At 37.7% G+C, this 72,089-nt stretch overlaps 6 protein-coding genes across 6 annotated transcripts; 5 read left to right on the top strand and 1 right to left on the bottom strand.

The window, feature by feature from the left end:
- The first annotated feature begins 4,519 nt into the window (after window positions 1-4,519).
- On the top strand, window positions 4,520-5,485 carry LOC109255706 (olfactory receptor 11G2-like). The gene has a single exon (XM_019430493.1). It carries the CDS (start codon window positions 4,520-4,522, stop codon window positions 5,483-5,485), a length of 966 nt encoding a protein of 321 aa, XP_019286038.1.
- A 12,951-nt stretch (window positions 5,486-18,436) lies between these two features.
- On the top strand, window positions 18,437-20,471 carry LOC109255641 (olfactory receptor 11H4-like). Its single transcript, XM_019430465.1, has 2 exons — window positions 18,437-19,385; window positions 20,383-20,471. Exons 1-2 carry the CDS (start codon window positions 18,437-18,439, stop codon window positions 20,469-20,471), a joined length of 1,038 nt encoding a protein of 345 aa, XP_019286010.1.
- Window positions 20,472-26,236: 5,765 nt separating this feature from the next.
- LOC109255642 (olfactory receptor 11H6) lies at window positions 26,237-27,244 on the top strand. The gene has a single exon (XM_019430466.2). It carries the CDS (start codon window positions 26,237-26,239, stop codon window positions 27,242-27,244), a length of 1,008 nt encoding a protein of 335 aa, XP_019286011.1.
- A 3,606-nt stretch (window positions 27,245-30,850) lies between these two features.
- On the top strand, window positions 30,851-31,807 carry LOC109255643 (olfactory receptor 11H7). The gene has a single exon (XM_019430468.2). It carries the CDS (start codon window positions 30,863-30,865, stop codon window positions 31,805-31,807), a length of 945 nt encoding a protein of 314 aa, XP_019286013.2. The 5' UTR covers window positions 30,851-30,862.
- An 18,962-nt stretch (window positions 31,808-50,769) lies between these two features.
- On the bottom strand, window positions 50,770-51,726 carry LOC109255720 (olfactory receptor 11H6-like). Its single transcript, XM_019430506.2, has one exon. It carries the CDS (start codon window positions 51,712-51,714, stop codon window positions 50,770-50,772), a length of 945 nt encoding a protein of 314 aa, XP_019286051.2. The 5' UTR covers window positions 51,715-51,726.
- Window positions 51,727-61,994: 10,268 nt separating this feature from the next.
- LOC109255644 (olfactory receptor 11H4-like) lies at window positions 61,995-67,853 on the top strand. The gene is made up of 2 exons (XM_019430469.2): window positions 61,995-62,978; window positions 67,632-67,853. The coding sequence occupies exons 1-2, from the start codon at window positions 61,995-61,997 to the stop codon at window positions 67,851-67,853; spliced, it is 1,206 nt and encodes a 401-aa protein (XP_019286014.1).
- Window positions 67,854-72,089: the final 4,236 nt, after the last annotated feature.

Below are 72,089 nucleotides of genomic sequence, written 5' to 3' on the forward strand. Positions count from 1 at the left end.
TCATAATTAAGTTACCTTGCTCTGCATTGGTACTAGACTTTTGGACTTAATATTTTTCAGAATCCACCAAGGACCTTTACACATAGCAGAATGCTTCCTGTGTGTCTTTGTTTTTATTTTTGATCAATCAGCGGGCTCATGTGACTCCATATAACTTTGAAAACACACTTCCAGGTATACTGCAAAAAAGGCTAAATGCTTAATGTCCTTAACCACGAGTGGAGCTGGTACAGAACGACTTTTTTAAAATGTTAATTTGGCTATTGTCAAATTATGGAAAGAGCCTAAATGTCCATCAACTGATGAATGGATAAAGAAATTGTGGTTTATATACACAATGGAATACTACGTGGCAATGAGAAAGAATGAAATATGGCTTTTTGTAGCAACGTGGATGGAACTGGAGAGTGTGATGCTAAGTGAAATAAGCCATACAGAGAAAGACAGATACCATATGGTTTCACTCTTATGTGGATCCTGAGAAACTTAACAGAAACCCATAGGGGAGGGGAAGAAAAACAAAAAAAGAGGTCAGAGTGGGAGAGAGCCAAAGCATAGGAGACTGTTAAAAACTGAGAACAAACTGAGGGTTGATGGGGGGTGGGAGGGAGAGGAGGGTGGGTGATGGGTATTGAGGAGGGCACCTTTTGGGATGAGCACTGGGTGTTGTATGGAAACCAATTTGACAATAAATTTCATATATTAAAAAAAATAAAATAAAATAAATAAAAGTAAAAAAAATTAAAAAAATAAAAATGTTAAGCACTTCTTTTTAAAAAAATTTTTTTACATTTATTTATTTATTTATCCTTGAGAGACAGAGACAGAGCACAAGCGGGGGACGGGCAGAGAGGGAAGGAGACACAGATTCCGAAGCAGGCTCCAGGCTCCAAGCTGTTGGCACAGAGCCTGATGCGGGGCTCGAACTCACAAACTGCAAGATCATGACCTGAGCCAAGTCGGCCGCTCAACCAACTGAGCCACCCAGGCACCCCATTAAACACTTCAGTTGTCTGTTTCCAACTCCCTTTTATAAAAGATAAATATGTGGTCTCAGAAATTTATTGGGCCCCTAAACAACTAAGTTTAAAAGCAGATGCTGAAACATCTGCTTTTTAATAACTAAGTTTAAAAGGCAATGCTGAAAACTATAGAAAGCTTATGAAGGAAATTGAAGAAGATATAAAGAAATGGAAAAACATTCCATGCTCATGGACTGGAAGAATAAAGATTGTTAAAATGTCAATACTACCCAAAGCTATCTACACATTCAATGCAATCCCAATCAAAATTGCACCAGCATTCTTCTCAAAGCTAGAACAAGCAATCCTAAAATTTGTATGGAACCACAAAAGGCCCGGAATAGCCCAAGTAATTGTGAAGAAGACCAAAGCAGGAGGCATCACAATCCCAGACTTTAACCTCTACTACAAACCTGTAATCATCAAGACAGCATGGTATTGGCACGAAAACAGACACATAGACCAATGGAATAGAATAGAAACACCAGAACTAGACCCACAAACGTATGGCCAACTCATCTTTGACAAAGCAGGAAAGAACATCCAATGGAAAAAAGACAGTCTCTTTAACAAATGGTGCTGGAAGAACTGGACAGCAACATGCAGAAAGATGAAACTAAACCACTTTCTTATACCATTCACAAAAATAAACTCAAAATGGATAAAGGACCTGAATGTGAGACAGGAAACCATCAAAACCCTAGAGGAGAAAGCAGGAAAAAAACCTCTCTGACCTCAGCTGTAGCAAGTTCTTACTTGACACATCCCCAAAGGCAAGGGAATTAGAAGCAAAAATGAACTATTGGGACCTCGTGAAGATAAAAAGCTGCTGCACAGCAAAGGAAACAATCAATAAAACTAAAAGGCAACCGATGGAATGGGAAAAGATATTTGCAAATGGCACATCAGACAAAGGGCTAGTATCCAAAATGTATAAAGAACTCACCAAACTCCACACCTGAAAAACAATCAAGTGAAGAAATGGGCAGAAAACATGAATGATACTTCTCTAAAAAAGACATCCAGATGGCCAACAGGCACATGAAAAGATGCTCAACATCACTCCTCATCAGGGAAATACAAATCAAAACCACACTCAGATATCACCTCATGCCAGTCAGAATGGCTAAAATGAACAAATCAGGAGACTATAGATGCTGGAGAGGATGTGGAGAAACGGGAACCCTCTTGCACTGTTGGTGGGAATGCAAACTGGTGCAGTCACTCTAGAAAACAGTGTGGAGGTTCCGCCAAAAATTAAAAATAGATATACCCTATGACCCAGCAGTAGCACTGCTAGGAATTTACCCAAGGGATACAGGAGTACTGAGGCATAGGGGCACTTGTACCCCAGTGTTTATAGCAGCACTCTCAACAATTGCCAAATTATGGAAAGAGCCTAAATGTCCATCAACTGATGAATGGATAAAGCAATTGTGGTTTCTATACACAATGGAATACTACGTTGCAATGAGAAAGAATGAAATATGGCCATTTGTAGCAACGTGGATGGAACTGGAGAGTGTGATGCTAAGTGAAATAAGTCATACAGAGAAGAACAGATTCCATATGTTTTCACTCCTATGTGGATCCTGAGAAACTTAACAGAAGACCATGGGGGAGGGGAAGGAAAAAAAAATGGTTAGGGAGGGAGGGAGCCAAAACATAAGAGACTCCTAAAAAGTGAGAACAAACTGAGGGTTTATGGGGGGTGGGAGGGAAGGGTGGGTGGGTGATGGGTATTGAGGAGGGCACCTGTTGGGATGAGCACTGGGTGTTGTATGGAAACCAATTTGACAATAAATTTCATATTAAAAAAAAAAAAAGCAGAGGGGCACCTTGGTGGCTCAGTTGATTGAGCGTCTGACTTCAGCTCAAGTCATGATCTCACAGCTCCTGAGTTTGAGCCCTGAGACAGGCTCTGTGCTGACAGCTCGGAGCCTGGAGCCTGCTTCGGATTCTGTGTCTCCCTCTCTCTCTGCCCCTAACCCACTCATGTTATGTCTCTGTCTATCTCAAAAATAAATAAACATTAAAAAAATTAAAAGAAGAAAACATGTTAGTGGGTTTTTAAAAAAAAAAAAGCAGAAAAGGAAAAGACTTCCAGAAAGTTAAAGTTCATAGTGTGGATACCAGAATCTAGCCTACTTTCACCCCACCAAAAGCAGGGTCCATTAAGCCCTATACTAGTTTATATACATTAAATAGAAGCAGATCTGTAGAGATCTTATCGGCTCCAAGAATCCGCCATGGCATTGGAATCAAGGGGTCCTGAGTTTAAAATGATGCAGAAGTGTTTTAAAAGACTATTTGTTGTGTTATAACTCCCCAGTCTCATCACCACCCAACACAATTGCATTCTTCTTCCAACACAACACTCTAAGTGTCCACACCTAATTCTTGAGATGGGGTGTCAGCTGGCTGTGCCACCTTTTGCTCTTGACCCTACAGATTTCCAGAACTTGACTACTCCTAGTAAGAAATTATTAGGCTCCCTGGGTCTCTTGGCAAATTTCAAAAAGCAAACTATGGATTTAACACTAAAAAAGAAGCAGTGAGGGACACAACTTTCTTTATGTTGCTCATTTATATACTTATTTACAGAGGATTCGAAGTGATTCCAAGTCCTGAGGCATGATTGTTCAACAAAAGTACTCTTACTCATTTAGAATAAAAGAAAGGCATTATGTGTATATTCATCCCTTAAAAGCCACTCTGTCTTGAGATGCTCCCCAGTAGTTTCTAGGAGATGGAGTAAAATTTTAGCTCTGCATCCCCTACAAATCCACTGCTATTTAGAATTCCATGTTATCAATAACATCCATAACTTGCACTGCTGGAATAGAATTCTATCTATAACTGTAGAGTAGGCAAATTCGTATCTCTTTTTCAGGTAAGCACAGACTTGTTTCAACATGGGCCATTAACAATTCTTTCACCTTGGTCAACTGGATGACTACAATTGTTGTTTTAACACAACAGAAACTAAGATTAATTCCCTCCAGTTGGCTTGTTGTTGAAATTGGCGTATATTATTAAATTAATAAGTTAATCATTTAGTTTTAAATAAGGCCAGTTTCAAGTCATGTAAAAGAAGTCATTCAAAAAGTTCTGAGTTTGTGTAACATAACTAACGAGTTTGACTCAGTTTCTGCCACAACTGCAATGATGTCACCTCTTTTAAAAATGAAAAAATTCCATTTTTGAAAGGATATGTAGGTAGGTAAGTAGGTAGACAGAAACTCTATTAAGCATAAGGTCTAATATAACCTTAAAACACCTCTATAACACTCTCCTTCAAGACCTTATCAATTCTAACCAAAGTTTTCTTGATTCCACAGTGAAAATGTGAATGAGAATAAAAAGCAACCCAGGTCAATTATTTCAATTTCAAAGAGAAAAGGTAACTATTAACATACGTGTCTTTATTTTCTTTCCCAAAATTGTTTAAATATAATCTGGGGCCTCATGTTTCTTTACAGTCATTCAATAATTTGATGGGTTTTTTTTTTACAGCTCCCAGATACATGAATATCTCCAACACCCCCAACACCTCCAGCACCATCACTGGCTTCATCCTCCTGGGCTTCCCTTGCTCCAGGGAGGAGCAGATCCTCCTCTTTGTGCTCTTCTCTGTTGCCTACCTCCTGACCCTCATGGGCAACGTGTCCATCATCTGTGCTGTGCGCTGGGATCAGAGACTCCACACCCCCATGTACATCTTGCTCGCCAACTTCTCCTTCCTAGAGATCTGGTATGTCACCTCCACTGTCCCCAACATGTTAGCCAACTTCCTCTCTGACACCAAGGTCATCTCCTTCTCTGGGTGCTTTCTCCAGTTCTACTTTTTCTTCTCCTTGGGTTCTACAGAATGCTTTTTCTTGGCTATTATGGCATTTGATCGGTACCTTGCCATCTGCCAACCTCTACACTATCCAACCATTATGACTGGACGTCTCTGCACCAATCTTGTGGTAAGCTGCTGGGTATTTGGTTTCCTCTGGTTCTTGATTCCCATCATCATCATCTCACAAATGTCCTTCTGTGGATCCAGGATTATTGACCACTTCCTCTGTGATCCAGGTCCTCTTCTAACACTCACCTGCAAAAAAGTTCCTGTGGTAGAGACTATCTTCTCCACTTTAAGTCCTCTGCCCCTCGTTATTCCCTTTCTCTTCATCATGGGATCCTATGCTCTGGTCCTAAGAGCAGTGTTGAAAGTCCCTTCAGCCGCTGGGAAAAGAAAGGCTTTCTCCACCTGTGGGTCTCATCTGGCCGTGGTTTCACTGTTCTATGGCTCAGTACTGGTCATGTATGGGAGCCCAACATCTGAGCATGAAGCTGGAACACAGAAGATTGTGACTCTGTTTTATTCTGTTGTGACCCCACTCCTTAATCCGGTGATATACAGTCTTAGGAACAAAGATATGAAAAATGCCCTGCAGAAATTTCTGGAAATATAAAAAGTGTTCATCAAAAAGGCTCTTGGGAAATTACAGCCCAATATTATATTTAACTTACTTACAAACATTTACAAAAATTGTATTTAACTTATTTTCAGGTAAAAAAAAAACTAGTTTTAAAAAAAATTTGAGTATATTTGACACAATATTACATTAATTTCAGGCATATAACTTAGCAGATTGACAAGCTTATACACTATGCTATGTTCACAAGTATAGCTACCATCTGTCTCATTAAATGACTGTTACTATATCATTGATTGTATTCCTTATGCTCTGCTTTTTATTCCTGTGATTTACTCATTCTGTTACTGGAAGTCTGTATCTTTCTCTCTTCTTCACCCATCTTTCCCAACCCCCATCCCCCTCCACCCCTGCAACCATCAGTTTGTTCTCTGTATTTATAAGTCTAATTCTGCTTTATGTTTGCTTGTTAATTTTTAAAATACCATTTTTGAGTGGAATTATATGGTATTTGTCTTTCTCTGACTTATTTCAGTTAGCAAAAAAACCTCCAGGTCCATCCATGTTGAATCAAATGACAAGATCTCATCCTTTTTTGTGGTTGTGTAATATTCCATTGTGAATATTTTCCTTATCCATTCATCTATTGATTTACACTTAGGTTACTCCCATGTCTTAGTTGTTGTAAATAATGGTGCAATAAACAGGGATGTGTATATCAAGTTAGTGTTTTTGTTTTCCCTGGTTAAATATCCAGTAGTGGAATTACTGGATCATATGGTACTTCTATTTTTAATTTTTTGAGGAACCTCCATATTGTTTTCCACAGTCGCTGCACAAATTTACATTCCCACCAACAGTGCACAAGGGTTCTTTTTTCTCCATTTCCTCAGCCAATACTTGTTTCTTGTGTTTTTTATTTTAGCCATTCTGAAGGTGTGAGGTGATATATATCATTATGGTTTTGATTTACATTTCCCCGATGATTAGTGATGTTTAACATCAAAAAAAAAACTAGTTTATTCCAGTAATTGTTCATCCTAGTATTAACCAAAATCCTCAAGCACTTGTAAGCATGTGTCTGTTGCTTACTGCTTCACTTGGTTCTTAATTTATCCTGTTTCTTAGCATGCAGGTTTTTTTAATTGAATGCTGAACATTATACTTCAAAAACTGTGAAGACAATGGGTACAGTAAATCCACAAAAGTTAAGTTTTCTTGTAGCAGTAGAGAAAGTAGAGGCAGATCACTTTGATCTCATTTAAAGACTATATTTAAGTGCAAAAATAGCCTAGGCCAGTTTTGCCTTTATTCCCGGAATTGACTCTTACTCCATGAACAGAGCCTGAGTCTCATCTGCAAGCCTGGACCCCTCCACTTTAGTGGGCCCTGGTTTCCTATTTCTGTATTCCTTGAACCCCATGCTCCTGAAACTTCTGCTCAGCTCTTTAGACTCCCAGTTTTGCTTTCTGCTAGATTTCTTGAAAACCGATTTGCATGTTAATGGCTTAGAAATTAAAGGAAAAAATGTCTTGAAGGGATACTGCATCATATGTTGAGTCTCACTTCTCTGTGGTCCTCCTCTCTCCAGGATTTGTTTCTCAAACTCCAGTTTCTTTAGCAGCCACAAACATCAAATCCTTTATCTTCTCAGTTCAGTGAAACTACTGCTTTCTGCTGAGACTTTATTCTTCCTTCCCCTCATTCTTTCCCACATCTCTCCATTTCCCCATAGTACCCCCATCCAGTGAATTGTCGAACATACTCAAGAGAAAGCACCCAAGGTGAATGTGGAACTCATTTCCTTGTCTTTCCCTTCTTGGAACTGTAGCCCCTGAATTCTTGCCTGTGTTGACTGCTCTTCAGTACCTTCAAATGATTGTGTTAGGTATTCTGCCCAGATTGTATGGTTACTTTTGGTGGCAAGGTTAGTTTAATACAAGATGCTAGTCATGACCATAACCGGAAATGCTTTTCTATTGCTTCTATTACACCTAAATTCTACACTGTCTCACTTCCTTCACTTTCCAAAAATGATCTTGTAACAAAATCATGCAAAAACTCAGAGGCAAATCAGAGATGAGTGGATATAGGGACTGGATAAACACAAGTCTGGGATACAGACCTGCTTTTCTTTTCATTGCAAGCAGCTGCAGATTCCCAAAGAGAAGCAGGTGAAGGAGGGAGATCTCTGCTTACAGTAAAATAAGAGGTAAAAGCAGAACAACAGAGAACAGATTTAAGCTTTTTTTTTTCTGTATAGGAGGTGCTCAGGGATTGTACATCAGTAAAAGTGTTTATTCAGGAATTGTATTAGTCACTTGCACTAGTTCCCCTTGAACTCCCTCCTAGGTCCTAAATGAAAGGTAATCTTAATATTGAAATGTCTTCACCAATTCAACAACCTGATCCGCATAAGAAGAAAATGATGGTTAGGAATCAGGAGTGATGTGCTAAGGATAATAACTTTAATGGTAAAAAACAAAAATTTCCTATCGACCACCCTTTTCATTAACCCAAGTTGCTTTTTTGTTACCAACTCATCCTATATTTCTATCTTGAAGACTTTTCAATTATTTGCCCATCAATAATTTAGGATGTCTCAATTATTTGTCAAACACTGTTTCCTTGATGTACATAAAGGTCTATTAACAGTAAGTGAACAGAACAATATCCCAGTAGGAAAATAAGCAAAAGGATATAAACAACATACAGAAAATATCCTTAAACATATGGTAAGAGCACAAATTCATTCATAAAAAAGATAAAGGCAGAATAAGCCTATTTCATTTTTAACCCATCAGAGTGACAAAGACCAAGCAGTTTGATAACCATTGTATGGTTGAGGATGGAAACTTCTCTGACACTTGCTGGTAAAGTATAAATTTTACAAACTCTATACAGGACAATTAGACAACTTTGATCAAAATTTAGAATATAGACACCCTGTAACCCATAAACCCAACTTCTAAGTTACTCAGTCTACACATATTCTCACATATGTGGGAAATGATGAAAGTATAAGAATATTCATTGCATTATTGCTATAACAGTATATTATATTGCAAAATGTTGAGAAAAATGTCAATTCCAATTAATAGAAGACTAGTTAAATAAACTATAGTTCAGTCATACTACCTTAAATCTTATATGTAATGTTATATAGTATCTCCAAGATATGTTGTGTTTTGGCGCTTATTTATTATTATTATTGAAGTATAGTTGACATCCAAGATATATTGTTGAGTGAAGAAAGCGAGGTGAGTAGCTGAGAGTAACTACCTTTCATGTAAATGTATAGACTATCTCCTGAAGGAGATCTAGAGACTGATAACAGTGGTTGCTTTAAATGACAAGACTTTGGTGTCTGAGGAACAAGAGACAAAGGAGCGGTTTTCTTCATACCCCCTTTTGAACTCTTTACATTCTTTGTTTTATGGCTGCATTATTTATTTAAAAATAAATGATACAATTGTTTTTAGACAAAGAATAACTTCCTGGATTAATTTCCTTTTTAAGTTTATTATATTTATTTACTTGAGGCGGGGTGGGGGGTAGAGACAGGGAGAGAGAGAAAGAGAATATCAATCAGACTCCACATGGTCAAACTCACAAACCTTGACCCGAGCTGAAATCAAGAGTCGGAGGCTTAACCCACTGAGCTGCCCAGGTACCCCTAGAGCAGCTTTCTGATAATTAGATCTAAAAAATCATTCCCACCCACCCCCTCCCCCAACAATTCTAGGATTCCTTAGGAGCCTATTCACTTATAGAAAATTTGAAGTAGTGTCCAAAGAACATCTTAACATTTTTTTACTCAGAATTTTTGGTACTTCAGAGAAAATAAGAGACATGTCTTTTTCCTGTTAGGGTTTCTACAAATATACTGTGACAAACTGTAACTACCTTATAACATTTATATTTAGACATCGTCTTTTTCATTGTTCAACTATATATTCTTGTTTTTGTTGTTGAGCACCTACAATCCAAGACACTGAGCCTGGAAATAAATTTGATCCAGAAGTATATAAGAGACATTTTCTTCCCTCAAAGGGCTCACAGTCTCGTGATACAGAGGCATAAAAATATTGCAAGTGTTTTCTTTTTTATTAAATGGTACACATGCAATGAGAGGGGAAGAACCAAATGCTATGAAAGGTCGTGATAAGTAGCAGGTGTGTAAGCATGGATCTGTGTCATGTGAAAGAAGTTTAAGCATAGCTAATCATAGGGCATTGTCTTTTTGTAAGTACACCTCAGCCTACAAAATAAAAGAGCTTTAATAAAAAGCATCTTTGCTGGTAAAGAAGAAGATAAACTGTCACTATTTGCAGATGACATGATACTATTTTTAGAAAGCCCTAAAGAATCTACAAAAAAACTATTAGAATAAATTAAATCAGTAAATTTTCAGGACACAAAATTAATTCTGAGAAATCAATTGTGTTTCTATACATTAATAAGTGTCGACAGAAAAATTAAGGAAACAATCCCAATTATTACAGCTGCACCAAAAAGAATAAGATACCTAGGAATAAACATCACTAAGGAGGTGAAAGACCTGTACTCTGAACATTATAAAACATTCATGAAAGATATTGAAGATGACAAACAAATTGAAAGATATTCCATGCTCATGTTTTTGAAGAAGTAATACTGCTAAAATTTCCATACAACCCAAAGCAATCTATGGATTCAATCCCTATTGAAATACCAACAGCATTTTTCATAGAACTAGAACAAATGATTTTAAAGTTTGTATGGAACCACAAAAGACTCCAAATAGCCAAAGCAATCCTAATAAAGAATAACAAAGCTGGAGGTATCACAATTCTAGATTTTGAAATATACCACAAAGCTATAGTAATTGAAACGGTATGGTACTGGCACAAAAACAGACTGTGGAAAACAGTATGGAGTTTCCTCAAAAAATTAATAACAGAAATACTATATAATCTAATAATTCCAGTACTGGGTATTTACTCCAAAAAACAAAAATACTAATTCAAAAGAAACATTCATGCTTAATGTTAATTGAAGCATTATTTACAATAGCCAAGATATGGAAGCAACCTAAGCATCCATCAGTAAATGAATAGATCAAGAAGACATGGTATATACATACAATGGAATATTACTCACCCATAAAAAAACGAGATATTGCCATTTGTGACAATGGATGGACCTAAAGGTCCATTATTATACTATGTGAAATAAGTCAGACAAAGAAAGGCAAGTATGATATGATTTCACTTCTGTGTGGGATCTAAAAAACAAAACAAATGAATAAACGAAGAAAAAGCAGAATCAGACCTATAAATACAGAGAACAAACTGATGGTTGACAGAAGGGAGAGGGGTAGAGGGGTGGGCAAAATCTGTGAAGGGGAATGGGAGATATAGGCTTCCAGTTACGGAATGAATAAGTCATGAGAATAAAAGGCACAGAAAAGGGAATATAGTCAAGGTATTGTAATAGCATTGAATGGTGACAAGTGGTAGCTACACTTTTGGTGAGCATAGCATAACATATTATTGACAAGCACCGAGTAATGTATAGAATTGTTAAATCACCACATTATACACCTAACATCAATATAACACTGTATGTTGACTATACTAGAATTAAATTTTTTTAAATAAAGTTGTTGAACCACTATGTTGTACCTGAAACCAATATAACATTGAGTGTCAACTATACTCAAATTTTAAAATAAATAAATAATTTTTAATTTTTTTAGAGCAAGAATATAAGTACTTAGAAAATCTTCTATAAGCCACTATATAACTAACTACTCTGAGAGATTAATGAGCTCCCCAAAACAAAATGGCTATAAAATGCAATGTAAATTAAAGCCCAAATTGAAATATTATTTTAAAAATTTTAGTAAACACAAATTTTCATTATAGAAAGATGGTTACTTCAATCTACCATCCTGATAAGAATAAAGAAAAACACTGATTTTTTTTTTAAGTAATCTCTATGCCCAACGTGGGCTTGAACTCATGACCATGAGATCAAGAATCACATGCTCTACTGACTGAGCCAGCCAGGTGCCCCTCAAAAATACTGCATTAAAAAAAAATAAAACTTGAAAATACTGACAATATGAAGAGTCAATAGGAAACTCCTAAGTCAAAAAATTTTTTGGAAGTCTGAATGGTAAGCACTGGTCACGTTCAGAATGCACTTGCCCATAGATAAAATCATGATGCTTCATGGCAGTGCCTGGCTGCAGAGATGGAGATAGGAACCTAGGGCTCACATGAAGCTGGAACCCGTAGTGGTCTTCATCCTCAAGTAATTACGGACCAGAACTAAACCTGACACCATTCAAAAGGAAAATCAAAAATCAGCCATCCCTGGAAGTTTATGGCCATGGTTCAGCTGTTGCTTGGATTTGGACTTCACATACGATTTTCTCCAATTTCCCCAACATATTGCCAGCAGCTGTGGGAGAGTGGAATGGGAAGTTATTGTTTAGTGGGCATAGAGCTTCAGTTTGGGATAATGAAAAAGTTCTGGAGATGGATGTTGGTGGTGGTTGCATTACAATGGGAATGTGTGTAATGCCTCAAGACCATACACTTTAAAATGGTTAAAATGGTTATTTTTATGTTATATATATTTTACCACAATAAAAAATATTATAAAACCATCAAAAAGAGGTAATAGAGGAAAATGACATAAAAATACACGAATAATATGAAAGAAGGCAAGAAAGAAGAAACAAAGAACAGATAAGACAGAAAACAGTCTTGGGACACCTGGATGGCTTGGTCGGTTGAGTGTTTGACTTGATTTGGGCTCAGGTCATGATCCCAGAGTCATGGGATTGAGCCCCAGAATCAAGCTCCATATTGAGCATGGAGACTGCTTAGGATTCTCTCCCTCTCTCCTTCTCTCTCTCTCTCCCTCCCTCTGCCCCTCTCCCCTGCTCACATTTTCTCTAAAATGAAAATTAAAATAAAATAAATAAAATAAAATAGTCTATCAGTAACTAAGGACTGGAAGCAAAAATTTGCAGATGTCAAGTATGTAAAGAAAATACTCTCCCAAAATATAAATAATGTATGTTGTGAACATTTTCTATATTTCACAGTGAAAAAGACTTCTGAAAACAAAAAGAAATTCTCTAGAAATCCACATATAGACACCTCACCATTGCCTTTTAGACATTATTCCTACCTTCACTCTAGGGGCCAATTTAACCCAAACTGTATGAAAACTATGGATAAAGAAAGGATGCTACACCAAGGGGTCTTGTGGGAGTCATAAACCATCCCAAGGGGAGACTGAAAACTTCATAATAATCTCTATGATGAAACTTTAATTGTACCCTTGAGAGTCTCAATAATACATCCTATGCATTTATTTATCTGTACCCCTTCTCAAAATCTCCTCATGAAGTTTATATCTTACTTTGTTCAGCTATTCTAAAACAAAAGTAACCAATATATAAAATTCACCTATTGAATTTCCTCTGCTGAGTGAGACAAATGAAAGATCCAGGTGCTTGGGAGTGATTGAGGTCTCTCATACAGCTCTTGATGAAAATATTGATATGTCAATGGAGGTCCACACCTCAAGGATAGATTGTAGGGCTGTACTTCTTTCCACTGGCTATCCTATTGCCCAACAGAAGTACCCTAATGCTATAACTGTTTCTTTGGAGCACTTCAGGAAGGGAAGAAAGGGAGTGTCAGAAGTTAATTTTCAGGATTCTCAAGGTCAGGCTCCCCCATTTTGATTCCACATAAAGGAAAGAGAGGAATCAATAAGAAGATATCAACTCAGAGTTCACTCCCAGCTTTCTCCACACTTAGACCTATCATGAAGGGTAAGTAACTTTTCTGTCTAGGCATCATTGCACTTTTTCTAAGACATCCATAAGTGGAATTCTAGCTCCAGTAAAATCCCATTTTAAAATTAATACATTTTGGCAAACTTGGGTGGGTTTCATGCCTCTGGATATGTGATTTCATCCACAATATCTCCCATAACATAATAATAAGTTATGTTACATGAACTATTGACTCCAGTGCCAAGCTACTCAGATCTCCCTCAGCTTAACAATCCCTGAAATTTTCTTGCCTAATGATTCATAAAAGAATGCCTCATTATTCAGAAATTTGATAAATTACATAATTTTGTTTTAGAAACTGTTCAACGTTGTACTCAATAACTCATTTTCTACAATGCCCTCAATTAAATATAACTTATTCCCAGTTAGTCTTATGCACATCACAGGTAATATAATGCCCTTCCTTTAACCATTTTTCTACATCTTGAATTGTTAACACTACTATCTTTTAATGTCTTCTTCTTTTATATCAGAAGCTCTATGTCTTTAAGTACCAGAATATATAAGAAAGTTAATAAAATAAAAAACCTGAGCAACCAAAGAGAGCTACCCATAGCTCTGCTATGTGATGCACTGGAACCTACTGACTTTTTAACCAGTTTTTTAGGTTTATTTAATATTGGTTTTCATTTGGGTTTTTAAATGGTTATGTTAAAAAAATTATCCTAGTTACTTGGTAATCATAGTTGTTGGTAATATTATTATACTAGTATATTCCAGGAACTGTACTAGGCATACATGGTCAACAGTATTTTCACAAAAGTTCTGAAAAATAGGTGCTGCCTCACTTAAGAGCATACAGTACGTCATATGGTTTTTGATCCCAAATCAATCTAGATGTTATCATTTATTTTCCTCTAACTACAGTTATATAAGAGGACCACTGAGTTATGTATTACTGGACTGAGCCAATCAGTTGTGAGCCTGATCCAGCTATGGTATGTCACCACATAGCTATTGTCAGAGTGGGTGACCTCGTCCTCACCAAAGCAGCCACTTTCCTCCTAAAAATACATTCCTAGTCCATCAGAGAGGCCCATTTTTTCTTTCTAGGTTATATGTACAGCAGCTCCACTCCACTACTGGATCATCCAAAGAAAGCACTTACATTGATCTATGCGCCCAAGACAGATTTGAAAAACATTTGGTAGGGAAAATCAACAGGATCTGGTGATTGACAGCCTATGAGAAGTGACAGAATTAGAAAGTGCCTGGAATGATTCTCAAGTTTTTCGCTTTAGCAAATGCCAAGAGTGGAGCCATTCACCAAGAAATGTACAAAAGGGACAGGAAACTCTTAGAAAGAAACAGATGAAATAAGAGGTATTAAGCAGAATGGTGATTATAGATTTGAAGATATAAAAAAGGGTAAATAACTAAGGAGGCTTATATTTAGAATGAACACTCAAACATGACAGAGATATGAGGCCAGAAAGGATTAATGGGCCACTGGTTTAAACATGACCTTGCTACAAGTCACATAAGACTCTGTCCAATGATGTTCAGATTGCACACTCAGTGATAGCCCATAAATTCAGTAGATGAGCTTTTTTGTGATAGGATTGGCAAGACCAAAATTTACCCAACCACTAATTCACTCAATAAATGCCTACTATGCACCAGAAACTCAATCAACTGAGAATATAAAGATAAATTAACATCATTACTTAATTATAAAAGTTGTCAAGCTAGAGGGAAACATAAATACATGATTTAGCCATTATGCACATGCTCTAGTAGAGACATCCATAACATGCTATAGAAATATTAAGCAGGAATTTATCTTATAGGTAAAGACAGAGAAACTCAAATATCATATGATCTCACTTCTATGCAGAATCTAAAAAACAGAATGAATAAACAAACAAAAAGCAGAATCAGACCTATAAATGCAGAGAACAAATTCATGGCTATTAGAGGGGAGGGAGGTGGAGAGATAGGGCAAATAAGCGAAGGGGAATGGAAGATACAGTATTCCAGTTAAGGAATAAGTCATGGGAATAAAAGTTACAGCACAGGCAATATAGTCAATGGTATTGCAACAGCATTGTACAGTGACACATGATAGCTACACTTGTGGTGAGCATAGCTTAACATATAAAGTTGGTGAATCACTATACTATACACCTGAAATTAATGTAACATTGTTGCACTCAAAGAAAAAATTATTTTTGTTTTTAAATAGTTTTGGGGTGCCTGTGTGGCTCAGTAGGTTGAGCGTGTGATTCTTGATCTTGGCTCAGGTCATGATCTCATGGTTCATGAGTTTGAACCCTGCGTTGGGCTGTGCACTAACAGTGCGGAGCCTGCTTGGATTTTCTCCTTCTCCCTCTCTGCTCCTCCCCTGCTCATGCTTTCCCTCAAAATAAATAAACTTAAATAATAAATAAATAAATAAATAAGTTCTGACTTGATGACTTTAGTAAATATCAAAAAGATATCTAGAAATCTTCATCATCAAAAACTAGGATGTAATAAATTGATTAGTCTATTAATTTTTTAATCATTATAAGTTCACTTTATGGGTCAAGTATCTTAAGATATGTGTTTAAGAATATTAATAAAGTGCTTATTATAATATAAAACATTGATCATCTAAATCTATCACAAAGGAGTTAATTAAATCTATGGAAGACAATGTAGCCATTGAACTGATGATATAGAGCTATAATATATATTTTTAAATTTCAATTGTAGTTGGAGTATATATTAGTTTCAGGTGTACAACATAGTGATTTGACAATTACCTACATTACAAAATGCTTACCACCATATGGGGCCCCTGGGTGTCTCAGTTGGTTAAGTGTCTGACTTTGGCTCAGGTCATGATCTCACAGTTCATGGGTTCAAGCCCTCCATCAGGCTCTGTGCTGACAGCTCAGAGCCTAGAGCCTGCCTCAGATTCTGTGTCTCCCTCTCGCTCTCTGCCCCTCCCCCACTCACACTCTGTCTCTCTCTCTCTCTCTCTCTCAAAAATAAACATTAAAAAAAATTTTTTTAATGCTCATCACCATAAAAATAGTTACTGTCTGGCACCATACAATGTTATTACAATATTATTGACTACATTCCCTATGCTGTACTTTTCACCCTGTGAAAAGTCATTTTATAACTGGAAATTTGTGCCTCTTAATTCTCTTATTTCCCCTACTCCCCCAAGCCCCTCCACACTGGCAACCATCAGTTTGTTGTCTATATTTATGAGTCTGTTTCTATATTTTTGTTGTTCATTTTGGTTTTAGATTCCACATACAAGTGAAATCATATGGTGTTTGTCTTACTCTGTATGACTTACTTCACTTAGCATAATACCCTCTAGGTTCATCCATGTTGTCTCAAATGGCAAGGTTTTAATTTTTTTATGGCTGAGTAATATTCCACTGTGTATATAAACCACATCTTTTTTATCCATTCATCTACTGATGGACACTTAGGTTGCCTTCATATATTGGCTGTTATAAATAATGATGCAATAAATATAGGCATGCATATACCTTTTCAAATTAATGTTTCCATTGTCTTAAGGTAAATACCCAGAAGTGGAATTACTGGATCATATGGAGTAGAGCTTTATTTTTAAAATGGAAAAAATACTAAAGTATATTAAGTCTTAAAAACATGCTATAAACATCCTATTTTGAAAAATCCCATTTTAATTTTTAAAGAAAAGAAGTATGCAATTCTTCAAAGAGTTAAAATTTGCTTATTCTAAGAAGTGGGATTGTTTTGGGGGTTTTTTGGTTTGTTTCTATATTTTTCATGCTCTTAGTTATTAAAAAATAAGAGTTTTTCATTTTGAAAGTAAATTTTATTTGGGTAAGGTAAATGTATATAAATGTATTTATAGCATCTGTAGCATTAGTAAACTGAAATGACAATACATAAGCATTTTACATTGTTTGAAATGTATTGAATAACTTAATGTTTGAAAATATTCTTGCATTTGGAGAAATCTTATTTAATATTTTCACATAAGGTTTGTGTATAACCAAAATGGCAAAAAATATCATTTGTGTTCAGCAAGAAGAATTAATCTTTTGCAACATTTAGAGCTACGTTATGTTTGTTTGTCTATTTGACTTTTGATAATTAACCTTTCCCAGTTTGTGAAGATTCTGAGTTTCCTGCATGTGAGCAGGGGAGACTGCAATCAGTAATGTTGAAACTCATCATCTGTGATATGTAGACAGCATAAGAATGAATCCTTCCAAGTAGCTGAACCATATATTTTGAAATAAATACTTACTTTACTTTAACAAATACGTTACTTTAATGAGAGATTTATGGTAAATTATTCAAAACACTGCACTTGTTTAAAATAGTGAAGATTCAATTGACTAATTAGGGGAGGGGTTTTTTTTATGCTTTCTTAAAATTATTTTTCAAGAGAGAGAGAGACAGAGTGTGGGGTGGAGGGAGGGGCAGGGCAGAGAGAGCGAGAGAGAATCTGAAGCAGGCTCCAGGCTCTGAGATGGCAACATATAGCTCGTCGCAGGGCTCGAACCCATGGACAGGGAGACCATGACCCGAGCTGAAGTCTTCAAAAAAATATTACTATGACCCCTCCTCTTGGTTTTTATGCTAAAATTTATAATTCATTAATATGTTATAAGAGAAAATTATTCTGATGTGAAAAGCTCAGAAAGCATAATGGACATTCACAGCCCTCGGATATCTGAGATACCAAGTACTTTCTACTTAGTGAGAGATGTCAAAAAAGAAAAAAAAAAGTTATCACAGTCCTAATTCTTGGCTAAAAAATTAGCACAGACTAAAAGCTGTTCTATCAGCTTTTTTAACTATGGGTGGGGAAAAAATACAAACATTTTACTGCATTTAACAGTGGGTAATACTCCAAGTTTCCAAAATCTCAAAGGTAAGATAGTATTTTCCTTTCAAACCTAACCCCACTGATAATGAAAATTTAAATAATGTAAATCATTCCATTGTTATGAACCTAAGTTTATTGAAATTTGGGATAGTCAGAATTATTGATTGGTTACTTTTAAATAAGAGCTGACGAGTTAGTGGATGAGTTATTCCAAACTAATTGCCAAATAGCCAACACACACACCTTGCATAGGTTTCCTACCAGTTTTCCAGGAAACAAAATATCTTGTATAATGGTATTTTCTGTCTCCTCTGCAGCCCTGGAATTTATGAACAGTTCAGAGACAAGCACTGTGACTGAGTTTGTCCTCCTAGGCTTCCCTGGTTGTCAGGAGTTGCAAAGTTTCCTTTTCTCACTGTTCCTGGGGATCTATATATTTACCATAATGGGAAATGGGATTATTGTCTGTGCTGTGAGGTTGGACCAACGGCTCCATACCCCAATGTATATTCTCCTAGGCAATTTTGCTTTCCTTGAAATCTTGTACATTACCTCCACTGTGCCCAGTATGCTAGTCAATTTCCTCTCAGAAACAAAAACCATCTCTTTCGTTGGCTGTTTCCTCCAGTTATATTTTTTTACTTCCCTTGGTACAACTGAGGCATATTTCCTCTGCATCATGGCATATGATCGGTACCTCGCTATCTGCCACCCACTGCACTACTCAACCACCATGACCCAACAACTCTGCTATATCTTGATGTCTCTTTGCTGGGTATTGGGGTTCCTTAGTTACTCTGTCTCCACTATACAGCTCTCTCAATTGCCTTTCTGTGGACCCAACACCATTGACCACTTTATGTGTGACATGGACCCACTGATGGCTCTGTCCTGTGCTACAGCTCCAGTCATGGAGATCATCTTCTGTGTCCTGAACTCTCTCATCATCATCCTCACACTTCTGTATATTCTTGGCTCCTATACTCTTTTACTGATAGCTGTGTTAAAAGTGCCTTCAGCTGCTGGCCTACGGAAGGCCTTTTCCACCTGCGGATCACATCTGACAGTGGTATGCTTATTCTTTGGAGCCCTTTTGGCAACGTATGTGAGTCCCACAGCTGATAACCCAGCTGAAATTCAGAAGATTTTGACTTTGTTCTACTCCGTGGTGACTCCCTTCTTAAACCCTCTGATTTACAGTTTACGAAACAAGGACATGAAGGCTGCACTGAAGAAAATCCTGAGGATAGAATGAATGTAAACTAGTCTACATGAGACCAAGCAAACCAATGTCCAGACATAAAAAATTAATTAAGAACTTGATTTACTGTTGCCAGTTCTCCAATGCACACTTCAAAAAACATGTTTCTCAGTGAGAATGCTTTATTCTTCAACCAACCTGGTAGAGTTAAACAATAACTGATTCATTTACATTGCAAATGTAACAATATTTCCAACATGGATAACTCCAGTAGATAGTGGTATGAGGGCATCATACTGTGCTATTGTATACTGTGTAGCTTTGGTTATTTGGAGATGGTGGTGGAAGGTAGAACAAGGGCAATTATCCCAGGTGCACATCATTGCTGTATTCAAAACATTAAGACAGACCAATATTTTTTAAAGTGAATAAAGAATCTAATTTAAATGACTAATGGATACATACTTAAGGGATTTAATAACAATGCCTTCCTTATCCCTTGGGTCTGCATGGTTGAGAATCTTCCAGGTTAGGGATAGACTGAAAGTTTCATGCTTATATAAGAAATACGTGTCCTAACATCAGATAAAATTGTAATAATTCTTTCAAGAAAGAGTTTGTTAGTACTTATTGTGTTCTTGGCACTCTTTTAAGTACCAGAGATACACCATGACCAAAATGTTCAAAACCCGTATCCACATAGTTTACTTTCTAGTGGGGACAGACAATTTAAAAAATAAGTAAAATATATAGGATGTCAAAGCATGATAAGCACTTTGGAGAAAGTGGAATGAGGACAGGAAGTGTGGAAGAAGGAGCTGAAATTTTAACTAGGATGATCACCAGAGAAGGCCACATGAAGAAGGCAGTTTTTAAGCAAAATCTTGAGTAGATGAAGAAATGAGCCACACAGACAGCTGAGGCCAGAGCATTCCAGGCAGAGGGAAACAAGTTCTCTATAAGATCCCAAGGCAGAATTATGTTCAAGTAACAGCAAGGAGGTTGGTTTGGCTGAAGTAGAGAAATTAAGGGGGAAATTTTTGGAGATAAAGTCAAAGAGAATGATCAGAGGGCCAAATTGGGCAGGACCTTGTACACCATAGTAAGAACTTTTAATTCCATGTGAGATGGGAAGCCTTTGGAGATTTTTGAACAGAGGAGCAACATTACCCCATTTATATTATGAAAATGTTGTTGACAATAGACTAGAGAGAGGCATGGCCATTTTAAAGCTCTTATTTCCAGTTACATTAAAAAAAAAAAGTTTGTTTCTTTTCAAAGGAATTTGTATCTGTAATCTGTCCTTAAGGATACATAGTTGGGGATGGGGAAAAGCCAGGGAGCTCATTTGCTCAAAATGAATGGAAAGTTCTCCTAGATTCTAAAAAAGGACATTCTAACTCTGGAATGATGTTTTTGTGACAATCTTAAGAGATAATGTAGGGGAGAGCTTGGGGAGATGGCAGAATAAGAAGGCCCTGACCTCATCTCATCCCACACTTACAAGTAAATATCATAAATATCCAAGTCAATAAACCAGAGAGCAATCCAAAGACCGGCAGAACAAACTCCACAACTAAATATAGAGGAGCTGCACCTGAAAGATTATGAATGTTAGAAAGGCAGAGGAAGGATCCCTGTAGGAGGGAGGTAGCTGCACAAATGGAGAGGGCAGAGAAATGGGCCCTCATCTCAGGGAGCTCACACAGAGAAGATTAATCCCAGTAATGTTTAGCTTTGAAAACCAGAAGGGCTGAATTCTGTGAGTTTGTAAAACCAGTGGAACTTGAAGCCTGGAGCTTTAAAACTCAGCTGACTCAGCACTAGGTGATGTGCCACGCTTAATGAGACAGCAGCCTGCACAGAAAGACAACATAGAAAATGGCAGTTTACACAATGAGGGTCAGGGAGAGGGGGAAAATGGGAGACAAATATGTCCATACTGATTTAGGAGCATGTTGGGGGACTCCTTGGAAAATAAGGGAGCTGGCAGGTGGGCGGTGTGAAGAGGTGAACTGGGGGAGAGAGAAGCCCCACAGGGTAGGCAGCTGTTTTTGCAGAGACAGGATAGAGGAAGGGGGGGGGTGTGTGACACATCAAGTGAGTAGAGGAAAAGCACTCCCCCTGAAAGTAGCTGGAGAGAAAGAGAAAGAGTGGAAACACAAGGGACTGAACAAAAAAATCTGTTCCCCAAACCACTGACAGGTAGAAAAGAGAGGGTTTCAATACCATTAGGACTCTATAAACAGGGGATCACAGAGTCAGAAATTCTAGAGCTCAATACCTGGCATTGCTCTGGTGGGGATGAAGGGAGAATTCCCAGAAGCAGGCAGATAGGTCCAAGGGGTCCGTGGGCCACATGGGGAGAAGTGGTTCCCTGTTTGGAGAACAAACAGTGGCTCCACCCCCCAGGGGACTCCAGAGAACAGCCACATTTGCTAGTATTGGAACAAAGATGCCAGAGTGCGGTGAAACCTGGCGCCAGCTGTGTGTTGTGATTCGCCATAATCTCTGAACCTCTTCTGGCGCAAGCCAGCACCTGGTCACAATCTCTGAACCTCTGCCACAGTGCAATCCAATGGACGTTCTCTGGGGCAAGTCAGTACCCAGCCCTTGCTCAGCAAGACCCTCCCCCAGAGGGTTGGACCGGGTCCAAGCCACAGGGTTCTTAGAAGTGAGGGGTTTGGAAACACAGCCCCATCTGAGTTAAAATTTAGGAGGGAGGTGCTGCCTGTCAGGCTGATGTCTTGGACAGGGACAGTGTAGAAGCAGGAAGGGGGCAGAAGCCTAAGACAAAGGAGGGGTGCTTGATTGCAGGTCGGTGAGAGCGCAGAGTTCCTGTGCCAGAAATTAGGAAGCTGGGTGATTCCATATTCACCTCTCCCATGCATGGCATACTTGCACTTGCTGCCTACACTGATCCACCCCCAAATTGAGTCTAGACAAATACTTATATCTGTATTTGTTATATCTATATCTATACAAATATAGATCTACAAATATCTTATATCTATACAAATATCAGTATAAATAAATAATTTCTTTTTAATTTAAGTGCTTAGAAGTTTGGCACCAAGAATAAAGCAAGTATATTTGGGAAAAATCTCTCTCCCCACCAACACACACACTCTTTTCTCCCCTATTAACCTGTGCCACTCGCTGGTCTCCTCCACTTCATCCCCCAGGTAGATCAGTTCCTTAGAGGAAGGAATCTCCACCAAGAGGACAATTTTCCCTCCCTCTCTTGGATATTTATTCTGACCTCTGTGTCTATTTCAAACCACTGGGGGAAATATAAACAAATATAGAACCAGAGATACATAAACAGAGAACTAGATGCCTCCCAATGAACGTTCTGGGGAACTATGACTTCTGTTCAGGAGGGACATGTAAATTCTTAGTAATTACTGGCATGAAAAATACAGTTCATTTGGTTCAGAATACTAAAGGAAGGAAGTCTCTGGGGCCACAAATGCTGCTCTCCACCCATGAATGTTTTAGATTGTTAAATGAGGACACTCTTGTGGCTGGAGTTTCCCCTTGCGTCTTCCTCTTGGAGCCAGAAACACCATCAGGTATGTAAGGAAAATCTGCCTACATCAATGCTTCACTGCTCCTAGATACCACGGCTGTCAGATACTAAGAATGTGCTGATTCGTCTACAAGTCCATTCATTCTTTGCTCCTTTGTTCTTTGTAAGAACGTGTTAGGCCCTGCAGTTCTCTTCTCCCAACACATGGGGTAATAGATTCACGTGAAGGATTCACTGGTATCACAGAGTTCCACTATGCAACTCACTTAGGAAAAATGGGGCTCAGATGTCTTGGATATTTGGGGGGGGGGGAGGAATTAAATCTTCTTCAGTTACAATGTAGCCTGAGTCTTCTACCACTTTGTTTCTAATATTGGTCAGTAAATTTTGGTTGACAAATATCCTTTGGCAAGGGCAACTAAAATAGGATGTTATTTTTCAGAGTTGTTGGCAAGGGACAAGTGGAAAGTGGAAACTGAGAAAGTAATAGGCAGACTCTCTTGCCCTTTAGATTTACCAAATTTATCAAATTACCAAATTTATGGATTAATCTTAAAAATATAAATATTTAAAGGAAAAAGAACCCCTGCACTTATAATTTTTAAAATGCTCTTCTCTGGGCAAGCTACTTAAATTTCAAGCAAGTAGCTGGTGTTATGGAGGAGGAGCTGGTTTCCTTATCAGTTCATATAGAATGGATTGTCCATGTTCTTTGTTGTTCCTCTTCTCTCTGTTCATTTGTTGCATCACTTGAGGTGAACAGAAAGCTGAAGGAAGTGGATTTAAATTCACCCTTAGAGCTACTAACAGATGTGTTGTGAAGGTAAAGGAAGCAGAAATGGATGGATGCAGTGAGTTTCAAATTATTTGTGAAATTCATTTATCCCTCTTTTTCTGATCCTGTATTCCACAGATAACTAAAGTTTCAATGTAGCACAAATTTTAAAAGGTCCTGGACATCCTGAAGTCAGATGACCAGGAAGGAGTTAAGACTTATGAGTTTGGGTTCCAACTCAAAATCATGAACTGGAATTATATTTCTTTTCTTGGTGCCAAGAACTACCTGGCCTATGAATATAGTAAGTCAATTCATGTCTCATATCTCTATTTTCTCGTGAAGTAAAAAGTATCTCATTTATGTCAAAGAGTCAGCAATCATGCTACTACCCTCACTAGATAGATTTATCTAAGTTATTATGAACTGGAATAAATATTTTTTTCAGGCCCACGGCATATAATTAGATATGTGCTATGAAACACACAGTTCAAGACACTACAGAGGTAGGTGTAGGGACACTACAGAGGTAGGTGGCAGTCTTGATTGCTTTTATAAGTCATAAGTTCCGAAAGGGGAGGAATTTTATTCATCATGTTTACTATTGTACCCCAGAACTTAGTACGCTGCTAGGAATATAATCAATAGTGAATAAATGTTTGTTAAATGCCCAAATGAATAAGTAAATGGGTAATATGCTACAATTTAAATTTGACATTCAACTTTTTTTTTATAAGCCCAGTAACTATTTTCTGACCAAAAATGACAGCATGCGGTCTGGAAAACATAGGCATAGTTATGGAAAATATATGTGAAATTACAAATCTCCTGGAAATGTTTATACATATGGTCACAATTATAGTCCATTGAACTAACTTGCTTGGAAAAATTTAAATTTCCATAAAAATAATATTTATTACGCAGTCTTTTTCATCATTCTAAAACATTGTTAATCAATACAAATATCCAAAGTTACCTTGACAGTAAAACATTTACCCTCTGAGTTTGCTCCAGGTTTGATCAAATACTGAGAAGCAAGCTTCATGCTCTCTGAAGATTATATAAATGGCATAAGGATGCAATTTTGTGAGTATCTTAATAGTGGCATTAATAAATAATGTGGTTGGGGTGCCTGGGTGGCTCTGTCAGGTAAGCGTCCAAATCTTGATTTCAGCTCAGGTCATGATCTCATGGTTTTTGAGTCTGAGCCCTGCATCAGGCTCTGCACTGATAGTGCTTGGGATTCTCTCTCTCTCTCTCTCTCTCTCTCTCTCTCTCTCTTTCTCTCTCTCTCTCCCCCTCAAAATAAATAAATAAACAAATAAATAAATTGATCAATTATCCTATGTTGGTTGTCAATATATTACTAAATTTAAAATACTGGTGGTGGTTTACCCAGCCAAATATCTTGAATTTTAACAAGAAAACTTTAGGACATAGACATAAGCCTGGACAAATAGTTCTAGAAAGGTTGCTACCAATATCCAAGTTTATAGTCATATCTCGACTCCTAATTCATCCAATATGAGGAAGATTTTTCTGGTCTTGACATATCCTAAGGTAACCTTTCTATTTCTATTCATTATTCATTTAATTTAGGTAAAAGCAAGATGATGAACGGAAAGTTATGGTGCTTAGGGTTTAATTCATAGCAAAAAATGAAGAAACATGGTGTTATATACTAGAAAAATTTGGCATACCCAGCTGTAAGTTATCTCAAGAGCCTAGCCGTGATGTAGAATAGTGCAGCTTAGGGGAAAACAAGCCAGGATAAATGTTGGCATCCAAAAGAAAGTAATGTATAGGGGACATAACAGCTTCCATTTGTTATATGAGCCTCCAACCATCACCATAATGGAAGAGGAATGAGACTTACTTTGTATAGCTTTGGCAGAGTCCCAGGATCAATGCACAGAAGTAATAAAGGAGACATATCTTGTTCAACACAAAGTACTTTGAGAGAGCCAGAGATCCTCAACAGGAAATGAGCTAAATTGTTCTACAAATCCAGATGCCCCCTAGCAGAAAGTGGCCTAGGGAGGGCTACTCAGATGATTTTCACACCATTTTACAGAATCCTGAGGTTTCTAGATCACCTCCCTCAGAGCAGCAAAAGCAAAGGGTCTCAACACTCTCACCACACAGTTCCACTTATCTGCTTTTTATTGGACTTCTGTGTATGAAACTCTAAGAAGAAAATTTATTGCTTCAGATTTATATTCAATTTTGTTTCAAAGTAAAGGAATGTATCCAAAATCTATACTTACATGTAGAATATCTAAGAGGTAATGATTTTAACATGAAAGATAAAATATTACTGAGACTCAGAGTTATAGGAATATTTGAAAAGAAGTGAGGTTTGTTCCAAACCAATCTTCAAATGGCCAGAGAATCTAGGAGTTACTGGCTTTGCACATTTAAGTAAACCCCTTAAATTTCTCTGAACTTCAGTTTCCTTATCTATAAAAGAGAAGGATGAAGCACACCTCCCTACAGCTCAAAGGGTCATTTGGAAGGTCAAATGAGATAATTTATGTAAAAATACTTTGTACATTTACAAGTGAATTGTTAGCAAAACCCACAAATGTTCATTGTTATTCACTCCTTGGTTACTTCTGTTTCTCTAACAGCTTTGGAATCTCGGAACGCAACAATGCATTTTGTGACTGAGTTTGTCCTCCTGGGTTTTCCTGGTCAAAGGGAGATGCAGAACTTTTTCTTCTCATTAATCCTTGTGGTCTATCTCCTCACTCTGCTGGGGAATGGGGTTATTGTCTACGTAGTGAAATGGGACAAGCGGCTTCACACACCCATGTACATCCTCTTGGGAAACTTTGCCTTCCTAGAGATCTGGTACATCTCCTCCACTGTCCCAAACATGCTGGTCACCATCCTCTCTGAGACCAAGACCATCTCCTTCACTGGATGCTTCCTCCAATTTTACTTCTTTTTCTCACTGGGTACAACAGAGTGTTTCTTCTTATCAGTTATGGCTTATGATCGGTACCTCGCCATCTGTCGCCCACTACATTACCCTTCCATCATGACTGGGAAGCTCTGTGTGATCCTGGTCTGCGTTTGCTGGGTGAGTGGATTTCTCTGCTATCCAATCCCCATTGTCCTCATCTCCCAACTTCCCTTCTGTGGACCTAACATCATTGACCACTTCGTGTGTGACCCAGGCCCATTGTTCGCACTGGCCTGCATCCCTGCTCCTTCCACTGAGCTTATCTGCTATACCTTCAACTCAGTGATTATCTTTGGACCCTTCCTTTCCATCTTGGGATCTTACACTCTGGTACTCAGAGCTGTGCTTCGTATTCCTTCTGGTGCTGGTCAAACTAAAGCTTTCTCCACATGTGGGTCACACCTAATGGTGGTATCTCTATTCTATGGAACCCTTATGGTGATGTATGTGAGCCCAACATCAGGAAATCCAGCAGGAATGCAGAAGATCGTCACTTTGGTATACTCAGCAGTGACTCCACTCTTAAACCCCCTTATCTATAGTCTTCGAAATAAAGACATGAAAGATGCCCTAAAGAAACTCCTAGGATTAAGAAGTAACCCTGTTGTATGGAAACCAATTTGACAATAAACTTCATATATTGAAAAAAAAAAAAAAAAAAGAAGTAACCCAAACTGAGACATGTTTGAGAGAGAAGCAGAATTTATCACTTCTAACCTTAATTATTTATAAAAACAATAGAGAATGGCTTCAGTAAGTCGTGTTCCAGCTCACACTTAAGTAGAGGGAGATACTTAATTTTCACGGTTACTTAGCAGTTCAAGTTCAGCTCATCAATGAAAAATGTTCAATAAAACATTTTAAATTATCTCACTGGATAATTATATTGTGTTATTATATATATCTTCTTTCCCTGTGATGTATCCTCATTGGTTTAATCTTAGCTGGTGGAAAGAATTACATATATGTGTACCTGGAGCCTTTCAATAGAGGGTGCAATCTTCTAAATTCAGAAAATACTCTTAAAGACAATGGACCAAGGGGCCACCACTAACAACAACAACAACAACAACAACAACAACAAAAAGCCCACCCAGTAACAGACATTTTCCATTGTTTAAAGCTGTCTTTCACACCAAAAACAGAATATGTTTCATACTTCTTTCACTTAGAGATAAAGTACAAACTCTCCTTCCTGCCAAAGCTCTCATTCACGAGACTCCTCAATCCATTCTTCTTTCCTATTGATCCACTGTCTAAGCCCTGCACTTCACAATGATCATTCTACATGTTCTCCCAAGTGGGCATCTTTACTCTTAGTGCTTACTCCCCAAATCAGTTGTGACAACTCCACTTGTAATATGGAATAACAATGTCCTAAGCATATTTTTACGCCTCTCAGAAGGCTATAGTGCAACATCTGAGTCAGGAAAGCATTAAGAGAAAATTATACCAAGAACAAATTCCATCTTTGTGCCCAAACCCCATGCTGAAACAGGAAAGCCATTAGCTGAAAGGCCAATGTACTTAAAATGAAAGTACCCCCTTTTAGTTATGGCCATTCGGGAAATAAAATTAGGTGTGCCAGGAAGATAGGCCTGCTGGTACTAGTTGATTAAATACTCTCACACAGTGTTTCTGAAACCCTTCACTCCTCAATCCAAACAAAGAATGTTTGGCAACAGTGGTCAGAAAACATGGGGCATTTGGGGACAATATTTCTTTGAAACTCAAAGTTTTATCTAAAAAATGATCACAAATTATACTTTCTGTTCCACAGTACATACGTATTTTGTGTAATAAAGAATTATCTTCTCTGAGTAAAACCTTCCCTTCAGGAAGATATTTAATTAGGAGCTCTGTGTATCCCATGGCATACAATCACATACCCTGTTTGAGAAATACAAACTTAAGGAGACAATGGGGTCCCCAGAGAGTCAATGTAGCACATTATCTAATAATAACTATGGACCAACCTACCAGAAATATTAATGAAACCCCCAGGCAAGAAGGAAGAAGGTCCCTAGAGAAAGTTACAAGATTACATGAAGAGATACCTGAGAATTCTCAACAATGGCCAAAATGGCACATAAACTAAGACCAGCACATAGTTCCAGCACACTCTGTAGGAAACAGACCACTAGAATCTCACAGTGCAAAGGAAGTGAAATAAGTCATGCATGAAGCTCTCACAGAGGGCTTCCACATTAAAAGCAGTGAAGGAGAGAATCTTTGTGACCTCCCTATGAACTCTCCCCAAGGTGACCTAGGAAAGCTTCACAATATATAGGAATCATCATCTCTGATGGGCATTGCTGCTATTATACACCACAGGTGGGCCTATTCACCTATATATTTGTTCATTCAATATGCTCAAGAGATTGAGTATCAAGGATTATTGGTTACTCACAGCTCAAAAACAAAAACAAAACTCTCAGAGTATTTAGATCACCCTGGAACTTATACTCCCCCAAATAACTACACTAAATTGTGTCAAAGTAATCCACAGATCTTCCCCATCTCAGGAAGTGTCTGGAGCACCAGGAATGGTATGACTTTCACAGGTATTTTGAACAAAACAGTGTGGAACTAGCTCCATCCACTGGGACTGAAACCAAGAGAAAACAGGGATTTGTTTTGTTTTGTTTTGTTTTGTTTTGGTCTCCTCTCTCAGTTCTCTCCTCTTTGTTCATTTCATTACTTATGTCCACCATCAGGAGAGGTGGCATTAAAAAAAATTTTTAAGGGTAAAATCATATCAGTGTGTATAACAACTAAGATTCACATAGGGTTTAATGGTGAATTTATTAGGAAATGCTTCTTATAATTATGTTGGAAACCATTTGTGAAATTCATTTACCATGCTTTCCCTAGAGCTAATAGTTTTTCTGTGAAGTCTTTTTTTAATGTAAAAAAAAGTAGCCTCTAGCTCAAACACATGCATTTTTATTTTGAGTCAACCCTTAACAAAAATTATGATCAATGCAGGTAAGTTTATTTCCTCATAATCATCTTAATTTAAAAAATTAAAAAGAATTTATCTCCATCTTTCGATTTCCTTCTCTTCTTGGTTTCTTGTCCACAAGACTACAACCTGCTTTGACTTAACCAGTCCAATAGGAAGGTTGTGTTTGCTTCTAGATGAATAGGTTCATAGTTCACTTTATGCATTATTCATTTAGTGAACTTGCAACAGCTGTTTCATTATAAATATATTTATATCACTTAACATAATCTCACTGAATAGAAGGATTTTTCCCATTTGATTATGCTCAGTGAGTACTATAAATATTTTATATACACCACTTCTATCAAAATTATTTTTAAGCAGAATTTTCCTCTTATCAAAGAAGTATCTTGTTAAAAAATTCTGGAGATTTTAATATGTTAAAGCTATCATTGTGTTCTTTTCTCTGAATTATTTGATTCTTAAAAAAGGTATCTTTGGTGATGGTGTTGTAAAGAGAATAAGGTCAAATTTTGGAATATGGGAAATAATTATTTTTGATACATCTTTGATTCTTTTCTATTATTTTGAAAATTGAGAGTATTTTTTAAATAGACTAACTCTATTTAAAAATCTTCCAAATAATAAACTTTAGGAAGAATTGTAGCAGCAGTAAGTAGAGCTTTACAAGAAAATCTCCTGGTGATTTTAATTTTCTTCTCCAATACATTGTATCTGTTATATTCATCTTTAATAACATAGATTTAAATGCATATGAAGCATAACTTATCACATGAAATTAATCATTATGGAGTGAATTATAGTGACTTTTTATTGACAAAAACAAAGGAATAAATACCAAATTGTAAATGAGCCTTAATGCAATGTAAACATCTTTAAATAGGAAGTAGCTGTAAGAATTTGTTATCTGAATATCTGAACATTTTGAAATGAATAGCACTAACTGCTATATATGAACAGTTTTCACAGAAAAAAAATTAAACATAAGACAAACCATTTTTGCTTCTACCACAAGATTTCTTTATATCTAAAAAAGATTAAATTTAACTGATTTTGCCCACTGATAAAGAAAGTTCAAGTAGCTTAGAATTGTACATTTACAAAAAATCAGGGCCAAAGAGCTCACTCAGAATAGAGCAGGACTTATTCAAAACTTGTTTTAGAATATTCAGTACATTTTCCTGCATCAAACTGCCTATCCTAAGAAAAGTTTCAAATGACTCAGCAGAAAAGTGACTTGTCATTATCTGTCTTCTCTCCACAGTCTGGGGGCCATGAATAAGTCAGGGATATCTACTGTGACACAGTTTGTCTTGTTGGGTTTTCCTGGTCCCTGGAAAATACAGATCATCATTTTCTCAATGGTTTTGTTGGTCTACATCTTGACTCTGACTGGGAATATGGCCATCATTTGTGCAGTGAGGTGGGACCATCGACTCCATACACCTATGTATGTGCTCCTGGCCAACTTCTCCTTTCTAGAGATCTGGTATGTGACCTGCACAGTCCCCAACATGCTGGTCAATTTTCTTTCCAAAACTAAGACCATATCATTCTCTGGCTGCTTCACTCAATTCTACTTCTTCTTTTCCCTGGGCACGACTGAGTGCTTCTTCCTCTGTGTCATGGCCTATGATCGGTACCTGGCCATCTGCCGTCCACTGCACTATCCCTCCATTATGACTGGGAAGCTCTGTGTCATTCTGGTGTGTCTTTGTTGGCTCATTGGTTTCCTTGGACATGCAATTACTATTTTCTTCATTTCTCAACTACCCTTTTGTGGTCCCAACATTATTGATCACTTCCTGTGTGATGTGGACCCACTGATGGCATTGTCCTGTGCCCCCACACCAATCATAGAGTATGTATTCCACTTTGTGAGCTCTCTTATCATCATTCTCACCATTTTGTACATTATTGGGTCCTATGCCTTAGTGCTCAGAGCTGTGCTTCAGGTTCCTTCTTCAGCTGGGCGGCAAAAGGCCTTCTCTACCTGTGGATCCCACTTAGTTGTGGTGTCTCTATTCTATGGAACCATAATGGTGATGTATGTGAGTCCTACATCTGGCAACTCAGTTGCTATGTATAAGATTATCACACTGATATACTCTGTAGTGACACCAGTCTTAAACCCCCTCATCTATAGCTTACGCAACAGGGAAATGAAATTTGCCCTCCGTCAGGTCATTTGTGGAATAAGAATCATCCAACCCTCATGAAAAGGTTTTGTGAGAAACAATGATTCTTTTTCTGAAAGTGGAACAGTAACTCTTTTCTTCCAATCCAAACTGATTTGACTTTATTCATAACCATAATGGTTCTGTGGTACAAAATAAAATTCATGTATTTAGTCATATTTGGATTTGCTTTTAGTTTCATGAATCTGTTTCCATGGAAAGAGATTGCCATCCAACACAGAGAAAAAAATAACTCTTAAAAATCTCAATATTTACCTCCAGGAAGGTTTTGATTTTTTCAGTATACAATCTCTGTCCATACAACTTGGTTAAGAGATATGAATCAAATTGGTTATTTGCTTACAAGGCTGTATAGTGCTTCATTTTAAAAATTTTTTTAGTGTTTATTTATTTATTTTGAGAGAGAGAACTTGCAAGGAGAGGAGGGACAGAGAGAGAAGGAGAGAAAGAGAAACCCAAGCAGGCTCCATGCTCAGTGCAAAGCTGAACATGGGGCTTGATTCCATGATCATGAGATCATGACCTGAGCTGAAATCAAGAGTCAAATGCTCAACCAACTGAGCCACCCAGGCATATAACACATAAATGCCTTTTGCCATTTCAACTTGGACCGATCTTGAAAGGGTTTTCACCCCAAAGCACAACTTGGAGAATAAGACCACCCCAAATGTGAGTCTATATGGAGTGGGTCAGCAGAATCCAGGGATGAAAGAAGTCATAAGTAGCCAATCAATGAAGCACTACATACATCAGGTAACTACAGTTTAGGGAGCTCTGCCCCCACCAAAAAAGGAAACACTCCATGAGAGAAAAATCAACATACAAACTTCTGCCAAACAATAGGGCAACAATACCACTCAAGGAAAAGCTTTTCACCTTTATTTTTCTCCCACCTGAAACCTAGAGTAACCAGAGGCAGTGTAGTCATGTGGGAGAAAAGGAATAAAAGGGCAGAGGAAAAGTACATCAAGTCTGAGTCAGACACAGTCTTGAGAAATAAGTTTTAATTTGGATAAAAGATTAAAATTTTGCTTTTAAACTATACTACAATTTCCAATATCTGGACAAGAGAACCCTGTATTAGTACTAAAAGTAACCAGAAAAGCTATCACAGTGATATTATCCACAGATGGAAACAAATAGAACATCAGAAAGTGTGTGAAGTAGAAATGGTGAGAAAAAATAAAGTTTCTTGGTGTTTATATCCCACTAAGTCCAAAACAATCAATTAAATAATTAAAATGCAAATGTTTTTAAAACGCTGTAGCCTAAAGAAGGAAGAAAACCTTCACCTAAAGACCAAAAGGTATGTTTTTGAAAGTATTCTTGGGCAACTGGACAGCACTATACTTCAAGATGAGTACAGGAACTTAAAAAAGGTGGGAACAGAATCAGAAAATCTACTTGGGAAGCTACTAATGACAGATTTGAACAATCCACTACAGTTTGGCCTTAATTCAGCACTAATATTTTAGTGATTCAGCTGAATTCATTAGCTCTAGGAAGAGAAAGTATTTTGTATAAAATAGCTCACACATATCCTACTACTGCAACTTATTAGATGTTGAATATGTAGCTATACCTATCAAACACCTATTCTTCTGTTAAGATTCAATTGAGACATCACTTCCACCAGAAAGCCTTCCCAACATTCCCAGGTTGCACTATATGTCTCTTCATAATGCATATAAAACACACCAGGTAATTTTTCATCATTGTACTTACAAACTCTTTGAGGTGAGTCTATTATGTATCTGTCTCTTCCTCTAGAGTATAAGCCCTTTTAGGACAAGGACAGTATCTTATCGTTTCTTCCCCAGCATGTAGCATGATAACTGACTGAATTATAGTAAGCATCTAAAGAAAGGAGGAGGAGGGGCCAACATGGTGGCGAAGTAGGGGGAATTCATACTCCCCCGTCTCTCAAAGAAGTGTAAAAGCCAAAGGACTTTGAACACCAGAGCCTGGGAGGTAAAGAGACTGAATCTGCTAGGAAGAAAATGGGAAAGCTGGAAAAAAGATAGGTGGGTAACTGCAGACTGGGGGAGATTAAAAAAAAAAAAAAAGGCCACGTGGGCACGGAGGGGAGGGACCCCCTTCTGCAGAGAGACAAAGGAAAGAGAAAGAGAGGCTAGGGAAGTGCAGGACCATATCTGGACAGGAGAAAGACTTCGGACTGAGACTGAGAGGGATCCGATCTCTAACTGCGGGGCTTACTTCGGACTGGAGCTGGCTCCCTGTTCATACACCTGGGGAGGAGGGGAACCAGGCTGGGGTGTGGTTGCAGGTCAGGGGCTCAGTCGGCAGCTGGAGAAAGTGGTTCCCTCTTGGAGGGCTGTGCAATAGCACAGAACCTGCCTGCGTCTGCCATCCCTGGGCACAGAGGCTGGGCTGAGGGCTCAGTGTGCAGGAGGATAAGGCCACCGTTTCCCTGGAGTGCTGTGGGAAAAGACAAAGGCTGCCTGTGTCCACCACCCCGGCTCAGTCCACAGTAGGAGAAGGCGATCCTCCTGTAGTGTGGCTGCACAGACAAAGCGCGGCACTGAGAGGCGCTTCCCCAGGGCTAGAGCGCACTGAGCGGACTTTGAATCCTAGCCCAGCGCAGGGTGAGAGGAGTTGGCGTAGGAAGACCGCCCCATGTGTTCCCGCTGCACAGTGAAGACGACTCAAACTGAGTCCACCGGGTCTGGCTCCGTGGAGAAGAGACTGGGGAATCACCATTCCCCCGCCCCACCACCGCCACCACCACCACCACCGCCACCAAGATAGGGCCTCAGGGATCACTCCCAGGACCCAGAATGGAGGTGGGTTCAGATTATGCCAAACCATACCCTTTTGCACTGGGTAATTGTGTATCCGCCAGAACGGCACAGACCCTGCGGACAGCTACTACCTACAAGCGCTGCAGCATTGCCCAGGTTAACTCTAGGTCAATTCTGGATATATAGATATATTCTCCACTCCCCCCCCCACCCCCCGCCCCATTTCGCCTCCTTATCCCTTCCCTCCCCTCCGCTGGTTACTCTGGTTATTGGTCTGTCTAAACAAACATATTTAATCCATTGTCTTGACACATGTTCTACACCTCCTTCTTCACACTCCTTTCTCTCTCTCTCGAATAATCAAGCCATATAGTTTCTGTCTGGGTAACTTTATCTTTGTTTCTTCCCCCCCCCCCCCCCCGCCTCCTTCTTTATTTTCCTTTCTCTCTCTAGATTAAGCCTTTTAGTCTCTTTGCCTAATCAATGTTTATCCACCCCCCCCACCCCCCCCACACTCCCCCACCCCCCACCCCCCCCCTCGGCTTCCTGTCATTTCTCTCTTTGTATGTGCTCTTCCATCAGCACTGCCTCCACCCTCTTCTTTACTTGTAGTCGGTGTTTTGGGGTTTTTTGTTTTTAGTCTTCAGGGTTTTTTGTTTACTTGTTGGTTTGTGTTATTTGTGTGTTTGTGTGTTTTTTGTCTCCTGTTTGTCTACCTGTTTTCCTTTACAGCGCTACTCCAAGGAACAAATCAAAGCATATCTGGTGGAGGGTCCAAAATAGTAAGCATGTAAAGAAAGGAAAAGTTTTTAGAACTGGATGAGTGAGCTAGTTCCTGAATCAGTCCTCACTGAATTAAATATACTTTAGTCACAAAACCACTAACTGTTTACATTTTTTTAATTTAAGGAAATTATTACTTTTAAAACTATATTTTGGTATGTTTTATAATAAAAAAAAATCATCTTGTCATAAAATTTTTGAACAATACATAAGAGGTAAAGTTAAGAGTAAAAGCTGTCACCTTCCTCCTTACAATCCCACTTCCCACAAATAACAAGTTTAATACTGGTCAAAATTTCTATATATATATAGAAGCATGCAAATGCATATATATATATATATATATATAAAATGCACATATATATATAATGCGCATATACATATAATGCATATATATATATATATATATATATATATATATATATATATATATAATGGTTTTTCTTTTTTTAAACTGATTGTATTACACAGACTATTTCATAGCAGTTATTTATTCTCCTAAAATTTTGTAATTTTCTATACAGGTACAATACAAATAGATATGCTTCATTTTTTTTTCACTTTCATATTGTCCTCTTGTGGAAATAAATCATAACTTTTTCATTTTTCCCCAACTACTAGACAAACATTGTGTTAAAATATTCTATTCTCACATAGGTTCAATCTATGGAAAGTAAAAAATTAAAAGTAAAAAAAAAAAAACCTACAGTTCTAGGGAGGATCTTGTTAAAGAAAACAAATCTATCACAAATATCATCTAACTAAATAATAAGCCAAACACACACAAAGTCTATATAATGTATATGCAACTTTAAAGAATATAAAATTTAGAAATGCCTGTGTTCTTCTTCACCCAAGTAAAAATCATGGCACAGTGTCAGCACTTTAGAAGCCTTCTGTGAGTCTATCCTCAACTATATTAGTCTCCCTACACAGCAAGAGGGGGGAGGGATTTTGTATTAATCTTTCCCTTTTCTTTGGCTTTACTACTTACTTATCTCTAAATAAAAACTATGGAGTAGTTTTTACTCTCCAAATAATATTTCTCCATAGAAATGCTGAAAAACTGATGAACGCTGTCAGAATCTACTTAATTGGAATTCTGGGAAAAAGTCAAAAATGCATAGCAACTAAGTTAATGCTTCTTCAAGAAAAAGGCAAATAACACATGGTAGGAGAGCTTTGTGAAATTTTAACTTATCTTTGCCACATCTCCTTCTCCTCAGAGAAGTAGCAGTCTTAAAGTTAGCAGTCTATATTCCTGGTGGAAGTTACTGGTTCCTGGTTCCAGGAGAAGCAGAATTGAACTTGTTCTCAGAAGTTGTTTGTCTGTTTTGACATATCTAAGGGCTCCCTGAAAGACTGTAAGAGAGGGCTTGTCTTTATTTCACCTACCTTGGAACTCTCTCAAGACACAGAAACATCTATGTGGAAAGCATTCCTCAAAAACAATAAAAGGCAAATGAACAAGCCATTGCTGCCTAGGGCAAAGGATATCAATTGAGAAAGACAATAAACACACTGAAAATTCTAGGAGGAGAATTTTGGAGAGTTAGTTACTTATTCCTGGAAATCTCCCCAAACAGAAAATATCAATAACAGGAAAGGAATTATACAAAAGAATTAAATAAAAATTCTAGAGCTAAAAAGTACATTAGCAAACATTAAAAATTCCCTAGAGAAGTTCAACAATAGATTAAAAGTAGAAATAAAAATCACTAAACTTGAAAATAGGTCAATTGAGATTATTCAGTCTGAGGAAAGAAAGAAAAAGAAATAGGTAAACCAAACAGAGCCTAAGAGATGTATGGGACACAATCAAATATACCAATATACACATAGTAAAGAGACCAGAAGAAGAGAGAAAGAAAGGAATATAAAGAATATTTTAAGAAATAATGGTCCAAAACTGCCCAATACTTAGAGATAGAATTTCATATCCAAGAAGTTCAAAGAACTCAAAGAGATTCACACCGAAACACATAATAATCAAACTGTCAAATATAAAGTAAGCAAAAGAATCTTGAAAGCAAAAGAGAAGTGACTTTTACCCAAAGCAATCTACATATTCACTGCAATCCCTATCAAAATAATACCAGCATTCTTCACAGTGCTAAAACAAACAATCCTAAAATTTGTATGGAACCAGAAAAGACCCCGAATAGCCAAAGCAATCTTGAAAAAGAAAACCGAAGCTGGAGGCATCACAATCCTGGACTTCAAGCTGTATTACAAAGCTATAACCATCAAGACAGTATGGTACTGGCACAAGAACAAATACTCAGATCAATGGAACAGAAGAAAGAACCCAGAAATGGACCCACAAACGTATGGCCAACTAATGTTTGACAAAGCAGGAAACAATATCCAATGGAATAAAGACAGTCTCTTCAGCAAGTGGTGCTGGGAAAACTGGACAGTGAAAAATGCAAAAAAAAAAAATGAACCTGGACCACTTTCTTATACCATACACAAAAATAAACTCAAAATGGATGAAAGACCTCAATGTAACACAGGAAGCCATCAAAACCCTCAAGGAGAAAGCAGGCAAAAACCTCTTTGATCTTGGCCGCAGCAACTTCTTATTCAACACGTCTCCAGAGGCAAAGGAATCAAAAGCAAAAATGAACTACTGGGACCTCATCAAAATAAAAAGCTTCCACCCAGTGAAGGAAACAATCAGCAAAACTAAAAGGCAACTGACAGAATGGGAGAAGATATTTGCAGACGACATATCAGATAAAGGGTTAATATTCAAAATCTATCAAGAACTTATCAAACTCAACACCCAAAACACAAATAATCCAGTGAAGAAATAGTCAAAAGACATGAATAGACACTTCTCCAAAGAAGACATCCAGATGGCCAACCGACACATGAAAAAATGCTCAACATCACTCATCAGGAAAGTACAAATCAAAACCACATTGAGATACCATCTCACATCAGTCAGAATGGCTAACATGAACAGCTCAGGCAACAACAGATGTTGGAGAGGATGTGGAGAAAGAGGATCTCTTCTGCGCTGCTGGTAGGAATGCAAGCTGGTGCAGCCACTCTGGAAAACAGTATAGAGGTTCCTCAAAAAGTTAAAAAGAGAACTACCCTACGATTCAGCAACTGCACTATTAGGTATTTATCCAAGGGACACAGGTATGTTGTTTTGAAGGGGCACATGCACCCCAATGTTTATAGCAGCACTATCAACAATAGCCAAAGTATGGAAAGAGCCCAAATGTCCATCGATGGATGAATGGGTAAAGAAAATGTATATCTATGTATACACCACATTTTCATATGTGTGTATACACACATATACACAATGGAGTGTGTATATATATACACACACACACACACAATGGAGTGTATATGTATATATATATATATATATATATATATATATATATACACATATATGTATATATACATATATGTATATATATATATAAAATGGAGTATTACATTATATATATATATATATATATATATATATATATATATATATATATATATAATGGAGTATTACTCGGCAATCAAAAAGAATGAAATCTTGTCATTTCCAACTACGTGGATGGAACTAGAGGGTATTATGCTAAGCAAAATAAGCCAGAGAAAGACAAATATCATATGACTTCACACATATGAGGACTTTAAGACACAGAATAGATGAACACAAGGGAAGGGAAGCAAAAATAATATAAAAACAAGGAGGGGGACAAAACATAAGAGACTCTTAAATATGGAGAACAAACAGGGTTACTGGAGGGGTTGTAGAAGGGGGGATGGGCTAAATGGGTAGGGGCATTAAGGAATCTACACCTGAAATCACTGTTGCACTCTATGCTAACTTGGATATAAATTTAAAAAAATAATAAAATAATAAAAATTAAAAAAAAAAAAGATGTGACTTGTTATGAACAAATGATACTAAATAAGATTTATAGCCAATTTCTCATCAGAAACCAGGAAGGCTGGAAGGCAGTAGGATGACATATTTAGAGTGTTAAAATAAAAAAACATAACCAAGATTTCTGGCAAAACTGTCCCACAAAAAAATGCTCAAGGAGTCCTTCAGGTTGAAATGAGAGGACAATAGACTGTAACTTAAAGCCGTATGGATATAAAAACCACTTGTGATGAGCACTGGGTGTTATACATAAGTGATGAATCATTAAATTCTACTCCTGAAACTAATATTACACTATATGTTAACTAAGTAGAATTTAAAATCATATGATTTCATTCATATGTGGAATTTAAGAAATAAAACAGATGAATATAGGGGAAGGGAAGCAAAAATAAGATAAAAACTGAGAGGGAGGCAAACTACGAGAGACTCTTAAACACAGAGAATTGAGGGTTGCTGAGAGGGTGTTGAATGGGGGGATGGGCTAAATGGGCGATGGGCATTAAGGAAGGCACTTGTTGGAATGAGCACTGGGTGTTATATGTAAGTGATGAATCAAATTTCACTCCTGAAACATTATTACACTACATGTTAACTAACTTGGATTTAAATAACCAAAAAAAAAAAAAAAAAACTTAAGTGGAATTTAAATAAAACTTTACAAAAAAAAAGACACAAAAAACACTGACAAAGACAACTACATACATAAATATAAAAGCCAGTAATCCTGTATTTTTGGTTTGTAACTCTTCTTTTTTTTCTGTGTGATTGAAAGAACAAATGTATAAAATAATAATTTTAAGTCTATGTTAATAAGAAAACAATTCAGTGACAGCAAATCTCAAAGGGAAATTTATACCAATAAATATCTAATTTAAAAAGAAAGGGAGGGGCCAAGATGGCGGAACAGCATGGAAGTTTTTTTGTGTCTCTCATCCCTGAAATGCAGCCAGATCAACACTAAACTACATTGCATGCCTAGAAAACCGAATTGAAGATTAACACAACAATCTGCACAACCTGAACCATAGAACTCAGCAGATACACAACATAAGGTGAACTGGGGGAGATAGAAGCCATGGAGGGCAGGAAGATGGTTTTGCTGGCAGAGACAGATTGGAGATGGAGCAGGGGAGAGTATGGAAAAAGCACCAGCCCCCCCAAAAGCAGCTGGAGAGAAAACGGAACACTGGAAATAGCCACAGGGACTGAACAAAAAAGGGAGAGGGAGAAAGGAGAGGGTTTAAATTCCATTAAGACTGTATAAATGGGGAGGGGAGCTCAGAGTCTGAAACTCCACAGCTCAATACCTGGCGGAGCTCAGGTGGGAAGCGCGGTTACCCAGGAGCAGAGAGCAAGATCCGAGGGGTCTGAGGGCCACACAGGAAGAGGTGTTTCCCCTGCTGGGAGAACATTTGGTAGAGGCAGTGCAGCCTCTCCAAAGACAAAGGCCCCAGCAGATCCCGGAGAATGGCTACATTCACTGCTGTTGGGGCAAGGACGTTGAGGGTGAAGCCTGGCACCAGATGTGTGTTGTGATTTGCCATAATCCCTGAAATGCTGCTACTACATGATTCCACGAACTTTTTCTGTGGCAGGCTGGCTCCTGGCCACAGTCTCTGGGCATCAGCAGCAGCACAGTCTCATGAACATTACTGGGGGTGGGCGAGCACCTGGCCATTGCGGGAGACCTGCCCGCAGAGAGTCAGAATGGGTCAAATCCTCAGTCCCTCAGCAGCGAGAGGTTGGGAGACACAGCCGCATGTGAGATAAAACTCAGGAGAGAGGTGCCACCTGGCAGCCTGACAGCTTGGTAACGGACAGTTTAAAAGTGAGCAGTGGACAGAAGCTGGAGACAAAGGAGGGATGCTTGATTGCTGGTCAGGGAGAACACAGAGTTCTGATATTAGAGACTGCGTAGTTGGATGATGCTGTTTTCATCCCTCCTATGCATGTGCATACACACCTACACATGCCACAACAATACACCCCAGTAACCTAAGCAGTGCCACCTAGTGGAGAACAGAGTTGTTACCCTGCCCAACTGGGCCAACCTTGTACTTGAGGAACACCGCAAGTCTCTCCAGCTGCTTAGTTTACGGACTATAGAGTGCTTCATAGTTTGACTTCTAGAGGAAACCAGATGTAATTTCAATCATACTTGATTCTGTTTGCTGGTCCATCTATTCTATTTTTTTTTCTTTTTCTTTTCTTTTCTTATTGTTGAATACAGAAAGAATAAATTTATTTTTATTTTCCATTTTTATTAAAAAGATTTTTCTTTAATTCTTTCTACTTTTTTACTTCTTTGTAACATTTTATATTCCATTTTACTTCCATCATTTCATTCTATTCTATTTTACTGTATTCATTTTTTTCAAATTTTCAAAATTTTTTTCGCTGTTTTTTCCTTTTCTTATCTTTCCCTTTTTTCTTTAATCTATCAAGTTTCTTTCAACAACCAGACCAAAACACACCTAGTATCTAGCATCCTTTATTTTATTTTTTGTGTTGTTTTTAATTGTTTTTTTTTACTTTATTAATTCCTTTTCTTCCATCAAAATGATGAAATGAAGGAATTCAGCCCAAAAGAAAGAACAGAAAGAAATGACAGCCAGGGAATTCATCAACACAGATACAAGCAAGATGTATGAACAAGAATTTAGAATCACAATAATAAGAATACCAGCTGGGGTTGAAAACAGATTAGAATCCCTTTCTGTGGAGATAAAAGGAGTAAAAGCTAGTCAGGATAAAATTTAAAAATGTTGTAACTGAGCTCTAATCTCAAATGGGTGCCTTGGTGGCACGGATGGATGAGGCAGAGCAGCAAATCAGAGATATAGAGGACAAACTTATGGAGAACAATGAAGCAGAAAAAAAAGAGAGACTAAGGCAAAAGAGCATGATATAAATTAGAGAACTCAGTGACTCATTAAAAAGGAATAACATCAGAATCATAGGGGTCTCACAAGATGAAGAGAGAGAAAAAGGTATAGAAGGTCAACAAAAACTGACCATCAACAAGGCATATCATAGTCAAATTCAGAAAATATTCAGGCAAGGAAAGAATCATGAAAGCAGCAAGGGAAAAAAAAGTCCTTAACTTACATGGGAAAACATATCAGGTTAACAACAGACCTATCCACAGAAACTTGGCAGGCCAGAAATGAGTGGCAGGATATATTCAACATGCTGAATCAGAAAAATATGCAGCCAAGAATTCTTTATGCAGCAAGGCTGTCATTCAAAATTGAAGGAGAGATAAAAAGTTTCCCAGACAAACAAAAACGAGTTCATGACCACTAAACCAGCCCTGCAAGAAATTTTAAGGAGGACTCTCTGAGGAGAAAGGCCAAAACAAAACAAAACAAAAACAAAAAAACCCAAAAGCAACAAACACTAGAAAGGGCCAGAGAACACCACCAGAAACTCCAGCTCTACAGGTAACATAATGGCAATAATCCATATCTTTCAATACTCACTCTAAACGTCAGTGGACTCAATGCTCCAATCAAAAGACACAGGGTAACAGAATGGATAAGAAAACAAGATCCATCTATATGCTGTTTACAAGAGACCCATTTTAGACCTAAAACACCTTCAGATTGAAAGTAAGGGGATGGAGAACCATCTATCATGCTAATGGTCATAAGAAGAAAGCCAGAGTAGCCATACTTATATCAGACAATTTAGATGTTAAAATAAAGACTGTAACAAGAGATGAAAAAGGGCATTATATCATAATTAAGGGGTCTATCCACCAAAAAAAAAATCTAACAATTGTAAACATTTATGCTCCAAATGTGAAAGCACCCAAATATATAAATCAATTAATCACAAACATAAAGAAACTCATTTATAATAATACCATAATAGTAAGGGACTTCAACACCCCACTTATAGCAATGGACAGATCATCTAAACAGAAAATCAACAAGGGCTTTGATGACACACTGGACTGGATGGATTTAACAGATATATTCAGAACATTTCATCCTAAAGCAGTGGAAAGCACATTCTTCTCCAGTGCACATGGAACATTCTCCAGAATAGATAATATGTTAGGCCACAAACAAGTCTCAATAAATTCAAAAAGACTGAAATCACACCATGCATCTTTCCAACCACAATGGTATGAAACTAGAAGTCAATCACAAAAACAATTATAGAAATAACACAAATACATGGAGGCTAAACAACATGCTTCTAAACAGTGAATGAGTAAACCAATAAATCAAAAAGGAAATTAAAAAAATACATGGAGACAAATGAAAATGAAAACATCAGTTCAAAATCTTTGGATGCAGCAAAGGTTGTTCTAAGAAGGGAGAGTAAGCAGTACAGGCTATATAGCAAGAAAGATGTCAAATAAATAACCTAACCTTACATCTAAAGGAGTTAGAAAAAGAAGAACAAAGCTCAAAGCCAATAGAAGGAAGGAAATAATAAGATTAGAACAGAATTAGTGATGCAGAGACTAAAAAAAACAATAGAACAGATCGATAAAACCAGAAGTAGGTTCTTGGAAAAGGTCAATAATATTTATAAATCTTTATCCAGATCCATCAAAAAAAGAAGAGAGAGGACTCAAACAAAATCAGAAATGAAGGATGGGAAATAACAACTGATACCACAGAAATACAAAAGATTATGTAAATATTATGAAAAATTATATGCCAAAAATTGGACAACCTAGAAGAGATGGATAAACTCCTAGAAACATATAACTTTCCAAAACTGAGTCATGAAGAAATAGAAAATTAGAACAGACCTATTACTACCAATGAAATTAAATCAGTAATCAAAAAACTAACACGGTGCCTGGATGGCTCAGTCAATTAAATCCAACTTGATCTCAGCTCAGGTCATGATCTCACAGTTCATGAGATCAAGCCCCAGGTCAGGCTCTGCACTGACAGTGGGAGCCTGTTTGGGATTCTCTCTCTCCCTCTCTCTCTGTCCCTACCCCACTCATACTCTCTCTCTCAAAATAAATAAATAAACTTAAAACAAAAAAAAAAATCCCAAAAAGCAAAAGTCCAGGACCAGATGGCTTCACAAGTAAACTCTACCAAATATTTAAGGAGTTAATACCTAGGAGCATCTGGGTAGCTCAGGCGATTAATCATCTGACTCTTGATTTTGGCTCAGGTCATAATTTCACAGTTTGAGGGTTCAAGGCCCACATCGGGCTCTGTGCCTACAGTGTGGAGCTTGCTTGAGATTCTCTCTTTCCCTCTCTATGCCCCTCCCCCATTCATGCTCACTCTATCTCAAAATAAATAAACTTAAAAAAAATAGTTAATACCTATTATTCTCAGACTATTGCAAAAACTAGAAGAGAAAGAAAAACTTCCAAATATATTCTACAAAGCCACCATAACTCTGATACCAAAACCAGATAGACACACAAAAAAAGAAAACTACAGGCAAATATCTCTGATAAACATAGATGCAATTATTCTCAATAAAATATTAGCAAACTGAATCCAATAACATGTTTTAAAAAATCACCACAATCAAGTAGATTTTATTCTGAGAATGTAAGGATGGTTCAATACTTACAAATCAAAGAGCGTGATACATCATAAAAACAGAGTTGTTAATGAGTTCAAACCTCACATTGGGCTCCAAGCTGACAGGCAGAGCCTACTTGGAATTCTCTCTCCCTCCCTCCTTGCCCCCCCCCCTTTCTTTCTCTCTTTCAAAACAAATAAACTTAAAAAAAAAAAAACAGAAAGAAAAAAACATTGGATCATGATGAATGGGCTCAGTAAAGTCACAGGACACAAAATTAACATACATATCTGTTGCATTTCTATACACTAATAATGAGGTAGCAGAAAGAGCAATTAAAACAATTCTATTTAAAAGTGTACCAGGGGTGCCTGGGTGGCTCAGTTGGTTGGACGTCCAACTTCGGCGCAGGTCATGGTCACACAGTTAGTAATTTTGAGCCCCACATCGGCCTCTGTGCTAACAGCTCAGAGCCTGGAGCCTGCTTCAGATTCTGCGTCTCCCTCTCTCTCTGCCCTCCCCCCACTCACGTTCTGTCTCTGTCTCTCTCAAAAATAAATAAACATTAAAAAAACAAATAAAAATAAATAAAAAATAAAATAAAAGTGTATCAAAATGCCTGGGTGGCCCAGTCAGTTAAGCATCAGACTTTGGTTCAGGTCATGATCTCACAGTTTGTGAGTTTGAGCCCGAGGTCGGGCTCTGTGTGGACAACTCAGAGCCTGAAGCCTGCTTCGGATTCAGTGTCTCCCTCTCTCTCTGCCCCTTCCCCACTTGTGCTCTGTCTCACTCTCAAAAATAAACAAACATTTAAAAATATTTTTTTAATGTACCAAAAGGGGCACCTAGGTGATTCAGTCAGTTAAGCGTCTCTATTTTTTTTTTTAATGTTCATTTTATTTTTGAGAAAGAGAGACAGTGTGTATTTTTGAGAAAGAGAGACAGAGCCCGATGCAGGACTCAAACTCACGAACCACGAGATCACGACCTCAGCCAAAGTCAGACGCTAAATGAACTAAGCCACCCAGGCGCCCCAAAGCATCTGACTCTTGATTTCAACTCAGGTCATGATCTCATTGTTCATGACAGCATGGAGCCTGCTTGGGATTCTCTCTCTCCCTCTCTCTCTCTGCCCACTCATGCTCATACTCCCTTTCTCTCTCTCTCTCTTTCTCTCTCTCTCTCTCTCACACACACACACTCCCTCTCTCTCTCTCAAAATAAATAAACATTTTTTAAGTACCACAAAGAATAAAATACCTGGAATAAACTTAACTAAAGAGGTGAAAGACCTGCACTCCTAAACTATAAAACAATGATAACAGAAATAAATGATCACACACACAAATGAAAGGCAATACATGCTTATGTATCAGAAGAACCAATATTGTTAAAATGTCCACACTACCCAAAACAATCTACAGATTCAATGCAATCCTTATCAAAATACCAGAAACACATGGGCACCTGCCTGGCTGTTTCTTGACTGACTCCCGCTTTTGGCTTTCAGGTAATGGGACTGAGCCCCTCATTGAGCCAGGTGTCAGGCTTCACACTGAGTGTGGAGTCTGCTTGGGATTCTCTCTTTCTCTCCCTCTGCCCCTCTCCCCCATTCGCATGCTTTCTCTCTAAAATAAAAATTAAGAAAAAAAAAAACATTTTTCATAGAACTAGAACAAATAATCCTAGAATGTGTAAGGAAACACAAAAGACCCCAAATAGCCAAAGGAAATTTGAAAAGAACAAATCTGGAGGTATCACAATTCCTGACTTCAATGTATTCTACAAAGCTATAGTAATTAAAATAGTAATGGTACTGGCAGAAAATAGTCATATAGATCAATAGAACAGAATAGACAGTCCAGAGATAAAACCATGCTTTTATGGTCAATTAATCCACAACAAACGAAGCAAGAATACACAATGGGAAAAAGACAGTTTCTTCAACAAAGGGTGTTTGCAAATCTAAACAGCTACATGCAGAAGAATGAACTGGACCATTTTCTTACACTACATATAAAAATAAACTTAAAATGGATTAAAGACCTAAATGTGACAGGTGAAACCATAAAATGCCTAGAAGAAAACATAGCCAGTAATTTCTTTGACATCAGCCTTAGCAACATTTTTCTAAATGTTTCCTCTGGCAAGGGAAACAAAAGCAAAATTAAACTATTGGGACTATGTCAAAATAAAAAACTTTTGGTCACCAGGTGGCTCAGTCAGTTATGGGTCCAACTTTGGCTTGGGTCATAATCTTGTGGTTCATGAGTTCGAGCTCCCCATTGGGCTCTCTGCGGAGCCTGCTTTGGATCCTCTGTCTCCCTCTCTGCCCCTCCCCCACTCATGCACAAGCACGCACACAGGCAGTCTATCTCTCTCTGTCTTTCAAAAATAAACATCAAAAAAGAGACTGCTTACATAATAAAAATTCTCATTTGGAATCATGATAAAATATAAAAAATAAAATATAGTAAAAAATATAAAAAATATAAAATCATAATGAAAAAAATAAGACTTTTGCACAGCCAAAGGGGTGGCAATGAAAAGTGGTGCAGCCAGTGTGGAGAAGAGTATGGAGTTTTCTCAAAAAATTAATAACAGAAATACCATATGATTCAATAATTCCACAGTCAGGCAAAAAAAAAAAAAATTCCACTGCTGGGCACTAACCCAAAGAAAATGAACACAACTTCATAAACATATATGCGCACATCTCTGTTTTCTTGCATCATTATTTAAGACAGCCAAGATATGGAAGTAACCCAAATGTCCACTGATAGACGAATGAACAAAGAAGAATTGGTATATACATACAATAAAATATTATGCAGCCATAAAAGAAAGAATGAGATCTTGTCATTTGGGAGAACATGGATGGACCTAGAAGGTATTATGCTAAGTGAAGTAAGACAGAGAAAGACAAATACCAAATGATTTCACTTATATGTGAATTTAAAAAACAAATGAATACGGGTGCCTGCATGGCTTAGTTAAGCGTCTGACCTCCACTTAAGTCATGGTCTCATGGTCCGTGGGTTTGAGCCCTGCATCAAGCTCTGTGCTGACATCTCAGAGCCTGGAGCCTGCTTTAGGTTCTGTGTCTGCCTCTGTCTCTGCCTCTCCCCTGTTTTCCCTCTGTCTCTCTCTCTCAAAAATAAAGAAATATTTTTTAAAATTAATAAAAAATAAAAACCAAATCAATAAACAAACAAAAGCAAAATCAGACCTATAAATACAGAGAACAAACCCAGCTTTGCCAGGGGGGAGGGGATTGAGAGGGATGGGCAAAATGAGAAGTGAAGAGGAGTAGAAGATTCAGGCTTCCAGTTGTGGAATGAATAAGTCACATGAATAAAAGGTACACTATAGGAAGTATAGTCAGTGTTGTTATAAGTGTTATAGTGTTGTATGGTGACAGTGTGGTATGGTATACACTTGTGAGCACAGCATAACATATAGAGCTGCTGAATCACTATGTTGTACACTTAAAACTAATGTAACATTATGGGTCAACTATGCTCAAATTTAAATATATATATATACATATACATATATACATATATATATATATATTGAGTTTTCTAGCCCATAAACAGGTTATATATTTAAATTTATTTACATCTTTGATTTCTGTCAGCAACGTTTTTTAGTTTTCATTGCATAGGTCTTTCACATCTTCTATCAGATTTACTTCTATTAAATATTTTTGTGACTTATATTTTTTTTTCAACGTTTTTTATTTATTTTTGGGACAGAGAGAGACAGAGCATGAACGGGGGAGGGGCAGAGAGAGAGGGAGACACAGAATCGGAAACAGGCTCCAGGCTCCGAGCCATCAGCCCAGAGCCTGACGCGGGGCTCGAACTCACGGACCGCGAGATCCTGACCTGGCTGAAGTCGGACGCTTAACCGACTGCGCCACCCAGGCTCCCCTTTTTGTGACTTATAAACGGTGTTTTTTAATACCAACATCTAATTGTTCCTAGCAACTGCATATAGAAATAAAGAGATTTTTGTATATGGATCTTATATCTTGACATCTAAAAAATCTTATTTTTATTTAATACTTCTAGTAGCCTTTTTTGTAGATTTCATTGAATTTTCTACATAATCATTTCATATCTAATGAAAGACAATCTTCTATCTAGATGACTTTTGTTTTTCCTTTGTCTGATTGCACTTTCAGTATAATGCTGAATAGAAGTGATGAGAGCTGGGGCACCTGGGTGGCTCAGTTGGTCGAGCGTCCAACTTCAGCTCAGGTCATGATCTTGTGGTCTGTGAGTTCGAGCCCCGTGTGGGGTTCTGTACTGACAGATCAGAGCCTGGAGCCTGCTTTGGATTCTGTGTCTCCCTCTCTCTCTGCCTCTCCCCTGCTCATGCTCTGGCTCGCTCGCTCTCTCTCTCTCTCTCTCTCTGTCAAAAATAAGTAAACGTTAAAAAAAAAAGAAGTGGTGAGAGCAAACATTCTTGTCTTGTTCCTGATTTTAGAGGAAAAGCATTCATTTTCACAAGTATGATGTCAGACTCAGGGTTTTGAAAATGTCTACTACAGATCAGAGAAGTTTCTATCCCCAGTTTGCTAAGAACTTTTCTCAGGATGGGTGTTAACTGGAATATAGTTTCATGTGTGCAGATATATTACATATTACTTAGATTTTTATGTACCAACTTGCTCATTTAACTACATTATCTAATACAATTTAAATGGGGAATTTGCTTTAAAGAAAATTTATAACTGGGAACTTGACTTTTTACCAATATAAGATTTTATGAGTCACAAATCTTCATTTCACTCCTTTTCTTTTTAAATTAATATTTCTCTTTCTTTTTTTTATTTAATATTTATTCATCTTTGAGAGACAGAGAGAGACAGAGTGTGAGTGGGGCAGGAACAGAGAGAGAGGGAGACACAGAATCTGAAGCAGGCTCCAGGCTCTAAGTTGTCAGCACAGAGCCCAACACAGGGCTCGAACTCATGCATGGTAGGATCATGACCTACGCCAAAGTCGGATGCTTACCAACTGAGCCACCCAAGGTGAGATTTTTATTAAATTACAATTTTTATTAAGCCTTACCCTTAGTATATAGTATTGAGCAGGCTTCCCCAAAGTTCAGATAAAATATTCTATTGTGACCTTGAAGTTTCTAGTAATCAGATTCCTATCTCTCCAGTTTCATATACCATTTTCTTCAGGATGGCCAAAATTAACCTTTATTATCTTTGAAAAACCCTTAATTACACCTGCACTTATGTGGAATTTAATTCCCCTAGATTTATGCATGGCTTATTCCCTTACATTAAAATATCACCTCCTCACAAAAATACTCTCTGATACTCTGATCTAAATTATGCCCTATCCTACCACTACAATTTTTGTATTGATTCTCTGTTTTTCCTCTTATAGTACCTCTGGTATTATAGATCTTTGAGTTATCTGCTTATTAACTGTCTCTCTCATGATAATGTGAGTTTCACAAAGGGAGGGATATCAGAGAGGCAAATGAATGGGTGAATTAAGTGTACCAACCCCAGAAGCTAACTGACTAATTTATTTTTTGACTGAACTGTTAGGTCAAATAACCAGGGAGCAGTCATCAAATTCATCTGCATCTGTCTTCATCTCAATCTCTTAGAATCACTGGCTTTTCCTCTTTTGGGCTGTGCATTCAACTCAACCTCCCTTCACATGAAACTAACCCAAATTGTGATGCCCCTAAGTGCTAACCATTTTAAAAATGTGATCCTGTTTCCAGGTATCTTAATTATCTTGCATAGATAAAAGATAAGAAGAATGTAATCTGGTCCTTACTTTATAAATGGAGGATTTCAAAATTGACTCAGGAAAAGAAACTTCTCCTACTGTCATTAGTGTTTGAGTCACTTTTAGTAATCACTGTAGCCTCCTTCACTTTTCCCAAATCTATGTCACATATTTATCTAAAATAGTGGCTCTATAAGATGAGTCTGTGGATTGGGGCTGGTCTAGGTACACTAGAATGAGTACTCATTTGCTTTGACTACTTTTTGTGCACATATGAATTTTTCTCAAGGCAGCCTTCACGTCATTGTTCCGGAGACTATAGATCAGTGGGTTTATAAGTGGGGTCACTGATGAGTAGAACAAGGTTACAATCTTCTGTATCCCAGCTGCATTTCCAGAGGTTGGGCTGATGTACATGACCATGATGGATCCATAGAAGAGAGACACCACAGCCAGGTGGGAACCACAGGTGGAGAAGGCCTTACGTCGGCCAGCTGCTGAAGGGACACGCAACACTGCTCTGAGAACCAGGGTATAGGACGCAAGGATGAAGAAGAAGCTGATGAAGATAATAAGAGAGCTCAATATAGAACAGGAAAGCTCAATTCCAGGGGCAGGGATGCAGGACAGAGCCAGAAGAGGACCAGGGTCACAGACAAAGTGGTCAATGGTATTGGGACCACAAAAGGGGAGTTGTGTGATAAAATAGATAGGGACTGGATAGCAGAGGAAGGCTGTGACCCAGCAGAGGGCCACCAGGTTCATGCAGAAGTGGCTACTCATGATGTTAGGATAATGGAGAGGCCGACAGATGGCCAAGTACCGATCAAAAGCCATGAGGGGCAGTAAGAAAGTCTCAGTAATGCCCATGGAGAAGAAGAAATAGAACTGGAAGAAGCAAGCAGTGAAAGAGATGGTTTTGGTCTCAGATAGGAAGTTCTTTAACATATTGGGAACAGTGGTGTTGATGTAACAGATCTCCAGGAATGAGAAGTTGGCCAGCAGAATGTACATGGGGGTGTGAAGCCTGTGATCCAGCTTCACTGCACAGACAATGGCCCCGTTCCCCATCAGTGTCAGGATGTAGGACACAAAGAACAACATGAAAAGGAGGACCTGAATCTCTCTGGAGCACGGAAAACTCAGTAGTATGAATTCGGTCACTGTGCTGACTCCTGACATATTCATGGCTTCCTAAAGGGGTAGAGAGGAAGAAGTGTCAATGACAAAGATGACCTTAATCCTCAGGAATATTTCCTTTGTAGAGATCCCAGACTCCTTCAGATTTTGTAATTCCATTAAATAAATAATATAACTATACTACTAAAGACTATCAACCTTTCAGAGTGCTGGTATGATCAGATTTTGAATCTCTGTATTCTCCCATTTCTCTTTCAGAATTTTCTCATGGTAAAAGAAAAGATCTTATGTGATAAGCAGCTTGAAGAATGTTAATGACAGTACTAACAAAAGTAGGTAAGTAAGAAAATCATGTACTTTTATCTATAGATTAAGATATATAGACCCTTAAAATTTGACACAGAATTTCAATTACTTAAATCTTTGGAATCAGAGATAAAAAAGTTAGGCATCAGAAGAGGGAGAAAGGTAACAAGGTGCAGAAATATTTATATATTTCAGTGTTATTCTGGATCAGTGTTGGAATTATAAGTTTTGGCATCCTAAGATCATCCAATAATGGAGACAAAAACATCAAACGTACCATCTATTATTCAGTGTTCATCATGGTTAAGTAAATAAAAATTTGAACTCCCAAACATCTACATAATGGCTTTCATATTGGTTCTTTTACCTGATGAATTAAAATACTTCTACAAAATTTTGGTCTAGGTTAAATCCCTACTTACAGGTAGAAAAACTGAGCATGTATCTGGTATATTATTTGAGGATTTTTGAGGGTTTTGCCTAAAGTGTCATGATACTTAGTAAAGCCTCTATTTTGGGTTATGGATAGAGGCAGAGGCTCACAAATGTCAGATAATCCCAAGCAGAGACCTCTGGGAACCAGGAACAGTGGTGGGAGCCATAAACTGTCCCTCTAGACAAGGATACCCCTCCTACTTCCTCACTCCCTCTGTTGCCCACATCCTACTTTAGATGTGGAAGGTTGCATTGTTTTGGGAAGTTGAAGGAGAATTTTTGTCAAAATTTCCTTCTCTGCTTTAGTCGTAGATGTGTGATTTCCATGTGTGAAAGCAAAACAAAGCCTATGAAATTGTCTACAATTCCATTGTTAGTAGTTTTGTCTTAATTTATTAATTTATTTTAGGATCCCCTTCACTAGTGAAGGACAGTCATCATTTGGACCTAAATGACCCAAGTGACACGACTGAGTGATGACATTTATTCAAGAAAAATATAAGTGCAGAATACAGATTATTTTAATTATTCTAGCTAAGAATATTTATTAATGTATTAGTTATAAAATGCATGACTTTCCAGATTGCATAATGTCATAGCTTTAAGGGTGATCTTAATGATTTCAATTGGTGACACAAGGGATCAGGGAAGTTCAGAATTTTCCACATCACACATCACTGTAAGGCTCCTCTTTGGTCTGTGACTGGATCATGTTTGGCAATATGAAGCATTGAGTAATTCCTCTGTAGCAGGAATTCAGTGTAACCCAGAAGTCAAAGAATCCATGAGGAAAGAGGTGTAAAAGGAGGCAATATTTGGTGATTAATGTCTATGAGGATTGCAATGACTTTGTAAGCCATGTGGGAATGAACCCACCAAGCGGGCGTGTTCAGTCATGTTTTCCCTCCTCGAAATGGCTGATCATCTGCTCTGTGGCAGAGCCAAACACGGCTAAAATAAGAAAGAGCTGAAGTTTTTTCTGCCCTGCTCCTCATCGCCACTTTGCCAGTCATTTCCAGATGTCACTTCCCTAACATGCTGTTTCCCCCAAAGAGCTGGTTCTGACTGGATATACCTCCTGGTTACTAAGGATGGACTTTCCATACTTCCTCATCCTCATCTCTCTCACTTCCTTGATTCCCAGCCCTCTTAGTTGCAAAGATGAATGTCCTTACATTCTTCATGTAACTTGAGGTGCTATTGTTTCCACAAACACATAAAAGAAGGCAAAGCTAGAAGACACACCTAAGAACTCTCCTAAACTTGTATCTCTTCCAAACCCACCTCCTCATAGAACTGGCAGGTCTGACCTGAAATCTTCTCTTTGCACTGCAGCAAGAGGCAGGCACGATGGAGGATGTGGCATCCTTGGCAGCCAGCAGCCTAGAGAAGGTGTTTACATTGCTGGGCACAGGACATTCATTTGGAGAAAAATTGGCATATATGCTACACAACAGAGACTTATTTATGTTTCTCTGAAATCTGTATCTGATTCCTCCTAAGGGATATAGTCTCCTGGGACCAAAAGTGAGAATTCATGACAGAAGATTATCAGTTATATCCCCAATGTTCTCTTCCCTCAGGAGCCCACTGATTGGCCTTTGGGACTCAGTTTCCCACTGATGATCAGAAACTCTCATGCTATTCTTAGAGCCAATGTCTATTTTGTTCAATAGACAAATTACTCTTATGATGATGCAATCACTACAGCAACACCTGTTTAGCTGTAATACAAGTTTTTTGGTTATCTTTGTGTTCCTTTATATTCAATTTTATTCATTTTTTTTGAGATTTGGACTCTCTTATCTATCAGTTTCAGAGTTATGAAATCAGATCTCTCATCCTCATTCCTGTTGACTCACTGAGTGGCTTGAAAAGGGTTATTCCCTTTCTTTGGGAGCAGGCTTTCTCTCCCAGGTCAGCTCTGTTCTGCTAATAAGACACCAATAAGTAAAATTCACTGCGTGAGTTAACCTCACTTTGATCAGATTTTGCTTATGTATCCTGAAGCTGTGTTGTTAGGTACCTCCTACCTTTTTTTCCTGGAGAAATGACCCCTTTTGAATCATATAGTGTCCTTCTTTCTGGTAATGTTCTTCATTCTGAAGTCTACTTTGTCTAATATTAAAGTGGCTATTCCAACTTCTTTTTGTTCAATGTTTGAATCGTGCATGTTTTTCTAGTATTTTACTTTTAATCTATTATTTTTATTTAAAGAGGACTTTTTATAGACAGTATTTTGTTGCATCGTCCCTTTTTTTCTAATTTATACTCTCAGTCTCTTAATTAGTTTCTTTAGATCATTTATATTTAATCTAATTTCCAATGTGATTGGATTAAAATGACCATTTTGCTAATTACATTCTCCTTATTCTATCTGTTCAGTTCTTTTTTCCCTTTTTTTTCCCTGCCTTCTTTGTGTTATTTTTTATTAATCTACTTTAACTCCATCACTTCCCTATTATTTTTATCTGTTTAAAATATTTAAAATGGTTTTTCTAGGGTTTAAAATATTTAGTCGGAGTCTAAATTCAAATAATATCATACTACTTCATGTGTTGTGAAAGAGACTTACACCAGTATATCCCTAATTCCTCACTCTCATCCTTTGGGGTATTTTTATGTTATAAATTTTACTTTTACTTATGCCATAAACACAAAATATTGCTACCATAAATGTTTCTTTTATTCCATTCCCAATGCTTTTCATTTCTTTGGTGGATGCACGTGTCCATCTGGTATCACATTCCTTCTGACTGAAAAATTAAACATTATTCATAGTGCAAGTCTACTTGGCAGTAAATTTTCTCAGTTTTGTTTTTATAAGAAAGTATATATTTCTCCTTCATTTTTTCCTGTTTTATTGAAGTATGATTGACAAATAAAATTTTTATATTTTAAGTTGCACAGCAAGTTTTTTAAGATATACAACATGATGATTTAATATATGTATACATTGTGAAATGATTACCACCTCAAGTTACTTAACACATTTCTCACTTTTCATACTTAATTGCATTGAGTCTATAGACGACTTTTGGTAGGATGGGCATTTTAATAATATTAATTCTTCTAATCCATTAACAGGATATCTTTCCATCTGTTTGTGTCTTTCTTCAACTTCTTTCATCAATGTCCTAAAGTTTTCAGTGTATAGATCTTTCACCTCCTTAATTAAATTTATCCCTAGGTATTTTTACTTTTTGATGCTTGGCAGCAGGAGTGTTCCTGGTCTATGGCTGAGTTAAACAGCCATTTCAGGATCTACAGTTGGACCAAGCTCATAGGGCCTGCTTCAGGGACATGAACATGTGTCTACGACCCAGTCCCTTGGCATTACTAGGGCTAGATCTGGGTCACAGGGCACTTCAGGGGCCATAGCCAGACTGAGGTTGGCAGGCACAGGCAAGTGTGACCCCTACCATGTCCTTTGGTGGATGGATGGTGTTGGTGGTGAGACTAAGGCCAAATATAGTTTAGCCAAGTCCACAGAGAGATGGGGCTGTTTCTGAATCTATACTTAGGAACCAGGTTAGTGAGTCTGCCACCTGGGCATGGATCTGCCTACTCAAAATGGTCCTCTTTGATCATGGGCTGCACTGGGGTTTCACAATCTCTTATACAGATCTCAAAGTTCCCACTTTGTCTCATCTATGGCTGCCAAAGTATTGTTACTAAGGATGATACAAGGCCACCATTACCTTGATACCAAAGCCAAAAAAAGACACTACAAGAAAACTACTGCCAATATCCCCAATTAATATACATGCAAAGAATTTTCAACAAAATATTAAGAAACCAAATTCAACCATACACTAAAAGGATCATAAAACCATGATCAAGTGGGACTTATCCTTGGGATACAAGGATGGTTTGACATAAGCAAATCAATATACGTGATACACCACATTAACAAAATGAGGGATAAAAATCTTATGATCATCTCAATAGATGTAGAAAAAGCATTTGAAAAAATACAATACCCTTTCTTAAAAAAAACTTTAAAAATGTGGGTACAGAAGAAATATACCTCAACATCATAAAAGCCATATATGACAAGCCCACAGCAAGCATCATACTTAACAGTCAAAAGTCAAAAGCTTTTCTGCTAAGATTAGAAACAAACAAAGGTGTCCCCACTTACCATTCCTATTCAACGGTAGTCCTGGAAGTCCTAGTCAGAGCAATCAGTCAAGAAAAAGAAATAAAAGATATCCAAACCAGAAAAGAAGGTAAATTGTTTCTGCAGATTACATGATCACATATATAGGAAATCCTACAGACTCCACCAAAAAATTATTAGAACTATCAAAAAATTGAATAAAATTGCAGGATAAAAAATCAACATATGGAAATCAGTTGTGTTTATATACACTATGAAATATCTGAAAAAGAAATAAAGAAAACAATCCCATTTACAATAGCATCGAAAACAATAAAATACTTAAGAATGAATTTAACCAAATAAGTGAAAGATCTGTACACTGAACACTATAAGACTTTGATGAAAGAAACTGAAAAAAGACAATGCAATCCCTATCAAAATTCCAATGGCCTTTTTTAACAGAAAGAGGAAAAAAACCCTAAAATTTGAATGGAACCACAAAAGATCCTGAATATGCAAAGCAATCCCAAGGAAGAACAAAGCTGGAGGCATCACACTTCCTGATTTCAAGCTATACTGCAAAGCTGTTGTAATAATCAAAACAGTAAGGGTATTGGTACAAAAATAGACACAGAAGTGTACAGAACAGAATAAGAGCCAAGAAATAAACCCTTACAAATATGGTCAGCTAATATTTAACAAAGGAACCAAGAATACTCAGTGGGGAAATGGTGTAGAGTATCACTGAACATCAAGTTCACTTAAAAGCTACCCCAAGATTTTCTCATTGGTCATCACTGTCACCTTTTCCTAGGAATCATATTTTAAAGAAGTGGTTAAAAAGAGCCCTCAGTGATACCACCTTACACCTGTCAGGATGGCTAACATTAACAACTCAGGCAACAACAGATGTTGGCGAGGATGCGGAGAAAGAGGATCTCTTTTGCATCATTGGTGGCAATGCAAGCTGGTGCAGCCACTCTGGAAAACAGTATGGAGGTTCCTCAAAAAACTAAAAATAGAACTACGCTATGACCCAGCAATTGCACTACTAGGTATTTATCCAAGGGATACAGGTGTGCTGTTTCGAAGGGACACATGCACCCCCATGTACATAGCGGCACTATCAACAATAGCCAAAGTATGCAAAGAGCCCAAATGTCCATCGATGGATGAATGGATAAAGAAGATGTGGCATATATATATATACATATATATATATATGTATATATATATATGTGTATATATATATATGAGATATATATGATATATATCTCATATATATATATCATATATATATGTGATATATATATACACCATATATATATACATACACACAATGGAGTATTACTTGGCAATCAAAAAGAATGAAATCTTGCCATTTGCAACTATGTGGATGGAACTGGAGGGTATTATGCTAAATGAAATTAGTCAGTCAGAGAAAGACAAAAATCATATGACTTCACTCATTTGAGGACTTGAAGAGACAAAACAGATGAACATAAGGGAAGGGAAACAAAAATAATATAAAAACAGGGAGGGGGACAAAACAGAAGAGACTCATAAATATGGAAAACAAACTGAGAGTTGTTGGAGGGGTAGTGGGAGGGGGGGATGGGCTAAATGGGTAAGGGGCATTAAGAAATCTACTCCTGAAATTATTGTTTCACTATATGCTAACTAATTTGGATGTAAATCTTAAAAAAAATAAAAATTAATTTTAAAAAAAGAGCCCTCAGAAGAAACCTTTATTTTTTCAGAAGAAAAACAAAAGACTAACGATAAAAAAATTTCTTCTCATGTTTGCACTGATTTCAAATTCCCCACTAGAAAATGAAATCAAAATGAAAACTGACAATTTGACTAGATTAGTCAATTAAATGACTTCTGCCATCTTGAATTTCAGTCACACAAGGCAGTTCCTATCTGGTACCGACTACCAGGTCATTACATTACAGAAAAATATAGTGAATTTAACTTTAAAGTTATTCACAAACATGTCTCAGTTTCAGAATTCAAATCATGGGCAGATTTGCCATTTATTTATTGCACTTATCTCCACTGAGGGTGATTCTTTAGTGGAATGCAATCTCTTCAATAGAAAGCATCCTGAAATTTACTCAGTATTTCCCCCTGGATTCTCTGTTTCACAACAGAGCTAATCTACTAGGAGCTAATCTACCAAAACCTGGATGAGCCTCAAAGACTGGAAAGAGGATGCACTCCAGGGGAAACATGAGGAAGTCTTCAAGTTTTAGAGTAATCCCTGAGAGGGATTAATCCCTGAGATTAAACACAGCTTTACATGTTACAAGATCTCAGTAAACTCGTAGAGAATACACTTCTAGAGCCTGCAGAAATTAAGGAAGTCCAGCGAACCATATATAATGCCCTCACCTGGAGTTTTCCTCATCAAAGCCAGTGAAGAGAAGATGCCTATATGTTCAACTCCTCTGTGTCCATCCCTTTTTCCAAGCTGAGCCAGGAAATCCATCATTGTATGTAAGAAAAAGGGACTAATTGTCCATATTACAACCACTGCTGTGATATACTACAGGCTGCCTTTTACTCTGTAAATCTGATTAGTCATTTTTTCTTGGTAGTAGCACAGTGTGAACATTCTATATATGAATACGTGACATTTACATTCCTTGGGTAAAAAGTCATGCACCCTCTGTGAAGCTTATCTGTAAAACGAAACGTTAAAGTAGATTATCTGGACCATTTTTCCCCACTATTATTTTTTTATTATTAAGGACCATCTTCTGAAAATAATCTCACTTTCCAAGACTAATTAGGTGTTATATTCTTCTCTAACACAAACTGAGAAGACAGTGTGTCAAGCAAGGGACATTTGGAAGGAGGCTATTTAATCAAACTATTATTCTTGAGGTGGCCATCCAAGAATGCTGAGTTGATTGGTTGGTTAGTTTCTTGTGTTAGAAAGGAGGTATGGAAAAGCTAGGATTGTAGCTCATATAATGATTTATAAATGCCAAAAACGTGAAAATGGCATTTTTTTAATGGTATAAAATGGTAAATACACCATTCTAATGCCCTACCTATTCCCAGCAAGTACTTTTGGAGGCTTTAGAGGGTAGAGTGATACAGAACTTTATGAAGTCAGTTTATTTCATCAGTGGTTAAAATAAAAATTGATTACCCTGGCTTTTCAATTACATTCCCAACCCTTTGATTATCCTATTATACTTACCAACAGCTTCACCAAAGGCTACAGGAAAAATAATGTTTCTGCTAATAAATTTTACAGGGTACAGTTGCAGAAAAAAATGAAATTAAGTGTGAAGTTGTTGATTATAATGGAGAGTGTCCTGAAATGTTATTCACATTAAGAAGGCATGGCATGGCCCATTGTTTCAGAAAGAATCATAGGAAGCACAGATCTCAGGATTCTGATTCCTAGTTTGAATCTGTCAATCTGGACTTAGTTCCTGACCTATAGCAGGGAAATTGATTTATTTATGCTTCATAAATAACAGTCTGGGAATTATCCATTGAGCACCTTATTCAGTGAAGGTGGTTAACAAATGTATTTCAAGTTCAACATTGATTGGAAAACTGTCCAACTTTAGAACTTGGGTGCTCAAGCCTCCTTTTTATGCTTCCTTAAAAACCACCAACAGGGGACTAGTGATACTAAAGTCCAGATCTTCTCTGTTCTTATTTGCTTTTCAAATTTCTTTATCTTCCATTCCTGACAGTTATATCTAGTGACCTCCACTAGACAAGGCAAGTGGTTTGACAAGTTTAACAAGAAAACTCAATATTGAAACTACCATTTTTAAGATTCTTACTCAGTGCTTTCTAATATTAATTAATTGCAAGATTACTCTGTTGTTTAAACACAAAACTTGGTACATTTTTGTTCAATTCTTAAATACTATTGAAAAGTACATGCCTATCCAAATATTTGAAATTGCCCTCTCCCTTTCAGAAAACATAACTAACTATACCAGATAAAATTGCAGATAAAAACGCCATTCAATCTAAGATCCCTTTGCTTTTATCATCCAAAATTATTTACTAAATGAACTAAAACTTTGCACTGAAAACATAATTTTCTTTTTTTAAATTTTTTTTTTCAACGTTTTTTATTTATTTTTGGGACAGAGAGAGACAGAGCATGAACGGGGGAGGGGCAGAGAGAGAGGGAGACACAGAATCGGAAACAGGCTCCAGGCTCCGAGCCGTCAGCCCAGAGCCCGACGCGGGGCTCGAACTCACGGACCGTGAGATCGTGACCTGGCTGAAGTCGGACGCTTAACCGACTGCGCCACCCAGGCGCCCCTTTTTTTTTTTTTTAATTTTTTTTTTTCAACGTTTTTTATTTATTTTTGGGACAGAGAGAGAGACATAATTTTCTTTATTTTAACTAGGTAGGATCTGAATATGAAAACTAAGAGTTCATTTTGTATAGTATGTGTAAAAACATGAAAATAAACACTTGCAAATAGAAATAATTCAAAATATTCTTATTCTTTAGAGCAAAGATATTTGATATGGTTGGCCTTTTGTATATTTTTTTTAGGTGTCACTGAACTGTTGTGATACTTTAAAAGAAAATGTTTATGGGCACCTGGGTGGCTCAAACAGTTGAGCATCTGACTTCAGTTCAGGTCATGATCTCATGGTTTGTGGGTTTGAGCCCCACATGCGGCTCACTGCTATCAGCGCACGGCCCACTCTGGATCCTCTGTCCCCCTCGCTCTTTGCCCCTGCCCTGCTTGCACTCTCTATATATATATTCAAAAATAAATTTAAAAAAACATTTAAAAGAAAATCTTTAAAGGAAAATTTAAGAACAGCCGGAGAAAGGCCTTTGCCACCTGTGGTTCTCATTTAGTTGTGGTGTCTCTTTTTTATGGGACAGTCATGATAATGTATGTGAGTCCTACATATGGCATCCCGACTTTGATGCAGAAGATCCTGACAGTGGCATATTCAATCTTCAACTGAATCTTGACTGAGGTGATGCCTGTGACAATTAATTCACTTGATTAAACTATCCTGAAAATCCAATGTCCTGGAGTAAGTTTTATCTCCATGAGTAAGTCAATTAATTTTGTTCTTTTGCCAAGGTTTAACCCAATATCACACCAGCTGTCCTCAAAATCTTTTTTTAACAAGGTAAGCTGAATAAGAGAAAATGGATGAGTTTCTTCATTGAAGATCCATAATCAGCTTTAGAAAAACAAACCAAGATCATAAAAGGTCTTCTTAGGGATCAAAGAAATCAAAAAAGAAAGAAATTTTTCACATTGTACCACTAATGTGGAAAATTCTTGCTGCACTGCATTCTAGCAAAAGAAAACTAAGATTTAGAACCACAATCAATTCAAAATAAGGTGAGATTTATTCCCATCTAGTCTCAAAATATCTCATATTTTCCTGTAGAGCTTAAGTTCCCTTCTCAGTTAAGTTCTTGAGATATGTAGGAAGCAAAGAAACTTGTGTTACCCTCATGTTTTTCTTCTTCATAGGTTTAAGACCCATGAACAGGTCAGCAACACACATTCACCTTGTGACTGAGTTTATTCTCCTGGGGTTCCCTGGTTGCTGGGAGATACAGATTTTCCTCTTCTCACTCTTTTTGGTGGCTTATGTCTTGACGCTGCTGGGGAATGGAACCATTATCTGCGCAGTAAGATGGGACCCACGACTGCATACCCCAATGTACTTTCTGCTGGGAAATTTTGCCTTCCTTGAGATCTGGTATGCTTCATCCACGGTTCCTAACATGTTAGCCAACATTCTCTCCAAAACCAAGACCATTTCATTTTCTGCCTGCTTCCTCCAGTTCTACTTCTTCTTTTCCCTGGGCACAACTGAATGTCTCTTCCTGGCAGTAATGGCTTATGATCGGTACCTGGCCATCTGCCACCCACTGCACTACCCCACCATCATGACTGGGAAACTCTGTAGAATTCTGGTGTCTCTCTGCTGGCTTACTGGATTCCTTGGCTACCCAATCCCCATTTTCTTCATCTCCCAACTCCCCTTCTGTGGATCCAATATCATTGATCATTTCCTGTGTGATATGGATCCACTGATGTCTCTGTCTTGTGCTCCAGCCCCCATTACTGAATTTGTTTTCTATACTCAGAGCTCCCTTGTTCTCTTTTTTACTATTATGTACATTCTTCGATCCTATACCTTGTTGCTCAGAGCTGTTTTTCAGGTCCCTTCTGCAGCTGGCCGGAGAAAGGCTTTTGCCACCTGTGGTTCTCATTTAGTTGTGGTGTCTCTTTTTTATGGGACAGTCATGGTAATGTATGTGAGTCCTACATATGGCATCCCAACTTTGATGCAGAAGATCCTGACAGTGGCATATTCAATAATGACTCCTCTCTTTAATCCCCTGATTTATAGTCTTCGTAATAAGGACATGAAACTTGCCCTGAAAAACATCTTGTTTAGAATGAGAATTAGTCGGGGCGCCTGGGTGGTTTGGTCGGTTAAGCGTCCAACTTCGGCTCAGGTCATGATCTCACGGTCCGTGAGTTCGAGCCCCGCGTCGGGCTCTGTGCTGACAGCTCAGAGCCTGGAGCCTGTGTCAGATTCTGTGTCTCCCTCTCTCTCTGCCCCTCCCCTGTTCATGCTCTGTCTCTCTCTGTCTCAAAAATAAATAAACATTAAAAAAAAATTTTTTTTTTAAATAGAATGAGAATTAGTCAAAATTCTTAAGCCAAAAATGTCCATACTTTCAAATTCCAGTAAAGAATAAGTTGGAGATGTGAGTTTGTTTTTTTTTTTTTAATAATCTTTTAGTTCTTACCCTCAGTAATTAAAAGCCTTTCTTTTTCTACTGGAAGTGTGCTCAGCTTACAAAGCTATGCTGACTACTAAAACCTAAATTCACTGTAATTCAATATTCAGTGAAATTTTTCTAAAGCCTATCATAATTGGAGTGATAAAATGGGATTAATTTCTGAGAGAAGTTAGACTTCCCTGAAAGATATACCTTCAGTTTTAGGACAAGTCTAATGACCTTTACCAAATTATTAAAGGTGCAGTGATTTTTTTCAGTTGTTTTAGGTATAATTGATATACAAAAAGACCGCACATGTTTAATGTACATTAAAGGTGCAGTGGCTTTTAACTAACCATGAGACCTTTCTATAATTTTTTTAATGTTTATTTATTTTTGAGAGAGAGAGACAGCATGGTCAGGGGAGGAGCAGAGAGAGAGGAAGACACAGAATCCGAAGTAGGCTCCAGACTCTGAGCTGTCTGCACAGAGTCTGACATGGGACTCTAACTCAGGAACCATTAGATCATGACCTGAGTTGAAGTTGGACGCCCAACTGAATGAGCCACCCAGGCTCCCCAAGACCTTTCTATAATTTTCAACAGACACTCATTTTTTATTCCTAGTCCAACAAGCTTATCTAAACACAGTTTCTCTATATTAAAAGAGAGGGGCAAAACTCTCTTGACCAATAGGAACTCTTCCAACAAATTTTCTTAGAGATATAGTTCCTTTGTGGTATGTTTGAAATAAAACTTAGATACAAGCTAAAATATAATTTGTTGAAGTTGCTTTTAACAGTTCTATTATTACATGTACCATGTTGTGGCATAATTTATTTACTTACGTGTACTCCTAAGAAAGCTCCTTGAGGACAGGAATTAACTTTTTCCTTTGTGGATCCCAACCACACAGTGACAGAGAGGAAAGCAGCCCCTGGAACCAGGGAACTGGCCTGGCAATTATCACTCAAGGCTTAGTGCTGCCAGGAGCTGACCTAGCACTATCAGCCAAGCCTGCTGTATAAACCTGTTGAACATAAACAACTCCACAGAATGCCACCCTCGAGCCAGGTCACTATGTGAATATGATAGATTAAGACAAAACAAGACCACTCCATAATTATGTCTGAGCACGGACAAAATCAAGAACACAGTCCCAACTATAAAAAATGACCAAATATCCCCCTCTTTAGGCTAATATGAGTGACTGCCACACCTCTTTACCCAGTAAAGCTTCAGCCCAATTGCCTTCTAGATAAAAATTAAGATACCTAATCACAGGGGCACCTGGTTGGCTCAGTCAGTTAAGCGTCTGACTTCAGCTCATGTCATGATCTTGCAGTCCATGAGTTTGAGCACCACATTGGGTTCTGTGCTGATAGTTCAGAGCCTGGAGCCTGCTTCAGATTCTGTGTCTCCCTCTCTCTCTCTGCCCCTCCCACACTCATACTCTCTCTCCCTCCCTCTCTCTCTCTCAAAAATAAAGATTTAAACTTTTTAAAAATTTAATCTAAAAACAAAGATACCTAATCATAGAATTTTCTTCCACTTTCTGACAGCATCCAGAGAAAACCTCTATTTCTTTACATTCTCCCCAAAGTCAATTAACACAAACCCAAATCATATAATAAATCCCTTCTAGCATCTTCCTATTGGATTCCCCATGTTCCTCATGGCATATTTCCTCCCTTGCTGCAAAAAGCCAATAAACTTATTTTTCTTCGACTACAATATGTTCTTGATGGTCTTTGCATGACCATGAATCAACAACACTTTGATACCTAGTTAGAACTCAAAATGCTTGTTGAATACTTTTATCTCAATAATTTTACTTATGAAAGTAATATGCAGTTGTAACAAAGTCGATCAGTGAAGAAGTGTATAAAGATGATGTATTTCCTGCCTGCATTCTCATCCTCGCCAATCCGTCACTCTCCTCTTCAAAGTCAACATTCCTCAGTTCTCTGTCTGGCATTCAACACACTTCATAGTATGGCTCCACTAATCCTACTTTGTTTTCCTTCTCTTCCCAAATGAACCCTCAGCTCTAGTCGGGCTACTCAACCACTCCATTCTCTACCCTCTCCACACTGTTGCTTAGGTTACTCTTTAAACCTGGAAAGCCTCACTTTGCCTCCTGCTATGCAACTGGACACTTAGATTCTTAGGGTCTTATTTTGTAAAATAGGTATGTAACTTATATCTTGAAAACAAGGTCTTAAGGATTAAACGAGACAATTTATATAAGGACCATAGCATAATAAAAGACACATAATAGATTCTCAGTACATGTTTGTTCCCCTTTCCTTCCTATCTTTCCAATCTGACCATGGATAATTTGCTGGTTATTCCATCAGACTGTCACTATGCTCATGAAAACCTTTGTTTCCAAATAATACATATACATATTAATTTGTAACTAATGCATTAAAGTGCAAACTCTAGATTCAGACATTTATATACTGCCTTGTCTGCTAGCTATGACTTTGGGCAAGTTGCTTGAATGCCACAACTTCAGCTACTTCACTTGTAAAATAGGGTAGTAATAACAGCTATCTCAAAGGGGTATTATAAGTCAATACTTTATTTAAAAACTAATTCAATACTTTTTAAGCACTTTGCATTGTTCCTGGTAAACAGTATCACTCAATAAATATTTTTAACTTAAAAAGATGTAATAGTATCTTTTTAAAATTTTGTTTTAGTTTATTGATTTATTTAGAAAGGGGGGAGGGGCAGTGAAAGAGGGAGAGAGAGAGTCCCACCCAGGCTCCAGACTGTCAGTGCAGACCCAACACAGGGCTTGAATTCACAAACCATGAGATCATGACCTGAGCCGACATCAAGAGTTGGACCCTTAACTGACTGAGCCACCCAGGTGCTTCTAAAATATAATAGTATTTTTTAAAGCCAGTACATATAATTTTACCTCATTCTATTTAAGACACAGTGTGTTCCACCAAACAAACATATCACAATTTGCTTATCAATTACTCACTTAAGACACTTTATTGCATCCAATATTTTATAATTAAAACAATGCTGTGACTTATGTCCTTGAATATATGTCTTTATATATTCACACCAGTATTCCAGAAATTAGAGATAGGATTCCTGGAACACAGGAAACGTATATTTTTAATTTTGAGAAATGCTTCTAAATAAGATATCAGCAAATAGTGTATGGCTCTTCAACAAATGGTGCTGGGACAACTAGATATCCACATGCAAAGAATGAAGTTGAACCCACATGCAAAAAATTAATTCAAAATGAATCAAAGACCTAAATGTAAGAGCTAAACCTATGAAACTCCTGGAAGAAAACATACATTTAAATCTTTGTGATCTTGGATTATGTGATTTTTAAGACATAATACCAAAAATACAAGCAATAAAAGAAAAAATAAATTAGACTTCATCAAAATTTTAAGATTTTTGTGCTTTGAACGATGCTATCAAAGTAAAAGTTCACAAAATGGGGAAAAAATATTTGCAGATCATGTATCTGGTAAGAGTCTATTATCCAAAATATATCAAGAACTCTTACAACTCAACAGTAAAAACACAAATGGGGGAGGAGTCAACATGATAGAGAAGTGGGGGGGGGGGGGGCTGAAATTCCCTCATCCCTCAAACACAGCAGTATTGAGGCCAGAAGACTTGGAATTCCAAGAATCCAGGCTACAGAGTGGCAGAAACATCTCCAGGGGCCCATGGAGACAGCTTGGCAGGATAGAGGTGCATGCTTGAAAATTGAAAGAGATAAAACAGGCAGCATAGGCACAGACTAAAGGGGAACCTCTTCGGTGGAGAGACAAAAGTAAGAGAAAGAAAGGCTGTGGAAGTGCGGGATTGTATTTCGACAAGAGAAAAACTTCTCCAGACCATGGACTGGGGTATGGATAAAAATGGAGAGCCAGTCTCTAACGTGCAAACAGCCTTAGGAGTGATGATCCAGGGTTGGCTCCACTTTTCCTGGACCACAGCCACCCTAGGGGGCAGGAGGAGCCAGCCCCTGGCTCAGTAGTCAACTCAGAGGCCCAGTCAGAGAGAGCAGTCCCCTCCCCTTGAGTGAAAAGAAGGTAGATAGCCACTCCAAAGACAAAAGACCCTTCAGGTGCCAACCAGAGGCCCTTTGTCAGTTGGGTGGAGTGACACTACTCCAGAACTGGGGTGGGAGGAGTGGAATCCTTTAAGAATCTCAGCGAGCACCTGGGAGCACATGAGACTGTGGAGTGGGACAAACCAGCCCGCTTGTGCCCACGGGGCACTATGAGGACTGCCTGAACAGTGTGGTTTGGAACACCTGGTCTAGGGAGGAGAGACTGGGTATGCCATTTTTCTCCAGGTCACCAACATGGTGGGGCTTCAGGAAACAGGAGAGCAGGCCCCCAGTGGAGATGGGACCTTCTTACACCAAACTCTGCCCCTCTGTGCCTGGCAACTGCCGGTCTACTGGAGAGAGATTGACATTGACCGAACCAGAAGGCCCCTCCTCCAGACCAGAACAGCCACCAGCTCCAAGGCATCATCAGACAATGGTCCAGGGGATTTTCATTTTCTGATTTGATTCTTGGTCAATACACATATGTGTGTGTGTGTGTGTGTGTGTGTGTACACACACATATATATGTATTTATATGTACACATATATATGTATATATATGTATATGTATGTATATACATATATATATACACATATATATGTAGTTGTTGTGGGTTTCTTTTTCTTTTCTTATCTTCTTCTTTCCCTTCTCTATTCTGGTTGTTGGTTTGTTTAAGCAGGTATTTTTAATCTATTCTTTTTACACCTCTTCTGTATCGCCTTCTTTATTTTCCTCTCTCTGTGTCTGGATTAAGCTGTATAGTTTCTCTGAATCTCTGCCTGGTAATTTTTTCCCTGCCCCTGTCATTTCTCTTTGCATAGGATAAGGTTTCTCCCACCCCCTCCCTTTATCAATTTTTTTGCAGAGTTACTTCAGTGAAGAAATCAACGCACACCTGATGGAAGGTCAAAACTGCCACTACGAGTAGGGAGATAAGGCAACCAGAGTCACAACAGCAGAGAGCATGCAACACACTCTAAAAACACTTCGTGAAAGGCAAGGCCCTGGAGAGTGTATGACCCCTTTTTAATACAGTAGTACTCTCAGGTGCACAACAGATAACAAGCTATTAAATCATGTAAAAGACAGACAACTAGCCAAAATGATTACACAGAAGAATTGTTCTCAAAAGAAATTTCAGGAAGAAATGACAGCCAGAGAATTGCTCAGAACAGATATAAACAATATATTTGAACAAGAATTTAGTATAATAGTCACAAGACTAATAACTGGGCTTGAAAAAAGCCTAGAAGGCAGCAGAGAATCTATTGCCACAGAGACCAAGGACCTAAGAAATAGTCAAAGCGAATTAAGAAGTGCTGTAAATGAGATGCAAAATTAGCTATATGCAATGGCAGCAGCGATGGAGGAAGCAAAGGGGAAAGTAAATGAAATAAAGATAAAATTATGGAAAATAATGAAGCTGAAAAAAAAAGAGAGATAGTAAAATACTAGACCACAGGGGGAAAATTAGAGACTTAAGCGATTTAATGAAATATAATAATATACATATCATAGGAGGTCCAGAAGAAGAAGAAAGAGAGAAAGGGGCAGGTTTATTTGAGGAAATTATAGCTGAGAACTTCCGTAATCTGGGGAAGGAAGCATAAATCTAAGTCCAAGAGGCACAGAAAACTCCCTTCAGAATCAACAAGAACAGGTCGTCACCATGGCATATCACAGTGAAACTGGCAAAATACAAAGATAGAGAGAGAATTCTGAAAGCAGTTAGGGACAACGGTCCTTAATCCAGGTGTAGACACATGAGGATAGTAGAAGCCCTGTCCACTGAAATGTGGCAGGCCAGAGCAAGTGGCAGGAAATATTCAATGTGCTGAATAGGAAAAATATACAGCTAAAAATCCTTTATCCAGCAAGGCTGTCATTCATAATATAAGAGAGATAAAGGCTTTCCCAGACAAACAAAAACTGAAGGAGTTCATGACCACTAAACCAGCCCTGCAGAAGATCCTAATGGGGACTCTGTGAGTGAAATGCTACAAAGGACTAGAGACATCACCATAATCATGAAACCTACAGATAACACAATGACACTAAATCCATATCATTCAATAAACACTCTGAATGCAAATGGGCTAAATGCCCCCAATCAAAGGACATAGTGTATCAGAATGGATTTAAATAAATAAATAAATAAATAAGATCCATCATATGCTGCCTCTAGGAGATTCCTTTTAGACCTGCAGATTTAGACCTAAGGACACCTGCAGATTGAAAGTTGGGGGATGGAGAACCATTGATCATGCTATTGGAAGTCAAAAGAAAGCTGAGTAACCATATTTATATAAGACAAACTAGATTTTATTTTTTTAATGTTTATTTATTTTTGAGAGAGAGAGAGAGAGAGAGCATAAGCGGGGGAGGGGCAGAGAGAGAGAGGGAGACACAGAATCTGAAGCAGGCTCCAGGCTCTGAGCTGTCAGCACAGAGCCCGACACAGGGCTCAAACTCACAAACTGTGAGATCATGACCTGAGCCAAAGCCGGACGCTTAACTGACTGAGCCACCCAGGCACCCCAAGACAAACTAGATTTTAAACTAAAGACTGTAACAAGATATGAGGAGGGCATTGTGTCATAATTAAGGGGTCCATCCATCAAGAAGAGCTAACAATTGTAAATGTTTATGCCCCCAATTTGAGGGAACCTAAATATATAAATCAATTAATCACAAATATAAGCAATCTTAAGGATAATAATATGGTAATTGTAGGTGACTTTAATACTCCACTTACAACAACCATCTAGGCATAAAATCAATAAAGAAACAATGACTTTAAATGATACACTGGACCATATGGACTTGACATATTCAGAACTTTCCTCCAACAGTAGCAGAATACACATTCTTTTCAAATGAATATGGAACATTCTCCAAAAATAGGTCACATACAGAGTCACAAAATAGCCCTTAATAAATATAAAAGGATTGAGATCATACCATGCATATTTTCAGGATCACAATGCTATGAAACTTGAAATTAACCACAAGAAAACAATTTGGGAAGCCTCCAAATGCATGGAGGTTAAATAACATCCTACTAAGCAATGAATAGGTCAACCAGGAAATTAAAGAAGAAATTAAAAATATATGAAACAAATGAAAATGAAAATATGACGTCCAAACATTTTACAACGCAGTAAAGGCAGTCCTAAGAGGAAAATACATTACAATCCAGGCCTATATCGAGAAACAAGGAAAATCCCAATACAAAATCTAACAGCACACCTAAAGGAACTAGAAGCAAAACAGCAAAGAAACCCCAAGGCCAGCAGAAGATGAGAAATAATAAAGATTAGAGCAAAAATAAACAATATAGAGGAAAAAAAACAGATCGATGAATCTAAGAGCTGAGTTTTTTTGAAAGAATAAATAAATTTGATAAGCCCCTAACCAGACTTCTTAAAAAGAAAAGAGAGAGCCCAAATAGATAAAATCACAAATGGAAGAGGAGAGATCACAACCAACACCACAGAAATACAAACGATTATTAGAGAATACAATGAAAAATTATATGCCAACAAACTGGACAATCTGGAAGAAATGGACTAATTCCTAGACATCACACACTACCAAAACTCAAATGGGTAGAAATAGAAAATTTGAACAGACCCAAAGAAATTTATCAATTATCAAAAATTCCCCAACAAATAAGAGTTCTGAGCCATATGGCTTCCCAGGGAATTCTACCAGACGTTTAAAGTAGAGTTAATACCTATCCTTATCAAGCTGTTCCAAAAAACAGAAACAGAAGAAAAGCTTCTAGACTCATTCTATGAAGCCAGCATTACCTTGATTCCCAAACCAGACAGAGATCCCACTAAAAACAAGAGTTACTGGCCAATATCCCAGATGAACATGGATGCAAAAATTCTCAACATGATACTAGCAAATCGAATTTAACAGTATATTAAAAAAAATATTCACCATGACCAAGTGGGATTTACTCCTGGGCTGCAGGGCTGCTTCAATATTTGCAAATCAATCAGGATGATTCAACACATCAATAGAAGAAAGGATAAGAACCATATGATCCTATCAATAGATGCAGAAAAAAGCATTTGAAAAAATGCAGCATCCTTTCTTAATAAAAACCCTCAAGAAAGTCGGGATAGAAGGAACATACCTTAACATCACAAAAGCCATATATGAAAGACCCACAGCTAATATCATCCTCAATGGGGAAAAACTGAGAGCTTTCCCTGAGACTGGGATGTCTACTCTCACCACAGTTGTTTAACATAGTGTTGGAAGTTCTTGCCTCAGCAATCAGACAACAAAATGAAATAAAACGCATCCAAATTGGCAAAAGATGTCAAACTTTCACTTTTCACAGATGACATTATACTTTATATGGAAAACCTGAAAGATTCCACAAAAAACTGCTAGAACTGATACATGAATTCAGCAAAGTTGCAGGATATAAAATCATTTTTCGGGAATAGGTTGCATTTCTGTACACTAATAATGAAGCCACAGAAAGAGAAATCAAGGAATCGGTCCCATTTAGAATTGCACCAAGAACCATAAAATACCTAACCAAAGAAGTAAAAGATCTGTATGTTGAAAACTATAGAAAACTTATGAAACAAAGCCTAAGAGACTCTTAAAAACTGAGAACAAGGGGCGCCTGGGTGGCGCAGTCAGTTAAGCGTCTGACTTCAGCCAGGTCACGATCT

Source organism: Panthera pardus, unplaced genomic scaffold (assembly GCF_024362965.1).
Source record: "Panthera pardus isolate Hobbes unplaced genomic scaffold, ASM2436296v1 HiC_scaffold_24, whole genome shotgun sequence".
NCBI classification, from domain to species: domain Eukaryota; kingdom Metazoa; phylum Chordata; class Mammalia; order Carnivora; family Felidae; genus Panthera; species Panthera pardus.

Bases quoted from the DNA above. Each gene is read 5' to 3' on its own strand.
- LOC109255706 (XM_019430493.1), top strand. From the start codon at position 4,520: ATGGGTTTTTTTTTTACAGCTCCCAGATACATGAATATCTCCAACACC.
- LOC109255641 (XM_019430465.1), top strand. From the start codon at position 18,437: ATGGTATTTTCTGTCTCCTCTGCAGCCCTGGAATTTATGAACAGTTCA. The intron at 19,386-20,382 runs TGAGGATAGAAT...TTAAGGGGGAAA, and splicing joins GGCTGCACTGAAGAAAATCC to TTTTTGGAGATAAAGTCAAA.
- LOC109255642 (XM_019430466.2), top strand. From the start codon at position 26,237: ATGTTCATTGTTATTCACTCCTTGGTTACTTCTGTTTCTCTAACAGCT.
- LOC109255643 (XM_019430468.2), top strand. From the start codon at position 30,863: ATGAATAAGTCAGGGATATCTACTGTGACACAGTTTGTCTTGTTGGGT.
- LOC109255720 (XM_019430506.2), bottom strand. From the start codon at position 51,714: ATGAATATGTCAGGAGTCAGCACAGTGACCGAATTCATACTACTGAGT.
- LOC109255644 (XM_019430469.2), top strand. From the start codon at position 61,995: ATGTTTTTCTTCTTCATAGGTTTAAGACCCATGAACAGGTCAGCAACA. The intron at 62,979-67,631 runs GTTTGGTCGGTT...ATTTTTCTCCAG, and splicing joins TTAGTCGGGGCGCCTGGGTG to GTCACCAACATGGTGGGGCT.